Source organism: Malus sylvestris, chromosome 1 (genome assembly GCF_916048215.2).
Source record: "Malus sylvestris chromosome 1, drMalSylv7.2, whole genome shotgun sequence".
NCBI lineage: Eukaryota > Viridiplantae > Streptophyta > Magnoliopsida > Rosales > Rosaceae > Malus > Malus sylvestris.
Genome location: NC_062260.1, coordinates 9,526,037 through 9,588,950, shown reverse-complemented (window position 1 = coordinate 9,588,950; position 62,914 = coordinate 9,526,037). Strand labels below are relative to the sequence as shown.

The window sequence follows — 62,914 nt, the reverse complement described above, 5'->3', positions numbered from 1 at the left end:
TATTTGTGTAGTACTCGTTGATACGAACGCATAGGCGAAAGTCGCTTACGAGTCCGAATTATAACGATATAGTTACAGGCGTTTGAAATTTTTTATTTAAAGTTAGTTAAATAATTGGAGCTCCCATTTTGTGGGGAGGAAGCCAATCAGATTTTTAAAGGAGGGTGAGGGGACCAATTAGGAGGAGGAGAAAGGAGGGAAAGGAGAGAGGGAAAAGAAGAGGGGATCGGCCAGATCCTTGACCCGCACCCTTCGACCCGTTTTCACCATACTTTCCGGTGGTTTTCCACCGGATTTCTCAAGAAGTGGACCAAGCCACCACTCCCAATCATCATCTAATCCTTCCTTTTTCCCATTTTCACCCAGATTTGGAAGGAATCTGAGAGTAATTTAAAGGTTTTTCAAGGGGGTGCGCCGAAGGTGGTGTGGCGGCAATCCGCCATTTCTGAAGTAAATCCCATCAACCACCACTACCATTAGACTCCCCTAGAACCCTAGAACAAGGACCAAACATTGGATAAGGCGTCAGAGTTCGTTTTGGTGATGAATTGACAACTACCCAAATCGAGGGTTTCGTACAATTCGTGGTGATTTGAGGTGTTTCTCGGCCCAATTGGCCTTAGTAGCAGTTTCCGGTGACCTCCACCACTTTCGAGGAATTTTCCGGCCAAATCACGGCCAGATAGCTATCGTGTAAGGTTGCCTAGAAATTCTGGCGAGTTACCAGTTTTCCCGCAGACAGTCGTCTTTCAGACCATTTGTCTGGCTACATCTGGCCACCATTTGGACTCCAAGCTAGTATAATTTTGTTCTACATTTCTCTAGCTTCGATTTGGTATATTATGGGTTGAATTTGGTTGAGAAACAAGTGAGATATGGAGTTCCAAAGATCGCCCAGGAAATCTGCAAAATCTGCAAAATCCGGCAAAGTTCCACTAAGGTCTACCACTTGATTAGGATAGTAATCGAGATCCGACCGTTGGATCGTCACCAAACTTTACTACATTATAGTACGTAATATTCGAGAATCATAGAAACTTACGGATCGGGAATCCGACGTACGGATCTTCCCGAATTGGATTTGTAAATTTATAAAATAAAATATTGACCACCACTTGGTTTTGGCAATTGGCAGAGATCCGACCGTTGGATCATATTGAAACTTTAGAATGTTGTTCTAGAAGTATAATGTGGATCTTTGGAAGCAACAGATCGGAAATCAGTGATGCGGATCTTCCAAATTAAATTACATAGGAATGTGTTTTATGTAAATTATGTATTCTATCGATAAGAACTCTGAAATGTGAATTGATAATTGGTCATAGGCAACGATGGTTCGTGATGTCTCGATATGCGTGCTAGGGAGTCGTAACGCGAACCTCAGTTAAGTGGGTATTTTCCTTTTTACCGTACATTATATATATATATATATGTGTGTGTGTGTGTGTGTGATTGACAATTCCACAACGTTTAAAAAATTTCTTATGGCGTATAATTATTGTGAATGCTTTGAAGTGCTATTGCGAACTACGAATGGCTTGATCCTGGTTTAGGGTACGTAGGCAGTCTAATGAGAGCCATATAATAAATGAGAATGAATAATCAAGACAATAGCCTAGTTTAGGAATGGGGCATTACAGTTTATGCATTCTAGACCATTTGTTTATATGTTTATATATATCTAGAAATATTATGATATGTTGAATTCCAAACTTACATTCTGGTATTTCCATCTGTATATTCCTTGCGCATAATTATTGTGAACGCTCCGAAGTGCAAAGGTGAATGCCGAACACACAAGTAAGTTCAGGTAAGTTCAGGTAAGTATACGGTATTAGTTGAATTGATGGGGTTATGGTATGACTACATTTATGTTTTAAGCAATTCCGGCATTGTCGTACAGGTTGCTTATGAATCGTACATGTTGTATTAGATGCATTTAAAGCTCATAAACCTGCACCCCGGTGTTAGTGCATCTGCCCGTGGCCAGGGCACAGCCCTTTCACGTAATGTTCACCTCCCGCACCATACGCTCACCTTGAATTCAAGGTAGGTGCACAAGCCTGTCGTACAGACCACTATAAGTGATTCCGACTCGTAGGTGACTTTTCACATGATCGTAGCACTTGAGCATATTCATTTACACCCAGTCCTGTCATACAGACCACTACAGTGGTTCCGACTCGTGTGCAGGCATAATGTCGTATAGGTCACTATAGGTGACTCCGGCTAGATTGATTGATGAGATACGAATATGCCGTATAGGTCACTATAGGTGACTCCGGCTAGATTAATTGATGAGATATGAATATGCCGTACAAGTCACGTGAAGTGACTCCGGCTAGTATATGATGAGATGCTAGCATATATTTATGAAGAGATATGTGATGAAATACTAGTATATATTTATGACGAGATATGTGATGAGATACTAGCATATATGTGATGATATGTGATGAAATGCTAGCATATATTTATGATGAGATATGTGATGAGATGAGATATGTGATGAGATGCTAGCATATATGTGATGATATATGATGAGATGCTAGCATATATTTATGATGAGATATGTGATGAAATGCTAGCATATATTTATGACGAGATATGTGATTAAATGCTAGCATATATTTATGATGAGATATGTGATGAGATGCTAGCATATATGTGATGATATATGATGAGATGCTAGTATATACTTATGATGAGATTGGTGATGAGCTGCTAGCATATATGGGATGAGATATTGATTCAACCGTACATGATGGGTGGTTCCGGCTAACATGCCATTTCCTATTAGTTTATTTCACTTGGGTTACTCATTCCGTTAAGATATTTGACAAAGCATAACCGTAAGACTATCATTTTGGTTATGGTTTTGATTTATAATCATGCCTGTTATTTTCCGGGAAATTAAACAGGTATTGCGGCGAGGGGCTACTATCTTTGGTAGTTGGAATTGGTTTGAAGAGTTTCGTTTCACTCACTCACATTTTCTGTTTTTGTACCCCTCCAGGTTCTAGCAGCAAAATTCCGTATCGATGAGGATTCGTGGCACTTCCCAATGTAGGCGGTTTCTTTTGATGGTATAGTCATTATCTTACCTTACTGTACTTTACTTATGCCCTGTATCACGCATGAAATGGCTCCAGACCCGCTCATCGCGCACTCGTGTACTTAGAAATTTTTAGATTTTAATTTATTCACATTTATACATTATCACACTTTATGGTTTCATCACCTTCCAGGTGTCGGCCAGCACGGCTCGATTCGGGGTCCTAGGGGACATTCCGGGTCATGGTGTGTCATAGTATGTGTAGTTTGGCTACTTAAAGATGAGTAAGAACTTCTACTCAAAATTTTTGGTGCATGATTCCCATAACTTTGTGCCTACGTGGAACCATTCATATTATAAATTACATTGTAAAGATCATTTCAACAAAAAATGAATTAAAACTAAGGTCATTTAGTCAATCAACTATTGCAAATAGATAGACGGTCGTAATACTTTTACCATTTCTATCTATCTATTTTTATAAAGTTCGATGACTAAAAAACTTTTTTTTTGTTGCTAAGATAATCTTTATAAGATAATTTATAATGTGGACAGTTCTAATTATAGACATGAATATATGTGAGTCAGCAGCAAAGAGTTTTTAGTAGGAGTTTCTATTAATCCTTTGAGTAGACAAATATTATTTTTAAATTTGCCAATTTCAAAGCTGACATTTCGCATTTCTCATTAAAGATGCTTTGATGCTACAATGTGGAAAGGGATCCTCTCTGGATCCGTTCCACCTAATCCTCCTCATCAAAGAATCCGGGCTTTTGAAATTTGATCCAACAGCTAAAAACACGGGCCCACTTTAAAAGTTATAATAACTTTAGCCGTTAGATCAAATTTCAAGAGTCCGGATTGTTTGATGAGGAGGATTAGATGGAAGGGAATGTCACATGTTTACATGACATAACATAGTAAGTGACTTGTTGATGTGATATTTAATAATATTTTATCTCGTAAAATATGGATTAAATAGAATGAGGATTCTCTTTGTGAGAATTTTGAGAATCCTCAAATCGTGTTCGTTCATCGTACATCGTGCGACCATTTTTCGTCAAGTACTATTCATATTTAATTTTAAATAAAAGTATTTAAAATGATTTCTGACCACACGATGTACAGTAAACGGACGCTATTTAAGGATCCCCAGGATCCTCACAAAGAGGATCCGGAGAGGATCCTCATTCGATTAAATATATCATATGTAACATAGTAAGTGACGTATTAATGTGACATTTAATAATATTTTATCTCGTAAAATATGGATTAAATACATCCTAATCTTGAGATCAAATTTTCTACATTCAAAATGAGTGTGGCATCTCTGTGACCTCAATTGTTGTTTGACACATTAAATTTATGACAATAAAATAAGAAAAAATAAGTTTATACATACGTATTAGTCATTAATTAAGGCCACAGAGATACCACACTCATTTTGGGTGCAGAAAATTTCATTTCACTAAGCCCACGGTTACTCATTTACTCACCCAATTACATGACAATCTATTCACCCAAATTTTTACATTTTGGCATGTTTACGTGCTTTTCAATAAATGCTATAAAGAAAATAAAGGCATCGGAGGAGATATATTATTTGGTGAATAAATTTGATGCATACGCTCCTATTGTAATGAAAATGTAAATACTGTCATACGGAAAATAGAAAATTGTAACTAGTGTTCGAAATATTGCACTGCATATCAAAAGAAAGTGCATTTCTGGTGAATATTAATCGGCTCCAAGGTGTTGGCAGTGGAGAAACAAATGGTGACATGCTTTTACAATTACACGTATAATTGAAATACAAACATTCCCCAACACTGGCATTTCTTTCTTTTATTTTTTACAGAGCACTGAAGTATTCCTATTTTACCTGTCAAATTGTTCGAGCCTTCCGACTAGCAGCTGCTAAATGTATGTAGTTTCAGCATCGCAAAATATCCTCCCAGGCCGGACTAATCTTCGCAGACAATCGCAGCGCAAGCAAACGATATCAGCCTTCGCCACGGGAACTCTATATATTCTATGGGGCTTATAATTCCCAACTCCAAAAGGGTAAAGTTCATTACCTAGAACAGATTACAAATATTATCTGCTGGGACCAGACTTCCCCTCCATGCCATCTTCACCCTCGTCAACATAACTCACATGGTCTACCGACCGCCGTTTCAATCTCTGGAATATCTCATCGAGGGACTCATTAGATGAAGCACGAGATAGCTCTACAGTATCTTGAACTTGGTGCAAGGGAATAAATTTTTTGGCCGCTATGTTTGCCTTGAAATTTTGGAAACCGTTTTTCATTGATTCCCACTTTGAGGACAAACCAGTATGTAACCCTCCTGCCGTGCTATCAGGGTTAGAGTTCCCTTCATCAAGCAAGGAGACCTTGACAGCAGAAATATTCTGATTTGTATTCGAAGATGATTGCCTGCTCTGATCTCTAATGGCAGCATACTTGTTGCTGATGGCTTCTTTGCTTGAGCCATATCTAAGTATGGCTTCTTTGCTTGAGCCATATCTAATACGAGATTCGTCTCTCAAGGATTTTGAGGAAGTTCCATTTGCACCCTCAGTGCCTAGACTGGTTGTTGCTTTCAGTTCAACATGAGTCCTATCCTGAAAAGTTGGGAAACGAACTAAAGCATGAGGAAGAAAAAGGATAATATGAACCAGAAAAGAAATCACGTATTAGGATAGCTACAGTATGCCAAATAATTTACTCAGTAAATCCAAACATCTTGCATGCTAACTATTAATGTACCATGTTGTTGCTGCCCGTCTCAACATCCGTGCTGTTGAAATTCCTAGCTAGGGGTATAACATGTTCACCAACTTTCAGACCTTGTTCAATCCAAGATCGTTCTGAGGAAACGAGAACAAGTTAATTAGTCATTCACAACAGATATGGAAATTTTTAACCAAAAAGAGAAAAAAGATGATAAATTCACAGATGGCCCGCCCAAGTGAATAGTAGTTTATGCCTTGCAAGAAGAGCATATCATGGCATAAGCTTACCCTTTTGTAAAATAATTAATCCAGATGGATCAAAACCATCCATATCATCAACCTCGGTTCGAAACCTAAATCGCTTCCAGCTCCCAAAAAAATCAATCATGCGGTCAAAAAAATTGCATGCAACCAACAGGGTGTACACAACCATGATAAGTGGATATATTCTGTTAAACTCACTCCCAAAGAAAGGGACTGCTTGATCAATGTTTCCCATTCGCTGCCATAAAATATCCCCAAATACAACGGAAAAGTAGTCAGTTATCTACTACAGGAAGGGAAGTTCAACAGTTATACAAACAAGCCAAAATCTAATATAACTAATGCTGAACCCAAAACTACATGGGAAAATTATGGCAACGTTTGAAAGCGAATTTACAATTGATGAAAAATCCAATTTTTTTGGTCAACAATTTACAAATGTGAGAAAACTATGACATCAATCAAGAGTTTTGAAAACATAAGACCCAACCAGGGAAAAATGGTGTTACTCATGAATGTTATTATGTTTAGAAAAGAGGACATCACTTGAAAAAAAGAAAAAAAAAACAAATCCAGATGCTACCGAAGATTTTTATTTTTATTTTTGTTAGACTTGCATTTGCCCAAGAGTATTTAGATTTAAATTAAAATCATGACAAAAGTTTGAAAGCTTTTAAGTTGGCTTTGCAGCAAGAACCTCTTATCACTATAAATGGAAAGGATGCAAAGTAAGAGAGGAACAGATGAGATGGATGAGAGAATACCTTCTCAAATATAGTCTTATGTTCACCAAGACGAATGAGATTAAGGAAATTGTATGAAACTGGAGGAGCATAACGAGCAACCATCCTGGAAGATATGATGAAAATGGAATGTGAGTACTGTTTTAACAAAAGATGAGTAAGACCTTCAAGTCGTAAAACTAGAGTTAAGATCAAAACTTACGAGCATATCATAAGCAAATTGACTGAGCTTGTTTGCCTGGGTGTTAATGAGTAAAACATCAACATACCAATTTTGAACAAGGAGTAGTATGTGCAGATGCACATATACAGCAAAGGAACAAAGGCAAATACCTGGGAAATAGTTGATTAAACAAATTTACATCAGTGAGCAGTAGTGTAATAAAAAGAAACAGCTTTCCTTCAAATAAGAAGACCAGACACGTTATATAAGAAGATCAATTCACTTCTAATCATTTCTATGTGCAACTTGTCACAAAGATGTGGATTCATACTAGTCCAATGAACACATGCAACTAGCTTTGTTCAATTTTTCCTTTTAAACACTTTGTCCAGCAATGAAACCTGGGCGAGAAATATTGACCTTCAAAATTTGACAGAACAAAAAGACTACAACTTACTAAAATACATATCACCCACCTGTACAAGAACCTCTTGCTTTCCAACAGAATTGATGAGAATTGAAAAGAGAGATAGATCAACTCGAGGAAGAAGAGTTGCCTCTGCTAAAAGAATAGCAACTGAAATGATACCAAGTATGATAGCCAAAAGTTTCTCAGCTTCTTTGCTTAGTATGCAGCGCCATAAGAATTCTGCAAAAGGGACAGAATTAAACTTGATTTCAGTTTAGAGCTTGACTTTTTAATATTCAAACAAGATAAAGCTTCATATACATTAATTTTATGTTCCATTACCAAAAATATAATATTGAGGCTTAAGAGCATCTCCAAGGGAGTATATAAATGTGTAGGCAAATGAGCAGGCAAATAACCTTATTTGAGGGACACCTTGTAGTAATCATTCCGCAAGTTTTACCATTTACATCTTTTTTGGTTCAAAAAAACAAAAAAAATTAGAACAATATAATACAATTTTGCCTAGTCCCATGGAGTGACCCTTCTTTTTTTTTTTTTTATGAGACCAATGGGTAGGCAACATGCCACATTAGTTCGTATACTACAATTTTGCCAACTTGGTTTGTATACTCCCTTGGAGATACTCTAAGAAGCTTTATGGTGGAAAGATGCATGAAAATAAAGTAAGACTGGGTTTATCAAGAATGTATTTCTATAGTCAAGATAAGACAATATAAAGTTCTGTCTTCACATGTATGTATCCTATTTACATTAAAGCATATACAAGACCCTACATGCAACTTAACAAAACAACCGGGAGATGGAATTCATAACTCGGCCGTGCCAAGTACTTCAAATTTAATGTAGAAAGGAATTTATTGATCTGAATGTTACCTATTGTATCAACAAGGGATCCTAATGTGCCAGTTCGAGTAGGTCTGAAGCTTGAGACATATTTCCTGAAATGGTAGCATGTACAAGGTCAAGAATTCTTTTTCTTTTGATTAATAGTCAAGAACATAATTATATTTTATACATGGGGGCAGATCCGTGGCACCACTTTTAATATTCTAAAAGCTGTGTAAAAAAAAGTGATGCCATGGATCCGCCCCCCTCCATTGAGGGATCCCTCATATTTGAGATAGTAATCATTCCGTAAGTTTTTTCAGCGATCCAATTTATGTGTGTGTGTGTATATATATGTATATATTCTTTCCAGTCAGTCTAACATCTTATGCTGTCTGATTGTTACTCTGGACCAATAATCAAACGGATTTTTGTTTGCATGTGTGATCAACTATTGACACTTTAGCAACGTAACATTTAAGATATTTGGGATGAGAACATTACCCCATATATATATGTGTGTGTGTGTGTGTGTGTGCATGTTGGTGCACGTTTGTAGCATACATGTAACGATGGAATAAGAATAGAGAAAGCAGGATCAGAGGCATACCATCCAGTAGAACTCCGGCGTTCATAATTTTTTATAGTATCTTCAAGTTCAAGGGCCTCCAAAACATAAGTCATATACTCACTGCAAAACTAGTGGCAAATTTTAGATAAAACGAACCTAACTATTATAATTACAAATCCAGTAGAATACTGAGTCAGAAGGTGAAAATAGTAGTTGACTCTGGATCCTAAATCCATAATAAAAACTTGAATGCCACAGTATTATTAAATACATCATATACTTATTTGTGACAATAAATAGTAAATACCAGTACTTAACATTTATATATGCTGATTCCATCAGCGTGCATCCAGTAGAAAACAGTACACAAACCTTCAGTTATATCTTGATTTATAATACAAAAGGTGAGGATGGCAACACTAACAGCAAAGCAACACTAGAAAGGAAAAATTACAGGACAACAAACTTATTTACATATCAGCAACCTGATTGGTAATGCATTACTGCATAGACTGAATTAAACATACAATTCCAACAAATAAGTTTTTCCATTATTAAGCAGAAAGGTAAATTCTAATTCAATATATGCAAAAACATTGACACGTAAGAATGTTTTCTAAAAGTAATATTTTTCCAAATGAAAAACTACAACAAAGATCAACTAAAAGGAGCACACATCATAAGATTGTTTTACAAGCAGCAAGACAGCCATCTAAAAGAAATTTGCAACTTATATAGTTCCTGATCACTATGGATTATATAGAACATTTACATCCTGAATAAACATCGATTTACTCACAAACAAATGCAAAAAAACTTAAGTGAATAGCATGCAGATGAAGATGACGAACATACAGACATGTATTCAGCAGAGCAGTTTACCTTTTGTACCGATAATACTCTTCCCGGGCTCCCCGAAGATGACGCCTAAGTGTTGCCATTGATTTTTCGTCAGTATCATAGTCCATGTCGTTTTCACCTAATCGGCCACCTTGTGGTTTGAAGGATGGGTCCTCCCTGAACTGGTAAGAGAGGGAAAAATATTACAAAGAGAACAATTACAGAAATAGTGAGGATCAATTTCGTTTCTTTTCAATTTTGTAAATAAGTAAATAAATACCATTTGAGCTAACATGTTGTCTATAATATCCATGTAGGGTCTCAAAGGATCGCGCTTGGACATCTGAGTGGATGTTGCTTGGGCAACCTAATGAGCAAACCATTAAGTTTCGAGAAAAGTAATATCAAATCAAAGTTATATAGAAGTACAATCATACTGTGAGAAACTACAAAGATACAAGTTACAACACTACAGTGAAAACTGGAAAGCATAGTTCATGCCAAGAAGACAAAGGGGGGTAAAAACTTTGAAGAACTTTCAACTTTTAAGGAAACATGAGACATGAATTTATCACAAAGGCAAAGATCAGAAAAATTACAACATTTCTGAAGGGAGTAACCAAACACACACAGCCAAAAAGGAAACAATGCAAATAATGTAACTTCTTTTCCCACAAATGCATTAGCAGCCTTGCATGCATTTCCCCATTGTCATAGATACAACATATGTTGGGAATATGATATCACATGTTGGGGACCATCTCCCTTCCTCCTCTCCCCCAACCCTTTTTGTGTATATGAACATATGTAATCCTTGAAAGTTCTCTTCTAGAATCTTTACAAAGGTAAAGATTTCATTGAGAATAACAGAAGCATACAAGATAAAAGCATACAAAGCTCTTAGGTTAAGACAGTTGAACAGACATGAAACGTTCTATTGAACTTGCACAAAAAAAGCTGAGATTGACTCTCAGCATTACACAAAATTAGAATATAAACACCAAAGTAGGTCTGAGATCAAATGCGTGGTCAGCCTAAGCTGCTAGAACTGTGAGCCCTTGAGAGATATCCATGACTTTGATACAACAACAACAACAACAAAGCCTTTTCCCACTAAGTGGGGTCGGCTATATGAATCCTAGAACGCCATTGCGCTCGGTTTTGTGTCATGTCCTCCGTTAGATCCAAGTACTCTAAGTCTTTTCTTAGAGTCTCTTCCAAAGTTTTCCTAGGTCTTCCTCTACCCCTTCGGCCCTGAACCTCTGTCCCGTAGTCACATCATCGAACCGGAGCGTCAGTCGGCCTTCTTTGCACATGTCCAAATCATCGGAGCCGATTTTCTCTCATCTTTCCTACAATTTCGGCTACTCCTACTTTACCTCGGATATCCTCATTCCCAATCTTATCCTTTCTCGTGTGCCCACACATCCCACAAAGCATCCTCATCTCCGCTACACCCATTTTGTGTACGTGTTGATGCTTCACCGCCCAACATTCTGTGCCATACAACATCGCTGGCCTTATTGCCGTCCTATAAAATTTTCCCTTGAGCTTCAGTGGCCTACGACGGTCACACAACACGCCGGATGCACTCTTACACTTCATCCATCCAGCTCGTATTCTATGGTTGAGATCTCCATCTAATTCTCCGTTCTCTTGCAAGATAGATCCTAGGTAGCGAAAACGGTCGCTTTTTGTGATCTTCGCTAGATTGCTCCGGTCATTAGTGTGGATAAGTATATAAATGGATAGAGATAGGAAAGCAAACACAAGATGTACGTGGTTCACCCAGATTGGCTACGTCCACGGAATAGAAGAGTTCTCATTAATTGTGAAAGGTTTACACAAGTACATAGGTTCAAGCTCTCCTTTAGTGAGTACAAGTGAATGATTTAGTACAAATGACATTAGGAAATATTGTGGGAGAATGATCTCGTAATCACGAAACTTCTAAGTATCGGAGTGTGGTGTCGTCTTGACTTGCCTTATCTGTCTCATAGGTAGATGTGGCATCTTCTCTGGAAGTACTCTTCCTCCATCCAGGGGTGGTATCTTTAACTGGTGGAGATGCACAAGGTAATGTATCAATTTCACTTGAAGCTTACTTGTAGTTTCAAGCTTGGTCAAGCGCGATACAAACCATGTAGTAGGAGTCCCCCATGTCGCCGAGCTAGGGGGTCTGCTGAAAGAGGTGACAGACAAGGTAAGCAATCAGAGCTCCGACTGATTGTTCACCTTCTCCCCATCTTGCAGCAGCATGAAGGATAAAGAGAAGAAAAATGAGAAGAGATGATATGAGATACTTTTGCTTTTGAAGAAGTAACTTTCCACAGGCTTATTCTTGAACTGAGCTGGAGGGTTTTCTGGTTTCCTCCAGAGTATAAGGCCGACTGAAGAATTTGAGGGTCAAAACAAGTCCATCAAATCTAGAGTACGTTCCACCCTGCTGATATGGGATACTTTTGCTTTTGACAGAGTAATGGATGTATCGGCACGTGTGCTGTTACGCTTGTCTCCACATGCTTCCTTGTATCCTTCGCACTTGCCCTATCTGTTCCTCAAGCAGATGCGGAATCTTCCCTGGACACATAAGATGTTGAAGATGAGTACTCGAGAGCAATGCCAGGTAAGTAATCAGGTAAGGGGTTCCAGGCAGTCAGTTCCTGGCTGGAAGCTTGATTCCAAGTGCTGACTGATTGCTCTCTTTCTCCTTGTCTTGCAGGTAAAAACAAGGCCAAAGGAAAAGACAGGGAAAAAGCATGATATGGGATACTCTTGCTTTTAACCCTGATGATATGAGATATTCTTGCTCTAGTATAGCTTGTTTGCAGAGGTATTATCGGGGGGAAAGAAAGCTGAATATTTCGAAAGGCTTCGTTGGGAGTGCCCTCTCAGATATGATGAAGGGTTGAGCATTTTTGCAGGTCTGCCTGTCCGTTGGGGATGGAGGTCGACATATATAGGAGTCTCCCTAACAACAAGTAGTAATGCTATTCATTTACCCTGCTTGGTCATAGCACGGTAGTGGGAGCTGCCAGTTTCACATGTTTTAACTCTGTCAGAGCACTTTGAAAAAGTGGTCTGTGGTATCTGGCTCTCGAGATTCGGAGAACGATGCCTCTTCGATTTTTGAGAAAGCAATCATGCTGGGGGTCTGGCTCTCGAGATTCGGAGAGCAGTGTCTCTTCGATTTTTGAGGAAGTAATCATGTTGGGAGTCTGGCTCTCGAGATTCGGAGGGCGGTGCCTCTTCGATTTTGGAGCAAGCAATCCTGTTGGGAGTGTTGTCTCGAATGTGAGTAAAGGTTGGGCATGTTTGCTAGTCTACCTTGCCCCGAAGCACAAAGGTTGACACACAGGGACTTTCCAATTATCTAGCAATGGTACTGTTCCTTTACCCTTGTGGGTAATAATATGGTAGCTAGACCTTCAAAATTTATGTGTCTAAACTTTGTTAGTGTTGTTTCTTTACTATTCTTTTACCTTTCTTGGTCAGAGCGATGTAGTGGGAGCTGCAAGCTTCACGTGCTCAACTTTGGCAGAGAACTTTGGCAAAGTTATCTGTGGTACCCATGAGCTATTGTTGCGTGTGGGAAGTGGGTGATTGAACAGTAAGATTCATGTGCTTTCTACTTCACCAGAAGTCTTCGACAGAATGCCCATAATTTCTGCAAAGCTGAGTGTGCGTGTGACAGGTGCTGACAAGGCTAGAATAGTAGGTGCCTCTTCGATTTCTGAGATCGGCCCTCGTGGTCTCTGAGCAGCCCAGCTTTTGAGAAAGCGAGCGCCTCTTCGATTGATTCGGAGAACGATGCCTTATCGATTTTTGAGAAAACAATCATGCTGGGGGTCTGGCTCTCGAAGATTCGGGGAGCAGTGTCTCTTCGATTTTTGAGAAAGTAATCATGTTGGGAGTCTGGCTCTCGAGATTCGGAAGGCGGTGCCTCTTCGATTTTGGAGCAAGCAATCTTGTTGGGAGTGTTTTCTCGAATGTGAGTAAAGGTTGGGCATGTTTGCTAGTCTACCTTGCCACGAAGCACAGAGGTTGACACACAGGGACTTTCCAATTATCCAGCAATGGTACTGTTCCTTTACCCTCTCTTCGATTTTTAAGAAAGTGGTCATGTTGGGAGTCTGGCTCTCGAGATTCGGAGGACGGTGCCTCTTCGATTTTGGAGCAAGCAATCTTATTGGGAGTGTTTTCTCGAATGTGAGTAAAGGTTGGGCATGTTTGCTAGTCTACCTTGCCACGAAGCACAGAGGTTGACACACAGGGACTTTCCAATTATCCAGCAGTGGTACTGTTCCTTTACCCTTGTGGGTAATAATATGGTAGCTAGACCTTCAAAATTTATGGGTCTAAACTTTGTTAGTGCTGTTTCTTTGCTATTCTTTTACCCTTCTTGGTCAGAGCGATGTAGTGGGAGCTGCAAGCTTCACGTGCTCAACTTTGGCAGAAAACTTTGGCAAAATTATCTGTGGTACCCATGAGCTATTGTTGCGTGTGGGAAGTGGGTGATTGAACAGTAAGATTCATGTGTTTTCTACTTCCCCAGAAGTCTTCGACAGAATGCCCATAATTTCCGCAAAGCTGAGTGTGCGTGTGACAGGTGCTGACAAGGCTGGAAAAGTAGGTGCCTCTTCGATTTCTGAGATCGGCCCTCGTGGTCTCTGGGGAGCCCAGCTTTTGAGAAAGCGAGCGCCTCTTCGATTTCTGAGATCGGCCTTCGTGGTCTTTGAGCAGCCCAACTTTTGAGAAAGCAAACGCCTCTTCGATTTCTGAGATCAACCCTCGTGATCTCTAAGCAGCCCAGCTTTTGAGAAAGCAAACGCCTCTTCGATTTCTGAGCAGGCGCCTCTTCGATTTCTGAAGCTCCGTCGAGTGCAGATTTTTATAGGGGCTGGCATTAAGTTCCAAAGCACACTTGAATCTCCACCAGTAGAAGCTTCATTCTTACACTTCTAAGATCTTGATTTGTCCGACCTCTTCTCTCTTCAACACCTTTGAAAATGTCTGGCCCCTCCGACCGTCGTTTTGACTTGAACCTTGTTGAAGAGGCAGCCCCGCCTTCTCCAGACAACATACGGCGCCCATCCTTCGTCTCCCCTACTGGTCCTCTTACCGTTGGGGATTCCGTGATGAAGAATGATATGACCGCTGCGGTGGTGGCCAGGAACCTTCTCACTCCCAAAGATAACAGACTACTTTCCAAACGGTCTGATGAGTTAGCTGTTAAGGATTCGCTGGCTCTCAGTGTTCAGTGTGCAGGTTCTGTGTCTAATATGGCCCAACGTCTATTTGCTCGAACCCGCCAAGTTGAATCATTGGCGGCTGAAGTGATGAGTCTCAAACAGGAGATTAGAGGGCTCAAGCATGAGAATAAACAGTTGCACCGGCTCGCACATGACTATGCTACAAACATGAAGAGGAAGCTTGACCAGATGAAGGAAACTGATGGTCAGGTTTTACTTGATCATCAGAGATTTGTGGGTTTGTTCCAGAGGCATTTATTGCCTTCGTCTTCTGGGGCTGTACCGCGTAATGAAGCTTCGAATGATCAACCTCTGATGCCTCCTCCTTCTAGGGTTCTGTCCAGTACTGAGGCTCCAAATGATCCCCCTCCGGTGCCTTCTCTTTCTGGGGCTCTACCGACTGCTGAGACTTCTCCTAAGCAACCTTTGTGAAGGCTCCCTTCATTTTCTAACTGATAAAGGAGAGAGATATCACAGGAGGGGAAGAGTACAGTTCGGAAAAGGGAAAGTTCGAGCATGAACAAAGTTACAGTGTAACAGTCTTCTGCTAGGAAAAATGAAAAATCATGCACTCAGCCAAGTCAGCTATGGAAGCAATTCCAAAATATGATTTGCTATTTAGTCAATATATTTATTAGAAGTAAATGAATAAAGTTCATGATTAATATTATCTGAAAACCAGGTTTAGTACAGGTGTTGGTACATTTGGTTTAACACAAGACTGGTTCAAATATCGACTGAATACGAACAACACAAATTTCACTACTGTATTATTCAAATTGGGTTGAGTTCGTATTTAGGGTTAATCATTTAAAACAACACAGAACTGGTTCTATCAGGTTGAATAGGTATTCACTTAATTCATTCAGAATAAGAAAAGAAAACCGGGCCAATCTGGTAAGGCCGTCGAATCAGATTTCGCAGCTGGCTGGAAAAATGTCCACCTGTAACTTGTACATGGTTACAAGTTACAGAAAGGTAAATGAACAACGATAACAACTCAGAATTTCAGACGAACTTGCAGAAAAATCAACTTTTATGCATTAAAAGAAATTTAAATAACCCGAAAACATTGATAAATATAGCATGGTGTAGTTTTCTGACAAGGAAAAGGAGAGCAGAGAGCAAAAGAAAACACAAAAGTCTTTGCATTAACAACTGAGAGTTACCACAATAGCATTTGAAAGATCTTGATGAGCGTCGTCAAGTTTCACAGCCATTTTGGCAATTTTATGAGATAGAACTTTTTGGCGGATAGTCCAATCGGAATTTTTCCAAAGGCCCTTTGGGATTTCACTCAAACCAAATCCAAGAAGAAATGCACCTGTAACAAGTCCAAAAGTATTCGAGCAGCCCATGGCAAAACCAAGAACACCTCCACCCCTGTTAATTAAGCAAAAAAAGGGAAAAAAATGGAAAGAAATGAGGAATGTATAGGACAGCTCAAATAGCCAAGGAAAATCATAAAGAAAAAAAGATGAGCCCTGTTATACTGGCTGCGACATTATCTTCTTTCTACTCCTTATAGCCTTCTCTACTGTGTCTGTAATTATAATTAAGCAAATTTTTTACATCTAGTTTGCACTACATACTTTTTTTATGACCCAACTTAACTTGGAAGGGGCCAGCCAGTAAAATACAACAGCAAGCCCTGCCAAATGAGTCGAACCATTGTCCTACCACCTTAGTGCCCACACTCGAGTTACAAGGTACTTACTCTTTTTTAACTTCAATGTTATCCAGTCCAATCATCTATTGTAGCAGAAATGATTATTTCATAGGTTATTAGGAAAGAGAAAATTACATAGACATGTCTTGGATGTGAAACTCTAATGTGTGTTCTACTGTTCTTAAATAAACTGCTACCGCATCCAATTGCTCTTACTGTCAATTATAAACTACGTTCAACACATTGTTATTAATCAATAACCTAAAAAATCGAAAGTTCATCGATGTTTCCTTAAATCATTTCAGAACACAAAAGAAACAGATAGAGCAATAATTTAGTATTTATCGCATAAATGGGGATGCAGGGCCATTTGAAATAAGAATTTAACAACTTATTTAATGTCTCTAGACTCCTAATAGGCAAAACCTAAGAAGAAGTTACTATCGACATGGATATAAATCAAATTTGGAGGACAAGGAACAAACCAGTTTTTGTGCATGCTGATGAGAAGAATTAATCCAATAAGACCAATAAACCCCAGAATTAGATAGAAAACCAAGTTAACATGCACACTAGTCTTCAATCTCTCTGTCACGGTGAAGTCACCAGCGTCTTCAAAACCCTGAATAAGGGGCACCACAGTCCTGCTTAGAGATAACTTAGAAATATGAGGAAATTTACAAGTTAGCTATAAACCCATTTATCCAATCAAAGGCAAATTGAAAGGGCAGATAATCATATAATCAAGATTGCAAAGATTAAAATTAGAAATGGCGCAGAACTAACAGTTCATTAAAAGAAACTCAACAATAGGGTAGAATGTTCCTAAGATTTCTATTTCGTACCAAAAATTAATCTTCTGGAAAAGTGAAAACAAAAAACAGGACAGAGAGAACAGAACATATAAACTTTGAGTAAAAGGTCACAAACACAGAAAAGTCATTTGATGGAGCTTATTCGACCAAAATATTGTTAGCAATTGCTTGGATTATACGCATGCCCAATGGCTCACAATATGAGATACTTGACAGTAATGTTAATCACCAAGGCAGAGATAGAGAATAGTAACAGCCAGATAATACACTAACTGGAATTTTGAACCTTAGGCTACTCAAGTATATACAAAAGGGGCAACTAAAAGAGTTGATGAATTTCCATGTTACGTACCAAGTTAATAAAAATGTACTCCAATACGACCAGCTCCAAAAGAAAGATATTCCTCCACTCTCAATATGGTTTATCGTCTACAAATGTAATAAAACAATCAGTAACATTCGTGAAACCACCAATCGTTGCATAGCCAAAATAATTACTTGAACCAGTAGATCAAGTAACAGATAGTCCTGAATGACAAATATGCAATTGGGTAAGTCAATGAACCAACTTTACATCATTTCAAATATTCGAAACCAAAAAACACAATGCTTTAGGTGAAAACAAAATCAGCCCTCCGAAATTGAAAACACAAGGCTTCTGCATTATTACAGAAAAGAAACAGAAATCCCAAAAAAGTTAGGCGAGCTAAACTGAGCTGCAGAGAAATGTATAAACAAAACAACCAGCTGAAAAAGTTTCAAAAAAAATGCACCCAATTGATCGAAACACCTCAAAATTCAGAAATATGAAAAACCCTCATAATGGAATCGAATTCAAACAGCCACAAACTGAAAGAAACGACGTCAGAATTGAGTATGGAAAAAGTACCGTCCAGATGTCGGCGGGCACAATGACGATGATGGAGAGAGAACAGAACCAGGTGTACCCGACGGTGATCATAACATAGCGAGGGACCTCCGGGCCGGCGAAGTACTTGAGCGTGAAAAGAACCATGCCCAAGGTCAGGGGCAGAGAGATCAGGTAGAAGACCCACATCTCTCCTTCTTCTTCTTCTCTAGAAAAAAACGACGCAGTTTTGTGAAACGGGTCAATTGGATCAGACGACCCGATCGCTGCAAATGCGAGGAGGGGTGAGCCACCGGCGTTTGATAGCGTTGTTCCGTGGCATGCGGGGAGAGAGTGGTCGGTGGTCGGAGGTCGGAGGTCGGAGAAGGGAGAGTCGACAGAAACGTGTAATTATATGCGTTTTATTGGATTTGGGCTTTTAGAAAAGTAGGTCCACAGTCCACATGGCGATCTGGATCCGCGAAAGAGAGAGAAAGTTGGCGGGGGTTTGGTTTTTCACTTGAAAAAACCGGTGTTCAATTTTGTGTTTACAACATTTTTGTTTTTTATTGTGTGTTTACAACATTTTTGTTTCTTATGAAAATATTTTTTCCCGCTGCCAAAATGCATAGACATGATTGTCTTTTTCCGTTACAATAAAGTTGCCATATGTATTTGCTCACCAATCTTAACCTTTAAGTAGTAGTGATGCTCATCATCTCGCTAATCACTGTTAGATAAATTTGATTAAATCTATCTACTTTGGCTTTATGTGTCTATATCCATCTATCAAAAGAAATCATGTATTCTACTTTATCAAGCCTTTAGAGTGGAGGGATCATTTATTCTATTTATCATGATAATTTGGTCAAGCCGTAGAGTCGGCTAAACCATTATAATTAAATGAACCATAAAAGAAAGAAAAGAAGTCAAGTTTTCCACAATCTGGATTCTGGTGAAGTCTTTTGAGGTGAAAGAGCTATATTATAAGAAAGATGGTAGCACTTTTTGGATCTAATTTTTTGTTTTTGAAACTAATGAGTATTTATAACATTCCTCCACGTGTATTATGACATGTAATATGCCGCTTAAATACCCGATGCTTAGAGAAAACTCTCTGATTCAATAAAATACCAAACAAGCGCAGACTCGAACTTATAGATACCAAGGCTTGGATTTTGAGGTGGGACTTCACATATTCTACCAGCTGCTTAATTGATGCTGAATTTTGGAACTGGTAGAGGATCTACCGCCCTTATCTTTGTAGGTATTTCTGGAGGAAAGAGTCTTCCGTCGCCCACGGGCTGCTGTCATGGCACGCCGTCTCTGCTTGTTCAAGCGCTTTACCAGCTCCGCATCATTTTCCTTTTCGGTGTCATTATCTCCCTCCTGCAGAAACAAAACTATTCAGAGTGCTTTTCCATATCATTACAGTGTAATGTAAAAGAAACTGATTTCTCTTTGGATTGAAAGACAATTACATCTCAGTTTATATGCACTTTCACTAATTACATTTAACTTTAATTAAGCAAAACTGACTTCATTAACATAACAATAAACTTCAACAATAACTGCTATTAGCCTATTACAGCTGCATTAAGGTATGGATCCACAAGCTATGAACCCATGACGTTGTAAATATAAGTTACTTAATATCTGCCAGGCCATGATTGACCGTACACTCCAAGGCCTAAATAATCCTGACTTCAATTCCATGTCGGAAGCACAATTTCAAGACTTACCTTGTCATTCACATCTTCACATTCGGCTTTACTGCTCGGGCCTGCTTCACAGTTTCTTAGATTGTCCTCTACTCCTTCCTCTTCCTGCTTTAAATTTGAAGTCTGATCCTGAATTATTATAACAAAGTGTAATTAGCATGTGGTCCAATATCCTCCATTTCTTCATGACATCAACATCAAGTGAAAAATGTACCTGATCTACCAAATGCAATGAATCAACACCCTCTATGTTCGCTTCATTTAGCACAGATACGTCTGTGCCATCTTCAGCACCTTCATCACCAGAACTAGCACCCTTATCCAAACTTCCTTCAATGAACTGCATGTAACAACATAATATTGAGAACATTACAACAAAAATAAATAGAACGATATTGGACTCAGAGATGTCTTGTATATGACTGAAAAGGCATTTTTGGTTAAATGAACTTGATCATAAATAGAAATGTATATTGTGACCACAGAGTGGACTATACACTCGATAACCCAATGAAAAGTTTTTCCAAAAGGGTGGAACATCTTCCTTGCAAGAACAATATGAGTGTCTGGCTCCACAAATACAAGAATGTATATGAATCTACCATGCTTTACGTCAATTTATTACCTTCTCAATGTCTTCCTGATCCTTCCTAGTAAACCCACTGGCAGCAAGTTCCTTATCCAGAAAAACAGCATCCTTGGCTATGGAAGAAAAACAAAGCCTCCCACTTTCATCTGTATCTACCTCTGTTCCATCAATATCATCTCTGCACTCTCGAAAATTCATGTTGAACCTGAGAAAAAGAAAGAATCTTAACAAACTAAGCAGAACCTTTATCCCCAACATTTTTTATTCACATGCCACTGACATGTACCCTAACCTCAGGCAGATAAATGAAAAGTAAGAAGACACCACCATATACTAATGATCTTAAAGAAAATAATGAAATCGGAGGAGTCGATAAATAAGCAGATTGTTAGCTGCACATAGCCTATATGTTATTGTTCAGTGTATTGCTCTTAAACTAATGTTATGAAGCAAATGGTGCCAAATATCATCTGGATGCATTCCTTCCGTCAACCCAACTAGAAATGCTGCTCAGGGGTTTCACAACCTTGAATATTATATATAAAAATTCAGAAAGTGAACTTGCCAAAAGAACACTGACCTCTTTCTAAAAAACTTAAAGACACATTCAACATCACGGTCAAAGTACCTGAAACATGGGAATTTCATATAATGAGAATACGGTATCTGATAAACAAAACTTTTGGGCAAGTAAACAAATCAAACACTTAGATAATCAACAATAAATTACTGCCATTTTTAAGAAGCAGATCTTACATCTGTGCGTTATGATGTGATACAGATACCATTTGTGGAAAATCAATCATGGTGACCTTCTTGTCATCATCAATCTAAAATACCAGAAAATTGGAATTATTTACGAGTTTACCTATGAGTTCAAATAAGAAACTAATAAGGCCTTTGGAGTGCATATATTAACTGAAATACTAATGGAACATATCGGAAAACCGTACCAAGTGAGAGCAGGAGTAGGACAAACAACAACAACAACAACAACAAAGCCTTTTCCCACTAAGTGGGGTCGGCTATAGGAGTAGGACAAACAGTGTTGTAAAATTAAATTATCAGAGACTGCCTCAAATGCATACCATAATGTTAAATTCATTGAAGTCACAGTGGATTAAACCATGTTCTGCGAGGCGAACAACAAGTCCAATGATTGTTTCAAAAACTACCTCTGGGTTCTGCAACTGCTTCACCTGTACACTTTATAGGACAGAAGTGAATTCCATAGCTCCATGAAGCAGCATGATCGTTACCATTCTTATTCATTTTCTAATCTTTTTTATTCTTAGGCAAGCCAGCGCCAAAAGAAACGTAAGGAAACACATTATGTCTGGTAATTTCATTGTGTAACACACTATTTCCAGGGTTTCTCATTCAATTATTATTATTTTTGGCAAAAGAAACGAAGGTTCAATGCTAAATGATTCAATTATTTGAACCAGTAGTTTTTAGAAGAAGCTTACAGTGGGTAGCCTTGTACGAGTGACATAATCACACAATGCCTGTTACAATCCACAGCACTTGGAACAGGAAAGCCATGCTCTTCTAAAGCCTGCTCAAGCAGAGCAAAATTATATATACACGTAATCAACATGATAAAGCCACAATAGGGCAACACAAAAAGATAAAAATGCCAAAAGATAGAGACAACTAACCTTCATAAAAGCAAACTCTTTTAGTGCAGCAAGGCGGGACAAGTAGAGCCAACTATAACTGCTCCGATGTTTTAAGTAATCACGCTTAGATTTTACAGCCCTAAAAGAAACCCTACCAAGCCTGTGCAACTTCATTGCCATAACTGTACCATCTTCTGTGGCCACCTCAAATATATCTTGAAAAGAAAAATAAGTTCGTTTACAATGACAGAATATATTACTACACGATTGACAACAGTCTCAATTGGTTAAATAAACAAAAAGAGTAGCGTACCAGACTCTTTTCCTACGCCAATTTGACGGCCAACAGACACAAAGACTCCGCGATTGACCAGAGTCTTAATTGCGAGAAAATCATAACCAAGGTAGGTGAGGCGAAACCCGTCATCTGGGCGCACATGAACACGATAGCAAAGACATAATAAGACAAATTTCATACCAAAACTATTGTTGATTGATTGAATCAATTACAACATGTGCATTACATTTAGATGAGTCGTGATGCAAGAGCTTATGCCTGAGCAGATTCTTGAGAACCTTATAAGTACCCCCATGCCTATAAATTTAACGATTAGATCATCAAAGATTCAAAGTTACAAAAAATAAAAGATAATGATTTGAATTCAACAACAAAAAAAAATTAAAAAGTAGATACATGTTACATACTTGAGTGAAGCAATGCGATCCACCAGCTCACAGGGAACAATTTCATGCTGCAAGAGAAATTCAAATAGATATATGTAATTAAGCAATCAGCTATCAGCTCTGCTGAGAAATTAAACCGATTTCGGGAAAAAGAAAAAACAAGTAGAGGGGTTTATTTACATTTCTCATTCCCATTTCCACAGCAGTTAGAACCCTAAAATCATCTTTGGAGAGGTATCTCAACATGTTCACATCCAGCTTCATTCTGCTGTTTGGCTTTCTCTGCTGCCTATTTTAGCCTTGGGAATCCTAGTATAGGCTCGGAAGGGGAAGTTCCGATCGGTTCGGTCGGGGTGCGGTGGTGGTAGAGGCTGAATCTTAGAGGCAAGGGCTTCAGTGGAGGCGGCGATGGCTTTGACGGTAGCAACTATGAGGGTCAGAGATCGATGACGGAGAGAGATGAAGGGAAACCAGGCCTGAGGTGGTAGAGGCTGATGACAGATGGAGATGGAGGGACAGAGACTGCCGGGGGGAGAGGGCTTAGGGGCTTAGGGTTTAGGGTTTAGGATCTGCGTTTTCACTATCCTGTAGCTGCGGTTCCAATTATAACAACTGTTATTTATTTTGTTTCTTATTTATAGCAATATAAAAACATTTTTTCTTTTTTTTTTTCATCAAAAATATTTTTTCTTTTATTTTTTATTCATAGTAATATAAAAATATATTTTTTTTGGTAAAATATAAAAAATTATAAAATATGTTAAAATATAGGAAATGTTGCCGTCTTATTAAATTAGGAATGTGATTGTGTAAATCTTAGTGTATATAGGGATATATTTGTTGTAAACATTCCTAGAATAAGTATGATTGTGTAAATCCTAGATTAAATTTGATTCTAGTTATCCTTTCCTATTACAACTTGTATTACTTGGAGGAGAAGGAATATATTCTCTCCCTTTACTACTATAAATAAAGGCACAATGTAGGAGGGATAACAACACACACATTCCCCTACAATTCTACAAACACACATCTCTCTTCTCTCTCCCACTGTCGCCGGCCCTCTCTATTTTGTTAGATAAAAATAGACCACAACACGTTATCAGCACGCTCCTACCGCTGCGCTTAGGAATCTGACGTTGGAGATTTTTTTCTGCATCAAACCAGTTCATCCATATCATCACGCAATCAGGTTCTTTCCAAACAACGGCTTTTAACTCGATATTTTGCAAGCCCTGATAGCATGAACATTCACCATGATGCATGACCCAACTTTACGTTTAACGTATTTTAGATTCTACATAAATTGTGTATGCTTCATAACCAAAATTGCTACAATTATGTGAATTTGATATTTGTAATGAATTGAATCTTACATCTGTACATGCATTGAAACTATTATTTGCATATGCATCAAAGTAAATATGTGATTCATTGAATTATACATGCATATAATATAATTGAATTAAAAAATAAAAAAAAAAATTTGCGATTGGGGAATTAGGGTTCTTCGAACCCGTGCCTTTGCATCACACAAGGCTACAACGCAACCAGGCCCGCAGCCTGCGATGGCTAGCCTATCTTCTTGCAAGGCCTGCAGCCTGCAATCCCCATGCTTTCCCGAGCCGAGAGCCCAACGCCCATCGCGTCCCCAGCAAACCAACCCCGACACCTTTCATGGTGTCCATTGGCCACGGCATGGCCTGCAGCCATTGCTTTGAACCTCTGATTCACGTCGCCGACGACTAGAAGTCGTCCCACATTTCAAATTGAACTGAGATTCACCGAAATCTCGTCAGATTTTTTTAATTCGATTTCAATTTTTTTAGGGTTTTATAGTTGTTGATACGTTGAGATTTCTTTATCTCCGTGGTTGTCCATGACAACCGTGACTCACTCTGAGCTCCAACAACCTCGACACGACCACCTGCAGTGGCGCCGTCCACCTTTTTCCGATTTTCTTCCCCTGCCAAGCACACCCAGCACGGCTGGGATTTTTTTTTGGACCTTTCCCCGAGCCCTATCCGGGCTCTGTCTCTCAGCCCCATATGGAAAAATACAAATTTTTGCTGGGCTCGATTGCAGCGGCCCAGCCCGCAAAGACAAAATTTTTTGTTTGTTTGTTTATTTCCTGGGCTCGCCTGCTGCGGCCCAGACCGAAAAAAAAGAAATTTTTTTTTTTTGGGCCAACCTGAAGTGGCCCACGCGCAGAAAGAAAAAAAAATTTGGGGGGGTCTGCCTGCAGCAGCCCATTCCCTTCTCACCCCGTGGGCCTGCAGCCTACACCCGAGGATTCTCGGCCTATATTTTTAGGCCCCGCGATTTTATTATTTACTATTTTTAAATAATATGGGTTTTTATATTTTCACCCACATTTTAATTTGGCCCCGAAGACCCACATAAAATTAATTCAATTATCATTATACAATATTTTTGCATATATTTGTTGCATATTTGTTTGCATATATATTTGTGTTTGCCTGCAGGAATATATGAACCTGAAGTTCATAATTACTTTGAAACTCGAAGTTTCTTATAAACATGCCTTGTTTGAAAACCTGAAGTTTTCTCTTACACATATCACCCATGAAAACCCGAAGTTTTTCATGCAAAATTAAACCAATACATGTCTATTAGAACCTATATGTTCTACTCCTATGTGAATGGATTGATTTTTCTCCATTACACTAACCACATCTTGTCCATCTATTTGTGATAGGAACATGTCAAATTTGAACAAACTCGACTTCACCATTACTCCACGATTGCTTGCCATTAGAATAGGGCAAATCCCTGCTCTGATACCAATTGACACATCACAAAATGATGAAAGGGTTACCAGCGAATCCCTTATAGAACAAAGTTTGGAGTCCCTCAGAAAGTTGAGAGAATCCCAAAGGATAACTTGATAATTGATTGAAAGATGAAAAAAAAATTACAATGGATGACAACCATGGCTTACAACCCCTTTAGACAACTCAAATGCTTAGGAAAATTAAAACAAAATTAAATGACATTATTTGGACCGAAAACCAAAAGTCCAATTTTAAATACAAACATTAAACATTGTTTGTTGGAACTCCAGAAAGACAAGAGCTCCATTTATTAGTAAGCTACTAGAGGTGGGTTCAAAAAATCGAAAACCGAAAAAAAAAAAGACCGAAGGCTGAACCGAACTTTATTGGACCGAAGGCTGAACCGAAAAAAAAGGACCAAAGGCTGAACCGAAAAACTGAAAGTCGAAAAAAAGCCAAACCAAAAAAGGCAAAACCAAACTGAACCGAACTTTATTGGTTCAGTTTGGGTTTTGGAGATTTGAAAACAAAATTGAACAAAACCAAACCGGATCCCTTTACACTTTATGAATGTATGTGATTTTTCTTTTGTGAAACTTTGTTAGTTTGAAACTAAGCCTAGGGCTTTTTCAAGGAGCATACTTGGTTCAATTAGGGAAGATATTCCATTGGTTATAGAAGAAAGTTTTGGAAGGCTTTGGAAATTGAAAGAGCTTCTCTATTTGTGCGCTTTTGGAATGGATACGGTAATCATTTTTCTTTGTAATTGAGGTTGTTGATAGAATATGTTTGTGTATATGATCTTGTATATGTACAACTACCTTCCTACTTTCCCCATTGTCTTATTATTAGTCTCCAATGCAAGCCTCTTTTCTGAATTCCAAATAAATAAATAAATAAATAATCAAGTTTTATAAAATAAAAAGAAAAAAAAACGAAACCGAACCGAAAAATCGAGGAATAAGGAAATGGCCGCACTATATATATCTTTCCTTTATAACATGTTTTCATAATAATAAATATTATAATTATATAGCTATTAATATATATTAGAAATTAAGTAACTTAATTGTTCAAAGCAAAACGGAAGGATAAATTGCTTATCATAAATAAAAAATTAAAGCACATAAAGGCAGCAACAATAAGATTGATATAGTAACCAACCAAAACTGAAATTAAAGTAAATTAAAACCCATTTAGTGGTTTGCAAATAACCAATCCAATAGTTGTAATTATTGTGGAATAAAAATATTTTAATTTGCAAAACATATTTCCTACAATCCCCCCACATGTATTGCAAATTAAAAGCAAACCAAAGATAGACAAATACAAGAAACGGCTATCTACTATTAATATGGTTGTTGAAAGTAACGCACATTAGTAGTGATGGATAAGTAAAATGATTTGTATTTTGAAATACCTTAAAAAGTCCAACAAATCTTGAAGTTAGAAGAGACCGAACCCCATCACATACATCCTCACCAACAATCATCCAATGCTTTTGGTAAGATCCGGAAGACATACCATCGAGACCAGGAGCCTTGGTAGGATGCATTTGAAACAGGGCCGATTAAATCTCCTCATTCAAAAATGGTGCAAGGAGTTCCCTGTTCATATTTGGCGTTACTTTAGGTTCCACCAAGTCAAGTACCACAGATGCCCCCTCATGCCCCTGGGAGTGAAAAAGTTTGGTGAAAATAAGAGACAATAATGGATTCCTGCCTCTCTAGTCCTCATGCCAAACGCCTTCATCATCAAATAAACCACGTAGCCCATTTTTCCTTTGTCTTCTACTAGCTTTTTGATGAAAAAAACGAGCATTATCGTCCATCAAATGTCATCTTTTTCACTCACTTTATAACAAAATATGAATTACGAAACAATATAATGTGAGTGAAAAAAAACTAGTGAGCGGACGCAGTAGCACTATCTACCTCGGACACGTCTGAAAACATTTTCTGGTTAAGGACACAGTTTTACTGGCAGCCAACGAACTGGAGTCGATGTAGGTAGTCTTTTTGAAACATATTAAGAATACTATGGCCGGCCATTGGTCGAGAGGTGATGAAGTTTCAGAGCAGACCACTCATAAAAGTGTCAAATGTTCTTTGCTTCCCTCCCTTCATCATTACACGGATGATCATTTCTTTTGACCTTCAGCTGCTGCTGCTGCTATTTTCCAACACTTCAGAAGGTTCTTGAGCAGATCCATTTGGTCGTCATTGGATTCTACACTTGCAAATAATTTTCACCTTTTTATTGACATTGTGGATGGCCCTTGCTTTTAGCCTCTTTTCTAAAGCTCTCAACTAAGTTGTTGAATTATTTTTCTCATTGGTGGGAGTGGGAGATCACACCACTCGTGTCTGCGTAGCCTTTTCAGTTACCTATTCAACTACAATTTCATTTGGACTCATGTGGCTACCAGTATAATTATTTTGCGTCTATTGTTTATTGTGACATATCATTACTAGTGGCGATTGTGTGCTTGAGCTTGTGGTAATTATTTAGGTGTTTATTCTTATTTGTTTAATTGTGCAAAGTCACTCTAGATTAATTTATTGGTCTCTAAAGTAATGTACCCATTGTATTTAGTTGTGATGATTGATGAAACACCACTCTGTTATTTCTTGTAAAAAAAAAAAATTAAACTTGATAATGATCCAACTTAATTAGCATCATTTATGATTAAATTAAAGGATTTCTTTTTTACTGATAAGGATGTCATCGACCTTCCAAGCTCCAAAACAATGGGGATCAAGGTATCGAATGATAGGGGGCTATTGTAATAGAAATAGTGCGCATTTGTTTTTGGTTTTATTGAAGTTTAGCATTTTTTGTTTTGTTTTGTTTTAGTAGTGTGAATGTAGTGCCCATGTCGACATTTATTGAGTGATGAGAGTAACCCTACTAAGTCCTCTCGAGACCCATGTTGATTGATGTTGCTTCCTACCGAGTGCTATCCAAATATGCAGAACAAATATATCAAAATTTAGTGGGCACAAAAAGGTCCCATGTCAGACATCCGAAGAGTCTTTGAAAGGACATATGCGAGCTCTTGAGATGTGATTCGAGAAACATTTGAAAGTCATAAATAAAAGTCAAGTAAATGAAGGCATCTTGGTGATGGTATTTGAACAAACAATGGAAAAATACGAAGTCACGAAGGGAAAGGACCATCTAAAGTTGTGAAAAAGGAAATGTTTTTGTCAAAGTATGAAATATGTTTCATATGATCCAAGGTTTGCGTTTGGTTAGGAAGCAGAAAAATGTGTAGAGTCCACCTAATAAAGCATAAGAAAATGACTGGCATTGAAAATTGGCAAAAATGCATATATAAAGCCAAATGAGTGATTAGACTAAAGAAAGAGTAAAGGAGGAGGAGAAGCTTTTTCTTTACGCATTTCATATCCCCCATTCAATTTAACGCAATTCCTTCAGTCAACTACCATTCATTCAACTACTCATCTCCCTCTTCATTAGATGCCTGCCAGGAAATGCATAAAGACAATCTCTTGTCAAAATATGTAGTTTTAACACCCAAAAGTTTCAAACTTAGGATCAATTGTGAATTTAAATGCATAAAGACAATCTCTTCATCAGATTTGCTCGTTCTCCTCTTCTCAGAGCCTTCGGCATCAAAGAGTGAATTTAACGAAATACAAAAGTTTAACAAATTATAAAGTTGGGAGTGAAATAGGTCCCTCTCCGTTGGTGGAAAAAAGCATACGTATAGATGAATAGTTGAAAATACATAGCTCAATTATGGGATTTTAGACCTTTGAGTTGGAGATAGCCTAATAGATCAATAATACTTGGGTAATCTAACGAGATTTATTATATATCATAACAATCATTTAAGAATTATTTTTAATACATTGAGATATGAGATATGGGGCATCTAATTCAGTACATACCACCAAGCAACAATAGTAGCAAATGAACTTTTTGAAATAAGAAAAAAAAATTAATTTTTTTTAAGTAGGATATTTTTTTTTGTTTTGGTAAATGAATTATTATATTAAGAGAGGAGGTTAATTCTTAGTCCACAATTGTACTTCCAGGATCACATGGACATGGAAACCATTCTTCAACACATATATGTACATTGTAGTGTCTCGTTTCGTGTTTATAAAATAAAGATGTGGGAGATTTTATTTATATATCCTAGGTATATTGACATAAAACTCTTTCTTGTGGTGTAATCAGTGGCGGATCCAGATTATAACCTTAGGGGTCATAGTACTAAAAGTACAAGTTTTTTTTATAGAAACAAAGCGCAAAGTGTCAAAAAAAAATTCAATTGATTCACTAAGGCATCTCGTCAAACATTTGGTGGGTTTTTTGTCGTGAGCCAAACAATGTGATGCACATGTCAATAGCTATCGACATATACTGAAATAATATAAAAAATAATTTGAGAGAATTTGTTGAATATTGTCAAAGCAACTTATTGAGATATGCTTAATATTACAATAAATACTTTATAAACACAAAAATGAACCGTACCAACATTTGTATGGTCATCGAAGAACTTTACATGTATATTTTTCAAACTCTAATTGTTCGAGAGACCATTTTAGTTTCAATATACATTTGTCTGGTATACCCCTGTTTATGCTAAAAAAAATTAAAAAAAAATCACATCACGGGTCAAAATCAGACAAAATCTCTCACGCCGCCAATAGTATTTCACAAATTCAGTGACCAAAAAAAACAAAAATGAAAAACCCAAAATCCCAACAAAAAAATAAAACAAAAAATATTCATATAATAGAAACCCTCTCTCTCTAGCCTGTCCGTCTATGGTCTATAAACGCTACTACACCTTTTCCGATGACCTCCGGGCACTGTAATCACTGAAACCCAAGCTCCCACGCTGCTCTGACCCGGCCACATGTCCGAAAACGACGTCGTGAAGCGGACGTTCCGGGCGCTGGTGGAGGGCGCCGACCGGAAGTTCGCTAGGGTTCGCGATGTGCCGGCGTACGGACGCCTCCCCAACCAGCACTACTTCCACAAGGTCTTCAAGGCCTACATGCGCCTCTGGAAGTACCAGCAGGAGAACCGCTCCAAGCTCGTCGGCGCCGGTCTGAACCGCTGGGAAATCGGCGAGATCGCCAGCCGGATCGGCCAGCTCTACTTCGGCCAGTATATGCGGACCAGCGAGGCCCGATTCCTCATCGAGGCCTACGTCTTCTACGAGGCCATTCTCAGCCGCAACTACTTCGACGGCTCCGCCGGCTCCAGAGGTTTTGGGAAGAAGGATATCGGAGTCCGGTTCAAGGAGCTGAGGTTCTACGCTCGGTTTTTGCTCGTTTCGTTGATTTTGAACCGGACCGAGACAGTTCAGCTTCTTGCTGAGCGGTTCAAATCGCTTGTTGACAACTGCAAAGCCAATTTTCGGGTAATTTCTCGTTATTTTTTGCGCATTAGGATTTGTTTGGTTTCTAAGAAAGTGAGAAGTGAGAACCAATGAATCATACAAGTTCTAGGAGATTTTGACTGAGTCCTTTCTATTCTAGGAGAGACAGAGCACTAACAAGTCCAAGATAAAATCTTTCTCAAATTTATGGACAAATTTTTATGGTGGTTGCTGTGATTGGATCAATTGTGTGATTTGTTAGTGCGTTCTGAAATTTGATTTACATTTTTGATATATGCAATCTGGGGTCTTCGGTTTTCAAGCGAAGACTCATTTCTACATTTTTGTTAATTGTCATTTTATAAAGTGAAAAGGACTTGTCACATAAACTAGATCCGAGTGTGTCGAGTGTTGCCATGCGTTATGAGAAATGGCTGAAGAGGAGATGTGAATTCCTCATTAATGAAAGTGGTACCGCCAGCTGAGTAAGTCACCAGCTCAGGTGCGTCTGAAATCCACATCATGTTGAGGGGCGAGGCAAAGGAGAACATATAGAAAACTCAGTCTTGAATCGAAACTCTCTTTGTGATATACTAATGTGCTGGTTCTTTTTGGTGCTTTTGAACAATTATTAGCTGATAAATAAATCTGATTAACAATTTAGTCTCTCTCTCTCTCTCTCTCTCTCTCTCTCTCTCTGCAAGCACATCAGGTAGCTAAGCTCAGATTGAGTACAAATTGTCTAGCTTTAAAGTTTTAAGTTGACAGTTGAGACTAAAATTAGCATCTCATACATACAAAGGATGATAATTGGGGGGAAAGATCAAAGTGAAAGTACCAGGGACAAACCCTGAATGATATCGAATGATATATACACAGTATGGTGGGCTTGCCTCGAAATAGTGATATGTGATTTCTGGATATGTAATCTCAACTACTGGTGCACCAGTCCTATAGATCACAATTAATTTTAAGCTATGCATTGAGATACAAGTTGGCACATTGAGATACAAGTTGGCAAAGTGACTGACAGAAGCAGTTGGATTAGGGTGGAATCAGTGGAATTTATGCTGATACACAGAAACTGGTTAGTTTTAGGTGTGGCCGATCTTTTGAGGTCCAACACCTGTCTCCGGAGTTACTAAGTAGTTAGACGAAGGAATTTGAAGTTGCATTGCAAGTCACCAAAGCCCATTTGTTTTTTCTGCTTGGACTCTTTGAAAAGATTCATGAATGAAGCAACTGAAAACTACATCCCAAAGTTAAATCAAATTTTTACCGAAGGAATATGTATGCATACTAATGTCACAATTCAAACAGTTAATATATGTGCAAACTTTTATTTATGCCTCAGTTCAAACTTCAAATAGTTAATTTGTAGTAGTATTCCTCGATTAATTTCTTGCAAAGTTCTTTCCTGGGTTTACTTGCATGATTTTGGACATTTGAGCTATCTCTTCTCAGGACACTAATTTTAAAGAATGGAGGCTAGTGGTGCAAGAAATTGCTCGATTTATGAAAGTTGATACGGCCTTTATGAATGTCAGGCCATTGCGATACTCCACCTTGTTTGATTCACATCCAGCATCTCTTCAATATGTTACTCGTTTCCATGCAAAGAGAGTTTTAAAATTTCAAGATGCATTGTTGACAAGCTATCACCATAATGAGGTAAAAATAAATAACTGTTCACATCTTTAATCATTGATTTTAATTCATTCAAGAATCGATAGTAATATACAGCCATCACAATGGAAAAGGTATGTGAATCATGCATTGTGACTTGCAGGTCAAATTTGCTGAACTTACATTGGACACTTTCCGAATGCTGCAATGTTTGGAATGGGAGCCAAGTGGGTCTTTCTACCAAAAGCGCCCAGTTGAACCAAAGGAGAATGGCGTTTTTATTGAACACTCTGGGGCTTCTGCAGCATCTGGTGTAATTGATTTGAACTTGGCTGCGGACATGACTGATCCAAGTTTACCACCAAATCCCAGGAAAGCTGTTATCTATCGTCCATCTGTGACACATTTGATAGCGGTAAGTGTTAAAGCCATGTGTATCATATTTGTTATTTGAGAGCTCTGTCTCTGGAACTGTAGGGATCTGCTTAGAGCCTTGAAACTCATGTTCTGTGATGCTTGAAATATGCAACATTCAAAATGATAGAAAACTGACAAGGGAAATGGAAAAACCCAAAATATAGGACACAAGAATTAAAACATTAAATAATTTACAAAATGTATGGCTCATCCAAGGAATATTCATGAAATTTTGATCAAAGTCCCACTTCTATTTTGGTTTGAATAGTTCAAATAATTTAAGAAGAGTAAATGAAACAGAAATCTTGAAAAACTAGTTATATATAGTTTTAGCCTTTGCTTTGTTAAAGAAACACTGGAGTGTGAGCCTTCATGTCTTACTAGCCCCTACTACGTTAGTTGATAATCTGAAATGCCAATGAATCCCCTAGCCCCTTGGTGTCCATTTCCTTGCTATAATGAGAGTTTTGGTCGACGAAAACATCAAAAAGTATATTTTTTAGCTGAAAAGAAAAGAGAAAGAATCTTTTTATTATTTAATTTTTTGTACTACAGAGTGAACCCCAGTCTTCACATTTTTTTTTTTTTTTTGAAATTGGCCCATTATGTTTGAAGCTTTGTCGTAGATGTGTCCAACCCCTTTCTTTTTTCAGGCCAAATATAGGCATACAGCCCCTTTATTTGCATGTTTGGTCGCACAGTGTCCTGTCATATTTGTATGTAGCTTAGTGATTTTAATCAGCTTTATCATGCTGTGTTCTTTATGTTTTTGTTTGTAAAATGGCATCGCCAGTTGCACTGTTCGTTCATGTACCTGCAATAGATAATGGGGTAAAAATGTCTTAATGCAATTATGTAGTGTGGGACCATCAAATATTGGTTGCTTTTTAGCCAGTGTGAAAATAAAATTTTCAATCTATCATATACATACACATGTTCTTTTTATTTAATCTTAGTTGCCAATGCTGAGTTTCTAATGATGCATCGGCAGGTGATGGCTACAATTTGTGAGGAACTCCCTCTGGACAGTATTATGCTAGTGTATCTGTCAGCCTCAGGTTAAATTTGGTTTCGTCGGATAAATATCAACTCATCAATCGTCATGTTTTTTCATCCCAGATTAGTGAACTTGATGATCTGTTGCGCAGGGAAGGTTGATCACAGTAATACTAGTCAGGTGTACAACTCTGGGGGATCACAGAAGTCCTTAAAAAACAAAGTTCCTCTCCAAGATCAGAACAAGTTTCAGCCTGAATCACGTATAAATAACAAGGGAGAGTCAAGTGGCTATTATGATCAATATCTATGGTTTGGCCCTAGAGGAAATGGTGGTAGGTTCCTGTAATGCATCGATGTGCTGCCTTGTTTTATTTTGGCCAATTTGGTGAACAGTATTCTGTTAAGTCATTTATTTTATTTGTTGGCTTCCCTGTGTTATTGGTTCTTGCCTTTATGTTTTCTTTGATTTTCAGGTTTGAATAACCTTTACCCCGGTGATATAATTCCTTTTACTCGTAGACCACTTTTCTTGGTAATAGATAGCGACAACAGCCATGCATTCAAGGCAGGTTTGTCAAAACTTGTGCATAAATTCTGTGGTTGCATGTTTTTACAGTGGAGTGTAGTTTCCAAATCAGATTTTCTTCCTTTACCCCCCCCCCCAAAAAAAAAGGCATTTTATGGTTATTGTTTTAATTTCATTTTATGGGGTATCTTTTGTCTTGGAGTAAGTTTTGACATGTTGAGAGTAACTTATCAAGTTTCTGGAACCAGTAATGTTTTACCTGGTATTTGTTATTGGAAGCACGTACATCCCTAACAACCTTGAAGCTTTTCTGGCTCAAATATGTTTTGGCATCTAAATTCAAAGGAGTGCCAATGCCTAGTGAATCTTCTAAACGTTGCACTTGTGGAAAATACTTCTGTAATTCTTGACCCCTCCCATTCCCTCCCCAGATGCCATCTTCTGTTCCTGGTTCTTGGCCATTTGGATGGGATTGGAGAAGTTTTCTCCATCTTATGGTCTTTTTTCATTGCCTGATGTTTGAGACAGTGGAAAGAGTCGATCTGCATCTTAGTGGTGTTGGTTAGTGAAAATACTTACATTCTGCTGATGAATGATTTCAGGTTTTACATGGAGCGGAAAGAGGAGAGACGGCTGCTCTGCTTCTTTCACCTATGAGACCAGCATTCAAGAATTCAGCTGATGCTGATTTAACGCAAAATGGAAGTCAGTTTACCTTTTTCTTGACTGCTCCCCTGGCAGCTTTCAGCCAATTAGTTGGCTTCTCCTCTTCTGATACTGAAGCAGTAAGTTAATTCCAAGGACTGCTGTACGTCCTGGCTATACATTTTATTTAGTTGTTCCAATTAATTTATTCTGCTTTCAGGAGGTTTATAGCAATGCTGAAAGCCTACTCTCTGCTGCCTTCTCTGAGTGGGAAGTTATTCTTTGTACAACGACAAGCCTGGATCTGGTATGGGCACAAGTTATATCCGATCCTTTTTTGCGGCGACTTATTCTGAGGTACACATCTTCCCCACCCTGCCAAGGAATATAAGGCAACAAATATCTGGTTCTCGTAATTTGTTATGCCTAGTGTTATTGCGATCTTACTTGTTTTCATGACTTGGTCCTGATTGGGGTGTGCATTTGCCTTTATAATAGGAAACACGATAATAGCAATTGTCTTTGGTTCTTTTAATTTGTTGGTTAAAGGTTAAAAATAGCGGAAATGCTTACACGATGATCCTACTTCCAGATTTATATTCTGCAGAGCAGTGCTTTATTTCTTCTGTCCTCCTGAAGACAGCGAGCAGCATTTGCCGGTTTGCCTTCCTCTTCTCCCCAATTCAGTTTCTGCAGATTCTGAAGTTGTGCGGTCTGCTGTCCAGAGGCTTGCGAAGCACCTCAGCGTCTCCGACTTATTTCACCTTGTTGAGACATGATTAGTGAATGAGATATCAAAGCTGGATTGTTAGTATAGCAGCATTCTGGGGTTAAGTCTCGTGGATCCGGTGTGTCACCATGCGACCGCAGCACAGATGAATCAATTGGCGTACTCGGGTCGGAGGTTGAGAAGATAAAAATGGGTTGATGGGCTTGAAATATAGAGAGAATGTTGGGAGGCCTTTGTGTCTTGATGTGTAATGGTGGAGTTATTGTGTTTAGGTTGGTGCCTGATCCTTGGAATTACATATAGTTGCGTATACCTTTGTAAAAGAAAATGAAATGAGCTAGTGATACAAAATTTAAATTAGTTTTAACCATTCGTGACTTCGATTTTACGTTCTCGTTCAAGCTTCTGAATAGGCCAGTGGATCTCAGATAAATTTTTCAACTCCACTTTGTGATTCTTCGAGTTTTTGGCTTCTATTTTGTACTTTGTATTTTGTTTAAACACCTTCATTGTCATTAATTTATTTATTCAGTGTATTAATAATACCGTAGTTGACACAACTTTGTTGGCTGTACAGTGTACTAGTGGATTTAGGACTCATTTGGAAGTGTTTTTGAAATGATTGAAACTCTTTTTGGGTTCAAAAAACACTTGAAGTATTTTCTGCAACAAACATCAGTTATGTGCTTCTTGTAGTATTTCAAGTGCTTTTTCTAAGATCCACTTACATTTTTACTATAGATTGGTTCTCAAAGCACTTCTAATCATTTTAAAGTTACTTCCACACGAGCCCTTGGTCAATTTTGCACTGCCGCTTCCATTAGGAAAATCGTTGTTAGATCTTCAACACAGGGAAATGATTTTTTTTTTTTAATGCATAGGATATTGTTAATTTTACAGGTAGAGAGTGCGATAACTCTCATAATGAGCCAGTTCTCACAATAGATTAGCGATAATAATTTGGTTTGAATCAAGTTTTAATGAGAATTGAACTTAATACCTCTCACTTACATATGAAAATGAATACTACTAAAAATGTAATACAAAATGGCAGAGCCGGCTTTTGGAGTGCGACCAGTTCTATTCCACAAGGCCCCAAAATTTTGGGGGCCCCAAAAATATTTTTTTATTGAATATAATAATATATAAAATAATATATAGAAATAGTATCAAATCAAAAAATATATATATAAAAATCTGATGGACCCAAACAGCCATCAGACTACTATCTAAAATCTTTACGAAATTATATAAAATAATAATTAACAAAGGGTGAAGCTAATCTGGCAAAAATAAAAAAGGGCAAAGCTAATCAATTAAAAGTGGAGAACTCCATGGACCAAGCAAACAATTCAGAGACTCAGACTTCTTGTCTTACGCCAAAGTCTAATCGCTGCTTCCCTTTTTTTTTTTATTCTTTCACACCAGACTACCAGAGCACCAAAAGTCAGAATTCTAGACGATGTTGTGTCCCAGTCTACTTCCCATTCTCTCTTCGTCCCATTGTTATATTTCCCACAAATTATTAAACCCTAATTTATAAATTTATGAAATTGAAGAGAAACTTCCAAATCATGAAGATAATTTAAATGATCAGAGTGATGTAGACTTCAATCAAAGTAAGATATTTACTAATTTAAGTATATTGACTTGAAATTTGAAGATTTGGATATTTCTCATCTATAATGATTTTTTTTCTTTTGTAATTTTCAGGGCAAAATCAAGAGAAGAGCAGTTACAAAAAATCGCTAGACACACACACATTATGGACTATCAGGTTTCATTGTTCATACTTACTATAATTTTATTGTAATCTTATTTGAGATATAAAAGATGGCACATACTATAAAATATTCATTTGGCTACTTGAAGCGTCAAAGAAAAAGAAAAGTTGAACAATTGACCCAATCTCAAAAATGAGCTATTGATAGGTTCTTTCTGAAAGAAAAAGAACCACAAAGTTCAATGGATGATTTAATTACGGAACAACATGATGACAATGAGAAATTAGTTGATGATTTGGGCAATGATGAAATTGATGACGACCTTGATGAGAATGATAATCATGAGGATGCTCCTATTGTCACTGATCAACCGAGTGAGTCAATTCCCTCAAACATTTATGATCCTCAAATTTGGGATAGTCTTGATCCCAAATGGATTGATTTGTTGGCAGAAAAAGGTCCTGCAAGAGATCTATCAATTGAGAAAGGTCCTAAAGATTAGTTTAATAGGCGTTTTAATGCAGTATTTTACACTCGATACTTATCTAATGGAGAGAAACATGATAGAGATTGGCTAGTCTATTCAAAAGATGTTGATAAAGTGTTCTGCTTTTGTTGTAAATTGTTCAAGAAATGGCTTCTCAAAGGTCAATTAGCAAATGAGGGCTACAAAAATTGGACACATTTCAATGTGAGGCTTTAAGAGCATGAAAACAATTTTGATCACATCTCGAACATGACTACTTGGATTGATTTGCGTCTTAGATTGCAAAAAAAAAAACGAAACAATTGACCAAGTTGTGCAAGACTAGATCAAGAAAGAAAAAAAGCATTGGAGGGAGTTACTACGAATGTTGATTTCCATTGTGAAATATTTAGTAAACACACACTACTTTTTGTGGAAATAATGATGTGCTTTATCAAGAAAGTAATGGAAATTTTATGGGCCTAGTTCAAATGATGGTTGAATCTGATCCATTGATAAAGAATCACCTTCAATGCTTCCAAAATAATGAGATTCATTATCATTATCTTAGTCATACCATTAAGAATGAGTTGATATTGTTGGTATCTTGTGAAATCAAAGCTACAATCATTCAAAAAGTCAAAGAAGCTAAATATTTTACCATGATACTTGATTGTACTCCTGATTTTAGCCACCAAGAACAAATGACCTTGATTATAAGATGCTTGGATATGAACAATACTCTAGTAAAAGTAGAAGAATATTTTTTGCAATATCTGATTGTAAATAACACATCAGGAGAATGACTGTTTGAAGAGTTGTAGAATGTATTAAAAGTTCTTGATCTTAATATTCATGATGTGAGAGGGTAAGGTTTATGGTAATAGATCAAATATGAGAGGGAGACACCAAGGTGTACAAAAGAGGCTTTTGGATATAAATCCTAGGGAAATGTACACTCCATGTGGTTGCCATAATCTTAACTTAACACTTTGTGATATTGCAAACTATTGTGGCAAAGCGAAATACTTCTTTGGAATAGTACAACGTATTTACAGCTTGTTCGCAAATTGTACAAAATGATGGCTAATTTTGAAAGAAAATATAAAAGGACTGACTCTCAAATCATTGTTGGTCACACGATGGGAAAGCCGTGTTGCGAATGTTAAAGCAATTCAATCCCAACCTCTACAAATAAAAAAGCTTTACTCCAATTAGCATAAAGTGACAATGACTTAGTAACAAGAAGTGCATCTAAATCTTTAGCAACATACGACATTGGGAATTTTGAGTTTTTATTGGGCATGACTATTTGGTATGAAATATTGGCTGCAGTTAATGAGGTTAGCGAAAATTTGCAATCTAAAGACATGCTTATTGATGTTGCTATAGAAAAAGTACAAGGATTGATCACTTATTTTGAAAAGTAAAGAGAAACTGGGTGTGCGAAGGCTATAATTAATGCTAACTTGCTATTGAAATGGAAATTGATCCTGTGTTTCCAAAAAAGCGTCAAGTTCGTAGAAAAAGACATTTTGATGAGAATGAAGGTGAATCATCCCAACCAACTGGACAATCAACGGAGAAATCTTTTAGGGTTCATTACTTCTTGTATATAATAGATTAAGCTATTGGTTCACTAAAGAGAAAGTTTGAAGAATATCAAGCGTATGATGATATATTTGGATTTTTGTTCACTTTAGAACGGTTGAATTTGATAGACAATGATAAATTGAAAGATTGTTGTGATTGGCTTCAAAACTTTCTCAAGAAAGATGAGCTCTTTGATGTTGATGGGGATGTGTTGACCCTAAAAGCTACCAAGCCTACGTGGTGCGCAGACCGAGTAATCTATGAGCTAACTACGTCATTCGATTGAATGTGGGGTGTGCCAACTCGTTGACCGAGCTCGGCCGAGGAGTAAAATATGTTAATGTTGCGTTGGGTGCACGTCCGACTTCTTCATCTTGCGATTGCGACCGAGGAAGGAACACGTCTCGGCCTCTTGGATTCTCGAACCTGAAGACAAGGCTACTATTCTTACGAAGTTCACGAATCGTCGTCGTCGTTGGATTCGGTCACAATGATAGTATTCGTCAGAATAAACTCACGCCGAATAGACACCAAGGTGTAAGGGCACAAATACTCAAAGTGGATATATGTCTTACAATAAACGTGGTTCGGCCGTCGGAATGCCGAACTCTAAATCCCACTTGAGAGTATCTAATCATAAACCAACTCGGCGTGCAATGTGCCGAGCCTAATAAACTGTAACACCTCACTTCGCCGAGAAGGCTAATGAAATGACCTCGACCAATAAGGATTCGGAAATCCTTCTCAACCGAGACTTGGATAGATAACCAGTCACCCTCGACGTAGTGCTATCTATGTCGACTGAAAATGCTGCGAGACTGGATGGTCCTACGGTGACAGTGCTATCTATGCCGACTGAAGATATCACTGGTTGCTTTCACAATGCTGTTTATCCAAACTGAAGGTGTATTGGCGAAAAAAGGAAAAGGAAAAAATCTCAAGGTTGTTAAGAAAATTTGTGCAAGACAGTTGTGTGTTGAATTGGAGAGATTTGAACGATGCACAAACTCTTCTATTTATAGCACCATGCACTTTCTAGACTGAGTTAAAACCCCACTCGGATTAGGATTTCTTCTTCTCATCAAACACCATCTCGACCAGTCCTATTTTCACTATGACTTTGAACCCAGTCCTTTATCAAACTGGATTCACTTCTATCCATATCTTGCCGAGACTCCTTATTGTGCCAGGATTCAATTACCCGTCTCGTAGCATGACTTGACCAACCTAGGTTAGGAAGCCCATGAACTAAACGATCCACGGTAATCTTTCCGTAAGGCCTTCCGAGCCGAGAATACATCTCGGCCCAAACCAATATTTTGGGCCCAAACATTGCCCCCTCGCTTCTGAGGACTTTTTCGGCCTGAACTTGAAAAAGCGACATCATGATCCGTCTCCCGATGAGCATTTATGAAGCACGATTGCACGATCTTGTTCTCGTCAGATATCTTGCCAAGTGTCCTATTCTCAGCATGACTTGGAATGTCCTTTCATCATTACCTCCATGATTCGCGAGATTTTTAAATTCCTCAAGACGTGCAGATGTCCAAACTTCTTCAAATCAATATACCTGTCGCCGCATGCCATCATGCAATCTTGATTTACGAATCTTTCGGTACCCTTGAGATCGTGCGGACACCAAAACGTCATTTCTTCATAAAAGACACCGTCACGAAATCATCATTTCCCCTTAATCTGTGAGTTTGTTGGTTTTTTCTCCTGAGTCTATTAATATTCTCCATCACTCCATCATTATTAGCGATCTTCCCGATCACTCTCCCCGTTTGGTCTTCCATTCCACGAGTCTATAAATACCCGGCCTTCTATCATTCATTCTTTACGCTTTTAAATTTCCTTAACTCTCTTTTGCTCAAAGATTAAACGAAACCCCCTTACTTTCTCCCAAAAACCCTTAGAAACCATTTCCAATGGCCTCCTTCATTTCCAAGCTCTCTAAGGAATGCGACAAATGTGGGACCATCATCGATCAGTGCTCAATTAAGACTCTGTGCTTTGAGAGCGATATGAGCACCCCCTACCAAATCCTTGGTCCACTTTTCAAGGATGCAGTGCCACCAGCCATTACCGAGTTCTTCAAGGATCAATGCCTAACACCCCTACTGTTAGGGTTTGAATGGTTGAGGTGGGATTTGGCAAAACCCCAAGGCTTCTGGCCCTCGACTACTGCGACCTGGGCAGCTTGGGTTGCTTGGATGGAAAAGCAAGCAATGGAAAGCTCTTGGCATTTATGATGCCATCCGTCTTTCGTCTATGGAGCTCGTCATGGACAAGAAGCTTCTTATGGCAGCCTCAAGCTTCTGGTGCTCAGCTACCAACACCATGGTCCTTCCCCTCGGCCCCATGGGCCCTACTATCCTTGATATCATCGCGATCTTAGGGACTTCCCCTTTCGGTATCCCAGTTGATGCTACCCTCTCCGGATACCCGTCGACAATTGACCTGAAGGCTTTTTTCAATGATCGGGCCATCGAAACGCTGAGCGGATAGGGCCAAGAACCCTCAAAGGAGGAAGTTCAGAAACTTTACAAGAACTTCCTCAACTACAACACTATCTATCTCCACTTTGTTGGCCGAGGGGATGAGAACCTATGGCAGGGGGAACACGAAGCCTTCCTCTTCTACTGGTATAACAAATTTATCTGTTGTACCAAGTCCAACAAATACCTGGTCGAGAACATGCTGGTGGCCGAAGCCCTGGCTAGCGGTCACACCCTAGCGCTCAGTCCAGCCATTCTTGCCCATCTCCTACGCTGTTTGGCCGAAATGACCCTTCAGAAAATCGACCCACACCAGAGTGGCCCCCTCTGGGTATTCCAACTCTGGCTGCAGGTCTATTTCGTCACCCTTCGGCAAGAGCTTGCCAGCTTCTCGCCTACTGAAGCGTTTGTCCTTTAGGTGGCTTCTCGACCAGTACCTCCTCACCAAGCCGAAGACATGTTCAGATACTTCTTCGGCCTTGATGCCCTTTCCGATGATGAATTCCTGGTCTACCGTCGTCGAGAATATCCTTTATCGATCAAACTTCCTAAATCAACATGGAGTGCAGATGATGATGCTGATCTCCGTCAATCTTGGGGGTCGTTTATGCTTACCCGTGACTTTCCTTTCGGGTGCGATGCGCACTGAGCAAGTTGGGAAGTATATCACCCCCAATTCACTGATCGGCAACTCGGCTATCTTCAGGGTTGCCCGGTGCCTCTTCTTACTTCTCGCTCCCAGCTGAGCCGAGAACGCCTATCTGGCTCTTCAGACAATGAGTGCAAAAATGCCAAGAAGGAGTTTCAAGAACGGTGCCAAAAATTCCGCCTTCGACCAACCGTTCCAGAATCTTTTAGCACTGACACCTTCGGTGATTGGTGGGAAGAGTATACCCAAAACTTTTTTGGTGCTCCGGTCAAAGACGTCCTAAACAAGATCTTCGGCGATCGACCCAATAAGGTTTCTGCCCCTCAATCTCAAGGTAACGGTCTATTTCTACCTTCTTCCTTCGACTTTGAACTCTACTAATTTGCTCTTGCTTTCTCAGGTGGTCGGTCACTGAAAAAGGCAGAAGTGGTTGCTGCGGCTGTGGCTGGGAAAAAATTGACCATCTCCAAAAGGACTAAGCCTACCACATAGGCCTTGCTGAGCAAACGGCCTCGTCAAGAGGTCGAGACGACCCTCGAACCCCTTCAACCCGTAAAACGGGTCAAGAAGCTAGTGAGGAAAGGAGAACAGGAGATTCATATTATCTCCAGCCAAACTACGGGGGTGACGACTCCTAGTGTTTCCCTTTTTACCCCTGTCGTTCAAGCTTCGACAAAGAAACGGCCAGTACCGGCCAAAGAGACGGCCCATGTACGGCCTGTTTCTCAAGTCGTTGGACCAGTTATTGCTCCGCTGGTCGAGACATCTGTAACTTCAGGGCCAGCTGCTGCGCCTCTCTTGGAAAGGGCGACCTATTTCGAAAATCTAAAACACATGACAGTGGTTTTAGAAGAGAGCGATGGAAGTGATGAGATTCCACTGCCGAGTCACCTTCAACCACGCGATCCGCCTCCCTCTGCGTTAGAGGCGATTGTCCGAGTCAGCCCTTTTACGGCCGATCGTGGCAAACGACTCGCCGTCGAGCCAAAAGCAATGGCGGAAACACCCATTCATCCACTGGACCAGGACCTCAACATTCCTCCCCAATAAGCCACTTCGACCTTCGTAAGTACCCCTACCGTCTTTCTTTGGTTACTTTTCTGCCTTAGATCTCTAAACCAGGAAGATACTGAATGTCAGGTGCCTACCCATTCTTTTCATCGAACATTCTACGCACCGAATGGTGTTATCTATATTTCTTTGCCGCCTCAGTGGCCATCGAACGTAGATAACCTCTATCAGCCACGTGAAATAAGAAGCAATCTAAGGCACTGGGCTGGCCATTAAGTTATTTAGGTTCGAGTAACGAACCCGAATATATGGCTGAAGTCTCATCTCGGCAGGTTTAAAATAAAAACCCTTTTGCTATACTTTTTCATAATTTCCTTGTACTTAAAATGATTTTTGTGTGCAGCCTTCATGGGAAGTCAAATTTAATGCTCTCTTGTCAAGCGCTTCTGGAGCGGCTGGTCCTTCGGCCGCTACAACTGCACCTGCCGATTCCACTGCTCTGGTTCGGCTACAAGAAGTTTTATCTTTCGCGACGTCACAAGTCCTTGAGCGCAAAGGGCTCGATTCGTTGGGTGCATGCCTAAACGATCTCGGAGCAGATGGTCAAATGAGCACCGAGGCTGTCGTTTAGGCGTCGTCTACCTTGGAGTGAGTTCAAGAATCCTTCAGTATTCTCGAGGACGCTCTTCGGGCTGATGATAACTTGAAAACTGCACTGGCCGTTCAGGAAACTCTTCGTCCGAAAATCGATGCCTTAAAGACAAAAGGGGAAGCCTTGGCCGACCTCGACTGTCAAATGGCCGAACTGGCAAAACAAAGGTCGGCCCTTGCTTCTGAGCTTGCAAGGAACTTTAAGTCGGGCGGAAAATCTTGTCTAACTGAATTTGCGGTGAACGCGAAGCGAGTAGAGCAGCTGAAGTTGGACAAGAAGAACAGGCAGGCCGAGGTCATAATGGGCGAGGTGAGGTGGCTGGAGCTGAAGGCACTTCTTGGAACTCTTCTTCCTTCATCACCTTAGAATAATTTGATTGTAAACCATCTTATTAATGAAATGAAACAAGCTTTTACTCTTGCATCTCCCATGTGACTGGGTAGTATTTTTTTAAGAACTTTCAATTAATTGGTAATTTGTGAATAATACCGGTTCGATCTCTAAGATGGTATGCCCCCTTACCGAGAACTTCATGGATGAAAAACGGTCCTTCCCAATTCGGTGACCATTTACCGAACCTGGGGTCTTTAATTCCCACGGGTAACATAGTTTGCCAAACTAACTCTCATTCGCCGAACATTTTTTGTTTGACTCTTTGATTATAAGCTTGCTCGACAATTTTCTTTTGTGCCACTAGAAGATTGTAAACGTCAAGCCAATCTACTTCCAAATCTTCTAACTCTTGTAACATGGCTTGGTTGTATTCGGCATTGGACAAGCTACTCTGCTCGATCACACGTAAAGAATTTACACTTAGCTCGACTGGTAACACCGCTTCATGTCCATAGGTTAACGCATATGGGGTGGTTCCTGTTGCCGACTGGGGCGAAGTCTGGTATGCCCATAAGGCTTCATTCAATTTTAAATGCCACATGCTAGGTCTTTCTTTTATCATTTTTTCAAGAATACTGATCAAAACCTTATTACTTGCTTCGGCTTGTCCATTCGCTTATGGATAGTATGGTGTGGACTGCTCGAGCTGAATTTTTAAGCTCGTCGTGTATTCTTTCAACCTTTCGGCTGTGAAGACTGTGCCATTATCTATTATGATCGTTTCTGGTACACTGAACCTGGTCACAATATGTTCCTCCATAAAATCGCAAACCTCATTGGATGTTAATTCGGCGTATGATTTTGCTTCGACCCACCTAGTGAAATAATCCATTGCCACGAGTATCCATGCATGTTTCGCTGCTCTAGAGGATGGTGTGATTTTGCCGATCACGTCCATTGCCTATCCTTTGAACGGCCAAGGTTTGGTGATCGAATGGAGTAATTCGGCCGGGGCCCTTTGGATGGGTCTATGAATTTGACACTGGACGCATCTTCGTGCATACTCAATACAATCTTTCAATATGCTTGGCCAAAAGTAACTGTGGTGGCGAAGTAACCAACGCATCTTGCGTCTTGATTGATGGGCTCCACAAATTCCTTCATGTATTTCTGTGATTGCCTGAGCGGCTTCTTGCGGGCCGAGGCATAACATTAATAAACCGTCTTTGCCTTTTCGATATAACTCATTTTGGTATGAGACATAGTTTGTGGCATGGACTTTTGTCTTTCTGTCGTATTTGCCTCTGGGATTATCAAGGTATTGCATAATTGGCCTTCTACAGTCGTTTGGTAGTGTCTCAACCACGCAGACATCTACAGGATCCTCCCGTTCCAACAACGAAGGTAAGGACATTACCTAGTTTGTGGCATGAACCTTTGTCTTTCTATCGTGTTTGCCTCTGGGATTATCAAGGTATTGCATAATTGGCCTTCTCCAATCGTTTGGTAGTGTCTCGACCACGCAGACATCTACAGGATCCTCCTGTTCCAACAACGAAGGTAAGGACATTACCCTTGTACGGATGACTTGGTTTCACTGAAGGATTTGTTGATTAACCAGAGCTGAACATGATTGACATAAAACGGGTATCATTGGTCCACTCTTGCCCTTAGGAATTGTGCTCCGGAAGTTATCTGAGCGAGTTCGTCTGTGACGGTGTTCCGTCCACGGGAAATATGATTGAACGTGATACCGTTGAATGACTCAGCCAAGTAACTGGCCACCATGTGATAGGGCGCTAGAGTACAACTCATGCACCAAAAAGTTCCATTAAGTTGGTTAATCACAAGCTCCGAATCACCGAAGACGAGGGCGCGAGCAGTGTGCAAATCATGAGGTACGCTAAGGCCGATAACAAGGGCTTCGTACTCGGCCTAATTGTTGGTACAATCAAAATCCTACTTGAGGGAAAAGAACCAACGGTGTCGGTGTGGCGACTGGAGTACGATCCCTACACCGGCCGATGTTAACGTGCTGGAACCATCGAAATACATATGGAGAAGGGTGGTGGGCTAAAAAATCAGCAAGCATTTGCCCTTTGACGGCTTTTTGTGGGACGTACTGCAAACCAAACTCCGATAGTGCCAGTGTCCATTTCCCAATTCGGCCTTTGACTATTGACCGAGTAAGCATATATCGAATAACATCTGTCTGGGCGATGACCTGAGTAACGGATGGGAGCAAATAATGTCAGAGTTTGGATGCGGCGAAGAACAAAGCCAAGCAAAGCTTCTCAACTGGTGAATAATTGATTTTTGGAGAATTGAGGTGTCGGCTGAGATAGAAAATAGCTTGTTTTCGCCCAGCGTCAGTATCTTGCGCGAGGAGGCAACTGATGGATGCTTCGGCTGTGAAAATGTAAAGCTTAAGGGGTTTATCACGTTGGGGTGGTACGAGGACAGGTGGAGTTGCGAGAGCAACCTTGATTTGTGTGAAAGCTACTCGATGTTCTTCACGCCACTCAAACTTGTCTGAGTCCTTAAGTTTCAATAGTATAGGGAATGTCATCATTTTGCTAGCGGAATTAGCTATGAATCGGCGAAGAAAATTTATCTTCCCGAGCAAGAACTAGAGTTGTTTTTTTGTCGTCGGTGGTGGTGCGTCAATAATCGCACGAGCTTTGTTCGCGTCGACCTCGATGCCATAATGGTGGATAAGAAAACCTAAGAAATTACCGGCTGACACACCAAAGGTGCATTTGGGCGGGTTCATTTTAAGGTTGTGTCGTCGCATGCGAAGGAAAGCTTGCCGAAGATCATCAATATGCGTTCGGCGACTTTTCGATTTGACTACGACGTCATCAATATATACTATTATGGTAATACCAATTAAGTCATGAAAAATGGTATTCATTGCGTGTTGGTATGTAGCACCAGCGTTCTTTAGACCGAATGACATGACTACCCACTCGTAGGTTTCGAGTGCCCCCGGGCAGCGGATAACAGTTTTATGAACATCAACCTCGGTAATAAATATCTGGTTATAACTGACATGTCCATCCATGAATGATAGCATGTCATGATTAGCCACGACGTTGATTAGCAAATCTGAAATTGGCATGGGATATGCATCCTTGAGTGTTGCCAGATTCAAATTTCGAAAATCAATGCAAATGCTTAGGGCCCCATTTTTCTTGAGCACGGGTACGATATTCGCCAACCACTCGATGTATCGAGCGGTTCGGATAAACCCGAAATTTAATAGTCAAACAATTTCGTCTTTTATGCCGAGTTGTACTTCAGTCGAGAATCGGCGAGAAGGTTGTCGAATAGGCTTGCAACCAGGTTTGATACGTAATTCATGTTCGACGAGGGTCCATTCGAGACCTGGCATTTCATGATAACTCCAAGCAAAACAATCTTTAAACTCGTGAAGCAATTGATAGAGTTCAACTTTCATGGCATGGGGCAATAACGCACTGATAAAGAACGGTCGAGGATCCTCGGCCGTTCCAACATTTATTTCCTCTAGAAGATCCTTAACTTGGGGTCGGCTGTCGTCGAGCTCGGTCGGTGCAGCCTGAACTTTATCCAACGATAGTACCGGGCCGTTATCTTCTTCGGCCAAAAATTCGATTAAGTTGATGCCCAAATGTGGGTGCTTGGCAATAGCATACCAATGGGCCAGCAAGCATTCCATCATGGATGAAACCGTGGCCTGACACCTCTCGCTTTTGTCATCAATCATCAGTGGTGGGGAGTAAATTGGCCAAACCGAGTCTCACCGAATCCTGGTGGACAGTCTCGGCGCCTACTTCGATGGCTTTTTGGATTGAGATCCGGGTCGGCTGTCCATCTTCATTAAAACCCTGTAGGGTAATATAGCCGACGTGATCTTCATAATAGCGGGCCTGGATCATGTTGGTTTCAAACGGCTGAGTATCGGCCGGGTGGACCACCACTAATTTACCATCTTAAAAAATGAGAACTTGATACAAAGAAGAAGGAATCCAATTCGTTTGATGAATCTAATCCCTACCGAGCAAATCATTATATTCGATTTTGGAGTCGACGATAAAAAATACGGTCATCTAATTGCGACCTGCGATGTTTACCTCTAAAGGAAGTACCCATTTGGTCTGAGACTTATCACCGATAAAGCTACTCATGGTTATTCCGGAAGGAATGAGTTCGTCGGTGGATCGTCGTAATGCTTTCATAACGGATATAGGCATGATGTTGACCGTTGCTCAGCAATCAATGAAAATCTTGGAGATTAGATAGCCTTCAATATGGGCCGTGACATACAACGGTTTTGAATGCTGAAGATTAGTCGAAGTAGAACGGGGAAACAAGATATCCAAGGCTGTTTTAAGTTTATCGTCATCGTCTGGTGACTCATCCTCCGTCGTAGTGACGAAATCAACTTGTGTTGCTTCCTCGGTGACCACATCGCTATCCAAGGAACTTGGTTAGCGTGTAGTCAGCTGAAATTCAGCCGGTAGAACATGAACCATGCTGATTTCCATATTTTCAAGGACTAAAGGGCCCATTGGATCCTGGTCATCATTTTCCGAAGTTGTGAGGACTAAGTCATCGTATGTCGGAGCATTTACGACCGGCTCGCTGTGTGTCTCAACACATTCAGGCGCTTACACCATACAATCCGATGTTGTATCCTGTTGACTATCGTCTTCGGGCTTGCATGCATATGGTGTCGGACTATGCTCCTGCCGTATTTTACGAGCTCGTTCTTCATAGGCAATTCGGGCATTCCTGGTGTCCAGGTAAGCGTCCAGTCGTGCCACCCGTTCTGTCTCATCGACCGTTAAGCCGAACAAGGAGATGGCCGAAAAAACTTCAAAGTGATACCGAAGGTGTTGAAGATCTTTAAGAGAAAAAGGGAGTTCGGCTGTGTCAATATCCGTGTATGGGTCGGCCTCGAAGCCGAGAACCTTAGCCTCTCGAATGTGCTAGAATCTGGCATTTATTGCTGGATCAGTGGTTTTTTGGATAATCTGCTCAGCATCGGGGCAAGTTAATGCTAGGTCAAGAGCTTCCTGGCAAGCCTTGGGCAACCCATACAAGTCGTTGGCAAAATATTTCTTATGAAATCTTTCATATATTCCAATGATTCGCCGAGGAATAAGGGGTGCAGATTCCGCCGAACTCTGATTAGTGGTTCTTTCAAAGGTAACGGGGGCAGTTTACTTTCGGCCTCTTTCTTAAATTGCTTGAAATGAGCTTTCATTTCCCCAGGCCGAAGAAGAAGTTTGATGCGCTTCTCGGCTGCTTCAATGGTAGTTTCGAAATCCCGATTGGTTTCCTTCTGCCCCTGTAATTCAGCCATGATTGTTGGTGTTAGCCGATCATCTCCACTTCCTGCTGTTTCTTTCAGTTGCCATTTAGTGGCCGAAATAGGCTGGTGAGCCAAGCAATCTATACGCTGACGTCGACGTTTCTAAGATTTGGATAGCGCAGTATACATGCCGGTGGGAAAATTGTAGCTGTACCAACGTTGGTCACGTGGTTCAGATGGCCTGAAGGTTTTTTGATTTGCTGATGAACTCGAACTACTGTAATTGTGAGAATAATAGTCCTCGTTGTAAAACGGTGCGTCAAAATCAAGGCCCAATGCAGGACCATCTGTCTGTTTCCTTGGGCCGAGCCTGTCGAACACTTTTTGGCGCTGGCTTTCACTAGGTTCTTTTGAGGGCTTTGCTATGATCGCCGATTGGGGTTATGATGTCGACATCTGCATCATAGGAAGTTTCCCCTTGGGCTCGGTTAATACAACGCGTGCCTTACAATTGCTACACAGAACTATCGGCCCGCCATTTCCATCTTCGCTGGAGTCTGACATGGACTCAACTATGGTAGGTCCTGAGAGTTCGGTGGGTGGCGCGTTGGAGTCGAGGCTGGAAGCTTTGCTTCCGAATGTGTTGTACTAGGGTAAATTCGACCCTCTCTTTTCCTTTGCCCTTGGGCAAACAGGCATCTACCATGCCGACTGTCGCTGAAGGGAATGGATCCGTATCAAACGTCATGCGTTTTTCAGGAAACTTTAGCTTGCCTTTGTCAATCCAACTCTGGATATCATCACGAAATATGACACAATTGTTTGTTGCATGCTTTGTCGAGTTATGGTATTTGCAATATGTCATTTCTTTAAGTTCTTCGGCCTTGGGAATATTATGCCCTGGCCGAAGTTTAATGATCTTCGCTGATAACAATTGATCAAAAATTGCTTCGGCCTTTGTGATATCAAAGGTATAAACTTTTGATGTTTTTGCTGTTTCTTCAGTGGCCGAGTGGGTTTTGACCTCTTTGGAATTAATTTGAGTCAATGCCTTGCACACGTATGGTTTATCTATTACTATCTCGGCTGCATCCACGCTGACGTACTGAGATTCCTCACCTTTGGTCGACGCGTAATTGACCGTAGGGTTTTTGTAAATCATCCCTCGAGATGGGGGTTTCGACATCTTCCATTCTCGGAGCAAATAGTCATATTGCTCGACATGCTGGGCTAATTCATACATATCCTGAAAGTTTGCCCCCAAAAATTTCTTTTTATATTCTACATCGAGTCCGTTCAAAGCAAGTCTAACAAACTCGACTTCAGGGAGAGGTACTCGGCACCAATTCCTGGCCGATTTAAATTTGGTAAGATAATCCATTGGTGACTCATCAGATGCTTGAGCCATCCTTGCAAATGAAGAAACTGACATCTCCATCCTTGGCCGATAAAATTGCTCATGAAATCTCTCGACCAATTCCTCCCAGCTTTAGATGGAATTAGGTGGAAGGTTGATATACCAGGCAAAGGCTGAACCGGTCAATGAAAAGTTGAATAGCCGTGATAGGAGCATTTTTATGCGACTTAATTGGCTTGTTCTCGTACGTTTACGTTGTGTGTCTTTAGTTATTTTAGTATTTAAAGTCACTTTTATGTGTTTTCAGGTTTTAAGGTCAAAGTATGCATACATGTGCATTTTGGAGTCGTTTGGAGCAGTTTTTGTGCATCAAATGGATTGCATATGCTTGGAAGTAAGAAGATGGACGAAATTGAAGATCAAATAAGCATAGGATTGAATGATGATGTGAAGAATTGGATTCAAGACAAATAAAGAACGATGTGTTCAAAAATAAGCAACCAGCCGTGTGCCCCACCCTTGCCATTACTCTTCCTTGCCGTGCAAGGAAGAGTCATTCTTTCCTAAATCTTGCATTTAAACACTTTCCTAATCTACTTTAAAGTCTTGCCACACCTTTTAGCTTATTTCCTTTAAATTTCTGATTTGTTTCCCTAAATTGTAGAAGCTTTAGACTTAATTTCTGTTTACCTAGTTAACCTAGGGTTTTATTTCCTTTATCCCTTTAAATAAACCCCTTGTTGCAGCAAACACATGGCAAAGAAAAGATTGTTGCAGCTCACACATGGGAGCACACGGCATGGCAGAAATTATGGTGTGTTTTGTGGTTGAAATGATGCAAAGAACATGTGTGTGTGCAAGTGTAATGGTAAAGCAAAGAACATGGCAGCAAACACATGGCAAAGAAAAGAATGTTGCAGCACACGGCATGGGCAGAAATTGTGTGTGTTTTGTGGTTGAAATGATGCAAAGAACATGTATGTGTGCAAGTGTAATGGCAAAGCAAAGAAACATGGCAGCAAACCCACATGCAAAGTGGAAGAAAAGCACAAGGCATGGGCAGAAAATTGGTGTGTTTTGTGGTTGAAATGATGAAGCATGTGTGTATAAATGTAAAGGGGAAACATGACAACTCATACCCACACAAGCTGCACATGCAAAGGAAATGGAGTGGTCCTCTCTCAAGCCTATAAATACCACCTCCCATATTCATCACAGAGAACAGATTTTGATCCCTTACCTTAGCCGCACCTCTCCATCACCATTCTATAAAAATTCAGCCAAACACCACCCTTAGCCACACCACCCATCAACCCTAAACCTTTCCATACCATTCCCCATCCATTCTACACCATAAAAACCACCCAAAACCTGTTCTAAATCTCTTATGCCGTGACTATTGCAAGGAAGGAAGGAGAAGGAACATCTTGTGCCGTGCCTATGCCCAAGCCTTGGGAGTGTTGGAGCGTTTCTAGGTGTTTTCTATCTTTGATTTCAATGTTTAATTTAAGTTATCTTTGTGTAATTGCGAGCATGAGGAACTAAACCCCTCTTAGTTAAGGGGTGATTCGAAACTATGTTCATGCTTACAATATGATTTGATTACATCCAGTTGTGATTCATAAGTTGTGAATTCAATTTACTTATCCGTTCGTATAAAAACTGATTTGTGTATGTTGGTTGAGAGTGCACGCTTAATTTTCATGCATGAATTTGACGCTAGAATATAAGGGAGTTTCACCTAATCGTTATGAACTTATATTCACAAGTAGTGAAGGTTGCTAGTCACAATCACGTTAAGTAAATTCTTGGCATAAGTTTCATGCAAATCATAGTAACGAGTGCCTCGTCAATGCTTATGTTTTTCATAGAACTTAATGATTCTTGCTTGTATCTCTATTATGCAATTCATGTAGGGAACTTGTAGGGAATGTTTTGGGTTGTCGTATGCAATCATCCAACCTAATAACTTGTGGAAAAACTGAGGGTTAATTAGTGCAATTCACGGTTAATTTGGGGCGTTAAGTATTCATAGTTTATCGAAAAGCAACTGGAAATCGTTTTGTATGCAAGTGTGACATGTGTGGAGAAGAACCTCCTAGCTAGCCTTCCATCCGTAAGTTTCATTCAAATTCATTTACAATCTGTTTTGTTTTACAAAGTTTGTTTTGTTTTCAAATTCATCAAGAACCAATCTCCCATTTATTTCAAAATGTTAGATTAGTCAGTAATCACTTTAGTTTGTGTTTTTAAGTGTATTGAGTTAAGTCATAACCCAATTTCGTCCAATTTAGTGTTAGGTGTTCAAAACTGCCCAGAAAGTGTTTTTAAGGCAGTTTTGAGTGTTTATTTGCTGTTTTGAATCTTTTTGTTTATCTTAGTATTTTAAAGTATAGTTTTGCATTCTTTGAGTCTAGTTTAGTGTTTTAAACTTTGTTTTTACGTTTTCAAGTCAATTTCCAAGTGATTTAGCAATCCCTCCTAATCCCCGGCCTAGAACGATCCCTACTTACATTATTTACTACAATTGACAAAAAGAGGGTTTAATTTGTGTGCTTATATATTTCGCATCAAGCCGCAACTTGTGAAAATCACTGTTGACATCTCCGCATTGCGCGGTGAAATGAGCCATATGTTCTAACGAGGATAAAGACGATTCTCCAGCGAAAAGATTAAAGTCTGGAATTTTGAAACCTTTAAGATATTCGAACCGTTCCATGTAAGCTGGATATGGATAGATGAATTTAGGGAACTTCAGCCCCTTTTTCATGGCCGAATCAATTATCCGCTGGACCTCGGTTATATCGACGGACGTTACTTCCACCCTCTGGTCGGGTCCATCTGTCCTGCTACTCGATCCTCATTTCTTTTCTAAGTCAATTGGCTTGAACCGAGTAGGAATTGGCTTGGCCTGTACTACTGGCAACATATTATTCCTTGGTGGCAATTGCCGGGAAAAATCGAATGACCTGTCGTCGCAGACCTTGCTAACTAGTATTTCAAGCAATCTGTTTTGTACCTCACTGTTACTGCGTATCACGTCGTGCAGCTTATCGATTCCTCGACTAAACGTCTGTTCAACCGCCCTAGACTGTTCGTCCAGCCGTCTTCGAAGAAACGATCTTGTTGGTGGATCAGAGCCTTTACCACTATCCCTTCATTGAGAACGCATGTGTTTTTGTTAGGGATTTCTAGATTGCAAAGCTGACCACCGAGACCAACTTCCTTTTCTCGGCGAGTCGCGCTTGTGGACTCAGGTGTCACGGCACTAAGGGGATTCTGTGCCTGTGATACACTTTGTCCTATGTTCTGAATTGGCAAATCGGTTGTTGATTTCCCATAGCTGTTTTCTTTTTAACCGATCGTGTTTCAATTGGCATGAACTTCGTAGTTTAGCACTGGGTCCCATTAGGCGTGCCAAAATGTTGATCCTAAAAACTACTAAGCCTACGTGGCGCGCAGACTGAGTAATCTATGAGCTAACTACGTCCTTCAGTTAAATGTGGGGCGTGCCAACTCGTCGACCGAGCTCGACCGAGGAGTAAAATATGTTGATGTTGAGTTGGGTGCGCGGTCGACTTCTTCGTCTTGCGATTGCGACCGAGGAAGGAACACGTCTCAGCCTCTTAGGTTCTCGAACCTGAAGACAAGGCTACTATTCTTACGAAGTTCACGAATCGTCGTCGTCGTCGGATTCGGTCACAGTGATGGTATTCGTCAGAGTAAACTCACGTCGAATAGACACCAAGGTGTAAGGGCACAAATACTCAAAGCGGATATATGTCTTAACAATAAACGTGGTTTAGCCGTCGGAACGCCAAACTCTAAATCCCACTTGAGAGTATCCAATCATAAACCAACTCGGCGTGCAATGTGCCGAGCCTAATCAACTGTAACACCTCACTTCGCCGAGAAGGCTAATGAAATGACCTCAACCAATAAGGATTCGGAAATCCTTCTCGACCGAGACTTGGATAGATAACCAGTCACCCTGGACGCAGTGCTATCTATGCCGACTGAAGATGCTGCGAGACTGGTTGGTCTTACGGTGACAGTGCTATCTATGCCGATTAAAGATATCACCGGTTGCCTTCACAGTGATGTTTATCTAAACTGAAGGTGTGTTGGCGAAAAAAGGAAAAGGAAAAAATCTCAAGGTTGTTGAGAGAATTTGCACAATGCAATTGTGTGTTGAATTGGATAGACTTGAACGATGCACAAACTCTTCTATTTATAGCACCATGCACTTTCTAGACTGAGTTAAAACCCTACTCGGATTAGGATTTCTTCTTCTCATCAAACACCATCTCGACTAGTCCTATTTTCACTATGACTTTGAACCTAGTCCTTTATCAAACCGGATTCACTTTTATCCATATCTTGCCTAGACTCCTTATTGTGCCAGGATTCAATTACTCGTCTCGTAGCATGACTTCACCAACCTAGGTTAGGAAGCTCATGAACTAAACGATCCACGGTAATCTTTCCGTTAGGCCTTCTGGGCTGAGAATACATCTCGGCCCAAACCAATATTTTAGGCCCAAACAGGATGCATTACTAGTAGAGTTGAAGCTTTTACAAGAGTATTTACCAAAAGAAATAAAGACATCCATTGACATATTGAACTACTTGAAGAGGATGTGTTGTTTCCCGATTGCAAGCATTGCATACAAGATTTTGTTGATTGTACCTGTTACCGTTGCATTTGCAAAAAGGAGTTTCTCAAAGTTAAAGTTATTAAAATCATACTTGCGGTCAACCATGTTGCAGGAAATATTAAATGGACTTGCTTTGATATTGATTGAAAGTGATTTTTTAGACAAAATTGATTATGAAGGCTTAATTGATGATTTTGCAGCAAAGAATGCACGAAGAGCCATCTTTAAGTGAAACTTCAATGCTAGACTTTTTTAAGTTTTATTTATTTGGTTTCTTTAGATTGAACTTATTGTTAGTTATAAGTACTATGATTACTTTGTAGCTTTCTTTACATTTAATAATACTTAGAAACAGACGGTTAGTTAGTTTTAAAGTTTATTTCGATACTGCTTTTTAGCATCAATACGTTGTTCAATTTTTTTTTAAGATGTCTTATAAGAAGGGTCACTTTTTATGAATTTCGCACAGGACTTCCGAAATATCAGAGATGACCTTAAAAAATGGTAAGCAAAATGGATTTTTACAAAGGTTAGATCTTGCATAAAACGCGTACAACTGAGTGAGACGTAATTGTTTACAACACTTGCCATCACTACACATAAATCATATCTCCAAACCCACTCGAATGGGGAGTATGAGTGTAGTTTGGTTCATAAAGAATTTGAACTTAGGACGTCTTTATTTTTATTTTTAAATACACGATCTATTTCAAACACATTGTTGATAAATTGATATCTCACTACAAAACTCGGTATTATATGAGACGGTTGTGCACTTCTGCTCCGAATCAAATATTATTTCAACCCAGAATTAGATGCTACAAAAAATGAATCCGTGAGAGTTGGAATTTGAATAGAGGTTCTATACCTTTTCCAAAGGAATCGCACCGTCTCAAATGTCAAGCTAGCTACACTATAATATAAACTTTAAAATTAAAAATTCCCACCTAACGTTGATTCAACTCCCCCTTTAAAACAAAAATATTACACAACTTCCCATCTATATGAAAAGAAGTCGACCAATAGGAATCCATTATTAGTCAATAGCGATCTGCGTCACCAATGTAAGATCAAATCACAACCGGACATTCAAAGGGAGAAAACACAACTAAGCCCCTCCTTGACCGTTAGATACAACTAAGAGAAAACACACGGATACTGAATGGCATCCGTCCGATCCCCCAGCCACTTTACAATCACACCCTATATATACGCCTTAACCTGTCTAACGTTGGAAACTTTTGTTCGTTCGAAGAAGGAGAAGACCGAGACGAACAGAGCGCGAATCAAGCAGAGGTATGAATTTTGTTTTAAATTTAATTAATTTTTCTTACGTGAATCAGGGTCTGCTTTTCGTTTTCGATTCCGTTTTCTTTCGATTTTGATATGGATTTAGGGTTTTTTAAAAAAAAAAAAATATATTATCGGAGATTTAGTCTGTGATTTAGGGTTTTACATTGCTATCGTATTTTTATGTGAAGATCTAGGGATTTGACATGGTTGTGATATTTCAGTGGTATGATTTAGGCTTTTTCGTATTTGAATGAAAATATTATGGGGTTTTCGTTTAGCAAATAATTTGGGATTAATGAAAAACCTAATTTTATTAGTTCGATTTCTGTAAACGTGATCTTGATCCGTATCTGTAGAAGGTATGTTTGGTTGCTTGGAAAACTTGTTGCATAATTTTGGCTGAACAAATAGAGGGTAAGAATTCGGTAAAATGAAAGGGGTGGTTGTGATTAAATATATGCTGACCTTCGTAATGCTGTGTTTGCAGATGGCCCGTACCAAGCAAACTGCTCGTAAGTCAACTGGAGGAAAGGCTCCCAGGAAGCAGCTCGCAACCAAGGCTGCCCGTAAGTCTGCACCAACCACTGGAGGAGTCAAGAAGCCCCACAGATACCGCCCGGGTACCGTTGCTCTTCGGTAAGTCAATTGATCCTCTTTCTTATGTTGTTCATTGTTGTTAAAGTTTTTGGGTGTTGTTTCTTGATCATAGTCTGAATTATGTTTTGTTTGGAATGTTTTGTGCAGTGAAATCCGTAAGTACCAGAAGAGTACTGAGCTGTTGATCAGGAAGCTGCCATTCCAGAGGCTTGTTCGTGAAATTGCCCAGGACTTCAAGGTATTTATTGTTTGTAACTTGTTAAGTCGATTTGATTATGTGCCTCGGAAGTGAATGCATTCATCAATTTCTATTTGGATTTTGTGTTTGCAGACTGATCTGCGTTTCCAGAGCCATGCAGTGCTGGCACTGCAGGAGGCTGCTGAGGCTTACCTGGTGGGTCTGTTTGAGGACACCAACCTTTGCGCTATCCATGCCAAGCGGGTTACCATCATGCCGAAGGATATCCAGCTTGCCAGGAGGATCAGGGGTGAGCGTGCCTAAGCAACCCGCCTGCCTTGCAATGGAGCGGGGTTAATTGTGGGGTGGCTGCAGACGGGATTGAAGACTGATATGTATAATGCTTTTGCGGACAGAAGGTGGTGTTTTTTGTGATAGGATGATATAGGAGGTTAGGGTTGGGGACAAGATGTGGTCAGATATTATGGTTATAGGCATAACTCCTTTTAAGATCTGCGGCTGCTGCTTTTGGTTGGTTTGTTTCGTGGAATATGAAGGACCTAGATGTGTTTAATTTGCGTTTTTTTGTTCATTTGGTTGTCTGCAGCCTCACTATTGAACAATATTTCGTCTAATCTAGTCTAGTTTGTTATTTCTCCATGTTGCTTTTTATGGTATTTGCGTTGGATGATTGATGATGAATGAATGTTCCGATCTCGGCACTGTCCGGATCATCGCATATTTGAAAGAAATGGATGTGTGCGCCTTGATTCTTACTAGAAAGTTGATCAATTGTGTGACCCCATAATATAGAATACAGTTCGAGCGGCGGTGCCTTCAGTTTTAGCTGTAGTTTCCAAGTTTCGAACAAAAGTGGACCTTTTGGAAGCCCATCTCTCTACCGTTTTCAAACGAAGGTGGAAGCTTGACAAACTCTGTAACATCAGTCCCCGGAACAGTTTCCTGCGCATGTCGATCGAGTAAGAAGCGGTCTTGAATCACTAAGAGCATCTCCAATGGGAGTCCTTGAATAAGGACTTCCACCACCACTTTTGAGTACTTATTTAAGAACTTGAATGAAATTTTTATGTTCTTAATGGAATATTGCCTCCAATGTAAGAGTCTTTATAGTAGAATTCCTAAATTTGAGGTTTTTATAATTTTATGTAATAATTTGATTAGGTGCATATTTTTTGTTTGTGTTAAACTTTTTGGAATTAATTTAACATTACATTCACATAAAATATTTTTATGAACATTTTAGTGAAATAAAATTCAAATTCTGATACCAAATTTTTCTTCTTCACAAAAACGTAATTAGAATGGCTTCATATTATGCCTTGCAAATTGATTAGATACGTAGTTGGGCATGTAATAAAAAATAAAAAAAACAACTAGAGTTCATATATTGTAATGGTGAAAATATATGGAATAATTGGTTGACATGGAAAGACGACATATCTTACTATTAATTAAAAGTACATTCATTGTATACCTAATGAACAAAACATTAACTTAATACTTGGTTTAAATAATTTGATTTAAGTAAATAAAATTTTATGTTTCAGCTTCGATTAATAGTAATTTAATCTTCTACTCTAGACATTTAAAATATTTTCTAAACCATAAATTATATACTTTAACCTATATAAGTATTTGACTAAAAATGATATTCTTAGGGAATTCCCCAGGTCCAAAATTTCCCATTCTTCATGCAAAAATCCTTATGGAGTTCATGCTGCATAGCTAGGCTTGGTTCGGTATTGGATACCAAACCGAAATTCTTGTCCCGATTCCCAAACCGAAGTTTTCGGGAATCCCAATTTCAAGACCAATTCCAAACCAAATTTTCGGGAATCCCAAAATAATTTCGAGATTTCGGGACAAATCAGGAATCCCGAATAAATTCACACAAAATTGTTGGCAGACTGCTACAATTGTATATGATATGCATCTGCAGAACTTAAGACACCCAAATTCCCAATCCAATTCAATCCGCAGAAACTAATTGCATCTGCATAATTCAATCATCTCAAAAGAAACTAAAGCATGAAACTTGCAACAATCACACAACAAATCATCATAAAACATTGTAGCCAACCAAGATGCTAACTTCTTTGAGAATAAAAATATAGACCATCCAAACATCCAAGTAAATGAAATTAAGCCATAAACCACATAATTTCACATAAATTTTCTTTGCAAAAACATCCACTAAAATATGTTCATCACAATTCGAGCCCCCAATTTGAAACCCTAACCTTATTCGAAAGCTGAGCCCCAATTCGAGACCCTAGCCCCCAATTCGAAACCCTAACCTTATTCGAAACCCACATAGAGAATCGAAAGTCTGGATGAAGCCGTGAGGTGTGGTGGTGGCCGGAATGGAGAGAGTTTGTTGAAGTGAGACACTGAGGGTGGTGGATGCTGAGCTTCGAATTCGATGAGTGACAAAGAAAGAATCTGAGACTGAGTGAAGGGACAAAGATGAGAAATGAGAAAGAGTGAGTAGGGATGTGTCGGCTATGGTTTGGATTTAGTTGAAGGAAGGTGGCTTCTGCCTTTGTGGGTTGCAGATAGAGATAATTCGAGAAAGAGAGTGACACACCCCGACCCGAATCAGGGCATGATGGCCGACACGTAAGGGTGACGTAACCATGTGCACAATGCGAAAGCAATAATGATGTTGGTACCACATATATTGGGCCTCAGAATTTGACACATTGGGCCCATTACCCAGCCCATTATTATGTAAAATGAGGAGCCCCTTATTCTATAAAAGGGGACTTCTCCCCCTCACAAAAGGGACTCAGATCTCAGATCAGGGGATACCCCAAAAACATACAAGCCACAAAGCTCACAGAGAAACTTTCTCTTTCTCTGGGGGACTCCCCCTCACACTTGTAATCCATACATTCATACAGAGAAATACAATGAACATCAGTGTGGACGTAGCCCAAACATTGGGGTGAACCACGATACATCTTGTGTTCTTTACTTTCTTGCAGATTCATGGTCGGATTTACGTTGTTCCAAGACCTCCCGGTTTTGTGCATCAATATTTGGCGCCATCTGTGGGAATCGACATGAAAAGCTATGTCGATTCTCTCTTAATTTTTCATCTCACCATCGTGAATCTGCACAACCGAAGAACCCAGAACCCCCATCCTTGGGCTGTTCCAGAAAAACCTTTGCAGATTTTTCTCTCTCTCTCTCTCATCAGCCACTCTCTCTCTCTAGAAAATCCGAAAAGAGCTCCCATTTGTTTACTTCTCACGCTGACTCCGACAACAACCACCTGGTGGATGCTAGTAATCGCGACCGCCACCTCTCATTCGTCTCCTTTTCCTCGGCCACCCTCTCGCAACTCATCCTTCCCTTGCAGACTTTGAATTTTAGTAGTGATGTTGGTGCCATCTCTGGCAACCAACTCCACGTCACCTCATCCTTCTTCACTTGCGACTAAACGCCACTCCTCACTCTAAAAATTAACCAAACGGAACAAACGTGTTGCTTTCTAGTAAGAGAGAGAGAGATAGACCATGTCGTCGTAGAAGCAACGGCGGAGCTCCTCGTTGATCGCGACTTGCAATGTGGGCGAAACGACGTCCTACGAGTCAATCGTCGTCGACCTGGACGGGACGCTGCTCATCTTCCGGAGCTCATTCCCTTACTTTATGCTGGTGGCTATAAAAGCCAGAAGTAAGCAGCAGAAGCAGAGCCCTTTGGGAGATACAAAGCCATTTTTGAGCTTTCGTTTACTTCCGGTCCTCGGTAAGAGAAGACGACGATGAATCCCGAGGTGCCCTAAAACCTTTGGGTTTAGGGTTTCAGATTTGTAGTTGCTTTTCTCTGTGTGTGGATATACGTTCGATCAGAGTGTTGACAGAGACGACTGCGATTTAGGGTTTTGCAAAGTACAAGAAAAAGTCTTTCTCCGTCGCTGCATGCTTTTCTGCTGAGAGAGGAGGCAATGGCAAGTTCTAATCCGGGAGATGTTCGTGCTGTTTAGGTAGGTTCTTACTTCGTGACCCAGTATTATCAGATTCTTCAAAAGCAACCTGATGTTGTTCATCAGTTCTACTCTGATGGAAGCTCCATGATTCGTGTCGATGGTGATTCCACAAAATCTGCTGCCGGTATACTGGTTTGATGTTTCCTGTTTCAAAACTCATGCACTGCGGATTCTGAAGATGTGAGAGCTTGGAGGTATTTGCTCAGCGGAGAATGGTAGCATTCAAGATGTAGCAAAAGCTGAAAAGGAAAGATAGGCGGCAGAAAGCGATCCTTCAAACCAGCCAGCCAACGGAGATTAACACAACTGACCTCAGATGGGTTCTTCCATCAATCTCCTGGCAATTGCTCAACTCTTTCCGTTAAGCACTCACCAGTGATCTGATCGGAGTCTCATTCAACAATTGGGAAGCTTGCAGAAAGCGATCCTTCGAACCAGACAACTAGCGAAGTTGAACACAATCATGATGTTAGAAAAAGAAAAAGGAGGATGGGCTAAACGTGGGTTGTACTATGATGTTGTTGAGAGAATATTTAAAAAAAAAAAGAAAAAGAAAAAAAGAAAACAGAAAAGAATAAACAGAAACAAAAGCAAAAGCAAAGCAGAAAAGAAAAGAGAAAAGAAGAAACAGAAACAAAAGCAAAAGCAAAGCATAA

At 39.7% G+C, this 62,914-nt stretch overlaps 4 protein-coding genes, 1 long non-coding RNA gene and 1 pseudogene across 7 annotated transcripts; 3 read left to right on the top strand and 3 right to left on the bottom strand.

Moving 5' to 3' along the window:
* Positions 1 to 4,758: 4,758 nt before the first annotated feature.
* LOC126628359 (uncharacterized) lies at positions 4,759 to 18,672 on the bottom strand. Its single transcript, XM_050298006.1, has 14 exons — positions 18,259 to 18,672; positions 17,722 to 17,798; positions 17,040 to 17,198; positions 16,055 to 16,268; positions 9,914 to 10,000; positions 9,676 to 9,815; positions 8,833 to 8,913; positions 8,271 to 8,335; positions 7,441 to 7,613; positions 7,004 to 7,134; positions 6,823 to 6,907; positions 6,083 to 6,296; positions 5,829 to 5,929; positions 4,759 to 5,683 (listed from the first exon to the last, which is right to left on the bottom strand). Exons 1-14 carry the CDS (start codon positions 18,424 to 18,426, stop codon positions 5,153 to 5,155), a joined length of 2,226 nt encoding a protein of 741 aa, XP_050153963.1. The 5' UTR covers positions 18,427 to 18,672; the 3' UTR covers positions 4,759 to 5,152.
* Positions 11,408 to 16,045, bottom strand: LOC126628375 (uncharacterized). Its single transcript, XR_007625401.1, has 2 exons — positions 13,975 to 16,045; positions 11,408 to 13,059 (listed from the first exon to the last, which is right to left on the bottom strand). It is a non-coding gene; the product is annotated as an uncharacterized LOC126628375 (long non-coding RNA).
* Positions 18,673 to 19,179: 507 nt separating the features above from the next.
* LOC126628367 (serine/threonine-protein kinase rio2-like) lies at positions 19,180 to 23,449 on the bottom strand. 2 transcript variants are annotated; one of them, XM_050298013.1, is made up of 13 exons: positions 23,013 to 23,449; positions 22,854 to 22,900; positions 22,673 to 22,743; positions 22,462 to 22,575; positions 22,188 to 22,363; positions 21,996 to 22,084; positions 21,615 to 21,732; positions 21,283 to 21,356; positions 21,107 to 21,154; positions 20,563 to 20,731; positions 20,152 to 20,277; positions 19,959 to 20,066; positions 19,180 to 19,605 (listed from the first exon to the last, which is right to left on the bottom strand). In XM_050298013.1, the coding sequence occupies exons 1-13, from the start codon at positions 23,094 to 23,096 to the stop codon at positions 19,417 to 19,419; spliced, it is 1,413 nt and encodes a 470-aa protein (XP_050153970.1). In that variant the 5' UTR covers positions 23,097 to 23,449; the 3' UTR covers positions 19,180 to 19,416. The 2 variants fall into 2 exon arrangements, with proteins under 2 accessions (XP_050153970.1, XP_050153977.1); XM_050298020.1 differs by lacking the exons at positions 21,283 to 21,356; positions 21,615 to 21,732.
* Positions 23,450 to 30,349: 6,900 nt separating this feature from the next.
* On the top strand, positions 30,350 to 36,495 carry LOC126628343 (uncharacterized). Of its 2 annotated transcripts, XM_050298000.1 has the most exons (9): positions 30,351 to 31,034; positions 32,457 to 32,663; positions 32,782 to 33,033; positions 34,027 to 34,093; positions 34,184 to 34,366; positions 34,508 to 34,599; positions 35,163 to 35,345; positions 35,426 to 35,562; positions 35,798 to 36,495. In XM_050298000.1, exons 1-9 carry the CDS (start codon positions 30,525 to 30,527, stop codon positions 35,982 to 35,984), a joined length of 1,818 nt encoding a protein of 605 aa, XP_050153957.1. In that variant the 5' UTR covers positions 30,351 to 30,524; the 3' UTR covers positions 35,985 to 36,495. The 2 variants fall into 2 exon arrangements, 1 of the variants encoding a protein (XP_050153957.1); XR_007625388.1 differs by lacking the exon at positions 35,798 to 36,495 and having other exon boundaries at positions 30,350 to 31,034; positions 34,508 to 34,603.
* Positions 36,496 to 57,337: 20,842 nt separating this feature from the next.
* LOC126628338 (histone H3.3) lies at positions 57,338 to 58,895 on the top strand. Its single transcript, XM_050297986.1, has 4 exons — positions 57,338 to 57,471; positions 57,956 to 58,104; positions 58,213 to 58,303; positions 58,397 to 58,895. The coding sequence occupies exons 2-4, from the start codon at positions 57,956 to 57,958 to the stop codon at positions 58,565 to 58,567; spliced, it is 411 nt and encodes a 136-aa protein (XP_050153943.1). The 5' UTR covers positions 57,338 to 57,471; the 3' UTR covers positions 58,568 to 58,895.
* Positions 58,896 to 62,033: 3,138 nt separating this feature from the next.
* Positions 62,034 to 62,914, top strand: part of LOC126608383 (pentatricopeptide repeat-containing protein At4g02750-like) — a 9,085-nt pseudogene continuing 8,204 nt past the window's right edge.

Bases quoted from the DNA above. Each gene is read 5' to 3' on its own strand.
- LOC126628359 (XM_050298006.1), bottom strand. From the start codon at position 18,426: ATGTGGGTCTTCTACCTGATCTCTCTGCCCCTGACCTTGGGCATGGTT. The intron at 9,816-9,913 runs GTATTTATTTAC...CTCTCTTACCAG, and splicing joins ACAACATGTTAGCTCAAATG to TTCAGGGAGGACCCATCCTT. The intron at 6,297-6,822 runs GTATTCTCTCAT...ATTTTATGGCAG, and splicing joins ATAAGACTATATTTGAGAAG to CGAATGGGAAACATTGATCA.
- LOC126628367 (XM_050298013.1), bottom strand. From the start codon at position 23,096: ATGAAGCTGGATGTGAACATGTTGAGATACCTCTCCAAAGATGATTTT. The intron at 22,744-22,853 runs GTATGTAACATG...TTAAATTTATAG, and splicing joins GATCGCATTGCTTCACTCAA to GCATGGGGGTACTTATAAGG. The intron at 21,357-21,614 runs GTATGCATTTGA...CTGGTATTTTAG, and splicing joins TCAATGAATTTAACATTATG to ATTGATGATGACAAGAAGGT.
- LOC126628343 (XM_050298000.1), top strand. From the start codon at position 30,525: ATGTCCGAAAACGACGTCGTGAAGCGGACGTTCCGGGCGCTGGTGGAG. The intron at 32,664-32,781 runs GTAAAAATAAAT...TGTGACTTGCAG, and splicing joins CAAGCTATCACCATAATGAG to GTCAAATTTGCTGAACTTAC. The intron at 35,563-35,797 runs GTACACATCTTC...TCCTACTTCCAG, and splicing joins TTGCGGCGACTTATTCTGAG to ATTTATATTCTGCAGAGCAG.
- LOC126628338 (XM_050297986.1), top strand. From the start codon at position 57,956: ATGGCCCGTACCAAGCAAACTGCTCGTAAGTCAACTGGAGGAAAGGCT. The intron at 58,105-58,212 runs GTAAGTCAATTG...TGTTTTGTGCAG, and splicing joins CCGGGTACCGTTGCTCTTCG to TGAAATCCGTAAGTACCAGA. The intron at 58,304-58,396 runs GTATTTATTGTT...TTGTGTTTGCAG, and splicing joins AAATTGCCCAGGACTTCAAG to ACTGATCTGCGTTTCCAGAG.